Source organism: Lathyrus oleraceus, chromosome 4 (assembly GCF_024323335.1).
Source record: "Lathyrus oleraceus cultivar Zhongwan6 chromosome 4, CAAS_Psat_ZW6_1.0, whole genome shotgun sequence".
Taxonomy (NCBI): domain Eukaryota; kingdom Viridiplantae; phylum Streptophyta; class Magnoliopsida; order Fabales; family Fabaceae; genus Lathyrus; species Lathyrus oleraceus.
In genome coordinates, this window is record NC_066582.1 from 86,159,586 (window position 1) to 86,231,674 (window position 72,089).

At 37.9% G+C, this 72,089-nt stretch overlaps 1 protein-coding gene across 1 annotated transcript; it reads right to left on the reverse strand.

Moving 5' to 3' along the window:
* Nucleotides 1-41,032: 41,032 nt before the first annotated feature.
* LOC127073566 (uncharacterized) lies at nt 41,033-42,947 on the reverse strand. The gene is made up of 5 exons (XM_051014740.1): nt 42,790-42,947; nt 42,566-42,686; nt 42,379-42,482; nt 41,429-41,560; nt 41,033-41,323 (listed from the first exon to the last, which is right to left on the reverse strand). The coding sequence occupies exons 1-5, from the start codon at nt 42,790-42,792 to the stop codon at nt 41,297-41,299; spliced, it is 387 nt and encodes a 128-aa protein (XP_050870697.1). The 5' UTR covers nt 42,793-42,947; the 3' UTR covers nt 41,033-41,296.
* Between the last annotated feature and the right edge of the window lie 29,142 nt (nt 42,948-72,089).

Sequence of the window (72,089 nt, forward strand, 5' to 3'; positions counted from 1 at the left end):
GAAAACAAGCAAAATATTGATAAATTTGTGTGAAGTTAATTTTAGCAAACACTTGGTGTGCACACTACATCAAGTCTTAATTTCACTAGAATTGATTGTGCAGAATTTTCCTTAGTTACAACCAAAGTGATTGCAATAATTGATCAAACAGCTTTAGTGCACAACAATTAAGCGAGGTGAAATTTCCAATTAGTTTCACACAAGATTCAATTTATGCAGAAATTAAAGAGTTAGAGAAAGAGAGAATAACACCAAATTTGTTTAGGCAGTTCCCCTTTCGTCCTCGCTTCGGGTACGTCTTCCCCCAATTCTAAAACTAAAATTGAGATATTTATTATTAATTGCAAAGTTTATAGAAGAGAAGAAATAATCACCACCAAGCAAACCTAAGTGTTGTTATAGATCATATTCACTTCTCTTCCCTTGATTCGAGTTGAACCAAGTGCTTCAAACGTTACGAACAAACCTCTGATTGTAGCTACCTTATTGCAAGAACTCCAAGTTCTCCAAAACTCTAATCCATCTGATTTTGATCGGATATGTGTGTGAAACCTCCGATTATAGCTACCTTATTGCAAGAACTCTAAGTTCTCCAAAACTCTAGCTCGGATGTTTCAATCGTGACACGCTTGAACCCAAATATTTCTTCATAATCCTCCAGTTATCGTTACTCATTTGAATGAACCCACCGTTCTCCAAACCTTTCACTCAGCTGAATCTATGAAGCAAAGATTTGTGCAAAAAATCCCAAATCTTGGAGGACAAAATCCTAAGATTTTATTCAAGAAAAAGATTTTATTCAAGAAAAACCCACTAAAAACTTCTACCCAAACCAAGATACACAATCCTATTTGGACGTTATTACCACAACAATGCACTATGATCAACAAAAATTGTTATATGTAGTTGTTGAAACATGCAATGAAGAATGAAGATGTAGAGTAACTTTAGTGTATATGTTTCACTTTTTCTTGTTGTTTTTATGAAAATGAGACTCAAGAATATATATATATATATATATATATATATATATATATATATATATATATATATATATATATATATATATATATATATATATATATATATATATATATATATATATATGATGTATGGACCAAGTGAAAAACACAACAGAATTTTTTAGCAAAAATAAACAGAAGAAAAATGAGTTAAATCAGCAACCACTCGACCTGTTCACACTGGGGACTCAACCTGTTCAAACCCACAGCAACACAATTCAAATAAAACAGGTTATGAGTCGACTCAAACAGGGAGATTAGCCGACTCATCTTGTTTTTCCAAAAATTAGTCGACCTATAACTTGACCTGTTCAGACCCGCAGCAACACAGTTCAAATAAAATAGGTTATGAGTCGACTCAAACATGATATGAGTCGACTCAACTTGTTTTTCCAGAAATGAGTCGACTCAAAGACTCGACCTGTTCTGACCTGTGAGTTACAAAGAAAATGACATGCATGAATGAGTCGACCGCTCCAAAGTATGAGATGACTCAAAGATTTTAAATGGTCAAAAATGGGTTTTTAAGATGTATTTTGGTCAATCCAAACCATTCTCTTATGGACCTAAGGTACCAATTACGATCAAGTGCAATATTGACATATATGAGATGCTCTTATATGCATATACATATTGAATTGATACTTTGAGCATGTTAAAGAATGAATGCACTCTATGATATGATGACATCGTCTAAAGTACACATTATGAGCTACTAAAAGATTTGACATCATTAAAACAAGGACTAAGAACCTTTGCCCTCACATACTCCCCCTTTTTATGATGGAAAACCATGGCACAATCTCTCATATATCACGTACTTTGATAGACATCATCCCCTTGGTTTTATGCATTCCTTTGAAAAAAATTGTTATCATAATCATAAGATGTGTTTCCATTACTTATCCCCCTTTGACAACATCAAAAAGAGACAAGGGAAGGGTCAACCGGAATCAAAATATATTCATAAGCACGTAACCAACCACTTTTCAACATACTAACATAACAACCATTCACATAAAATGAAATTAATGTAAGAAATATAATCATAAATAAGACATGGAACTAGAAAAAGAAATTTAGTACACTACATAGCCAAGTTTGTTTAACATAAGTTCCAAGACAAATAAACTAAACACAATAATATGCAAACATGAAATGCAACAATGGTCTTAATGATGAATGCATGTTAAATATGATTCCTAAGCAAGTTTACACATACTTCAAACATAGAAATGGATTAAGCTTAGACCAAACCATAAAATAAACATCAAGAAAGTGCATTACATAGAACAAGTACATACATATATAAATGATCAAGATAGTTCAAATAGATAGGAACGATATTACCTCCAATGACGATAAATGATGAATGCTCTCACATAGCTCACACTTATCAATGTGATTAGTCAAAGAATAGACAAGCATAGATATAGAGCAAGCATCATATATAAATTTAAAAGCAATCTGAGATATCGAGAATACCATGTTCCCTACGAATGTGAAAGAAAGCTTATGTGCAAGTGGTTTTGTGAAAATATCAGCAAGTTGATTTTTTCTATCAACGTGCTCGAAAACAACATCACCTTTCTCAACACGATCTTGAAGAAAGTGATGCCGAATTTCAATATGTTTAGTTTGTGAATGTAGTATATGATTTTTGGTTAGGTTAATGGCGCTTGTACTGTTACACAAAATGGGAATACGTTCAAGTTGAACATTGAAGTCGAGTAATTATTGTTTGAGCCACAAGATTTGAACACAACAACTACCGGCTGAAATGTATTCCGCCTCGACTGTTGACAAAGCAACGGAAACTTGCTTTTTGATGTGCCAACTCACAAAGGAATTTGAATAAAAATTACAAGTACCACTAGTGCTTTTCCTATCCGATTTGAAACCAGCAAAGTCAGAATCAGAGTACCCAACCAAATAATAATCACTTCCCTTAGAAAACCAAATCCCATACTTTGAAGTACCACAGAGGTATCTAAGTATGCGCTTGACAGCCTTTAAGTGTGATTCTTTGGGACATGATTGATACCTAGCACACATACATACACTAAACATAACATCTGGATGAGATGCGATAAGATAGAGGAGGGAACCTATCATACCTATATACCTTTTTAAATCTACGGCCTTACCATTTTCATTTCGGTCCATATTTACCGCAGTATGCATTAGAGTGTCGATTACTTTGGAGTTTGCCATATCGAAGCGCTTGAGTAACTCATTGCAGTACTCCATTTGACTCACAAAAGTTCCTTCTTCAAGTTGCTTGATTTTAAGTTCGAGGAAGTAATTGAACTCCCCCATCATGCTCATTTCAAATTCTCCCTGAATCAACTTAGAGAATTCCTTGACCAAATTTATGTTAGTAGATCCAAAAATAATGTCATCTATATAAACCTGAACTAAAATAGAGTGTTTTCCTTGACGCTTAATAAAAAGGGTTGTATCAACTTTCCCTCTTGAGAATCCTTATTCTATTAGGAACTTGCTAAGACGCTCATACCAAGCCCTAGGGGCTTGTTTTAGACCGTACAAGGCACGCTTAAGCTTAGAAACATAGTTAGGATGCTCATAGTTTTCAAAACCGGGAGGTTGAGATACATAGACCTCTTCATGAATGTATTCGTTTAGAAAAGCACTTTTAACATCCATTTGAAATAATTTGAAGTTTTGAGAACAAGCATAGGCAAGCAAAAGTCGTATAGCCTCGAGTCGGGAGACCGAAGCATATGTATCCTCATAGTTGATGCCTTCCTCTTGGTTATACCCTTGAGCAACAAGGTGATCCTTGTTGCGAGTTATAACTCTGTTTTCATCTAACTTGTTCCTAAACACCAATTTAGTACCAATTACTCGATGGCCTCGCGGAGGGGGGACAAGATACCACACCTCATTTCTCTTGAACTGATTAAGTTCCTCTTGCATTGCTAAAAACCAAATTTCATCGAGCAATGCGTCTTTGGAGTTTTTAGGCTCAATTTGAGAGACGGGACCGAAATGATAACAAAAGTTACTTATCTTTGACCGTGTGGTGACTCCCTTTGAGATATCTCCTAGAATATTATCGATGGGATGATCCTTAGAAGATTTCCATTCCAAAGGAAGATCATTGTTATTGATTTGATTATCCTCCTCTTTCTTTTCAGATACATGATCCAGCTCCTCCTCAACTTTTTCCGGATTGGGTTCAACACTCTTTTCTTCTTGATCTTTTATTATGTTTTTTGAAGGAACACTTGCACCATCAACAAAAATACCTGTACCGACAATTTTCAGACAAGATTCATCAAAGGAAGCATGCACGGATTCTTCAATGATACGTAACCTTTTGTTGTATGCCCTATATGTTTTACTAGATTGAGAGTATCCGAGAAAGATACCTTCATTGGATTTTGAGTCAAATTTACCAAGGTTTTCTTTACCATTATTTAACACAAAGCATTTACATCCAAAGACACGAAGATGTGAAATATTAGGTTTCCTTCCCCTTAATTTCTCATAAGGAGTTTTATTGAGAATAGAGCGAATGAGTATCCTATTCAAGACATAACAAGCCGTATTTACGGCATCGGCCCAAAAATATTTAGGAAGGCCATTTTCATTGATCATAGTCCTTCCAAGCTCTTCTAAAACTCGGTTTTTACGTTCCACTACTCCATTTTGTTGTGGAGTTCTTGGAGCGGAAAAATTATGATCAATTCCATTTGTTTTACAAAATTCCTCAAGGAGGTAGTTTTCAAATTCACCTCCATGATCACTTCGGATAGTAATTATGCTAGTGTTCAATTTGTTTTGAGAAATCTTGGCAAACTTTTCAAAAGCGGAAAAAGTGTCACTTTTACTTGCTAAGAAAATGGTCCAACAAAATCTAGAGTAGTCATCTACAATAACAAAACTATAGTAGTTTCCACCTAGACTTTTAATTCTATATGGAACAAAAAAGGTCTATATGGAGAAGTTCAAGGGGTCTCGTTGTAGAAACAATGTTTTTAGATTTAAAATAGATCCTTGTTTGCCCATTTGGCATGTATCACATAAGTGATCTTTTGAAATTTTGATTTTGGGTAGACCAACTACTTAATCTTTTGCAAATACTTTATTTAGCAAGTCAAAGTTGACATGCATTAATCGCCTATACCAAAGCTAAGAGTCTTCACTCATGGAGACAAGACATTTAGCGTTAGTCAAAGATACTTCATTCAAGTCAAGCATGTATACATTATATACCCGCAAGCCCTTAAACACATAATTCTTTTTGTCATTATGTTCAATCATGTAACAATCTTTTTAAAATGATACTTTATATCCTTTGTTGCATAATTGGCTAATGTTAATAAGATTGTGCTTAAGCCCTTCAACTAAAAGGACATCTGAGATAGTAGTAGAAGAGGGATTACCTCCCCTACCTTTTCCGAGTATAGCTCCCTCATTATTATCACCGTAGGTTACAAATCCTTTCTTCTTAGCCACAAAGTCAAAGAATAAGGAAATGTCACCCGTCATATGTCTTGAGCATCCACTATCGAGAAACCATCTTCTCTCCGTAGCCTCAAGATATTCCACCTGCAAATTAAATGAGGGAAGGAGGTACCCAATTTTCGTTGGGTCCTTGTGTGTGGGTGAAACTTTGGTTGCATTTGGGCAACCATTGGAAAATGTCTTTAGGAACCAAAAATCTCCTAAATCGGCATTTAGCAATAGTGTGTCCCCTCTTGCAACAATATAGACAATTTAAGTTTGGATGTGAGTTGCTTTTGCTAACTTGATTTTTTACAACATAAGTGTATTTTTGATAAGGATTATTCATGTTACTTCTAAAATGTGATTGATCAATATCAATGGTAACTTTAGGTTGTAAAGCCTTATCTAATTTAGCTTGAAGAGTTCTAACCTCTCTTTGCCAAATGTGACAAGTTTCACATCACGACCATCTAAACCAAAATCCCATATCATCTTCTGTTTTTCCTTTAATAGCCTCTATCATAAATTTATTAAGAGTTTCTAATTCCTTTTCAGAATCAGAAACCTTCTTTTCTAAATACCAGGAAATCTTCTTATTTGAGGCTAAGCGTTCAAAAGCTTCCTTTGCCTCATTGTGTAGAGTACTAAAGGATTTTTGCAAATCAAATATGAAATTTTTATCAACATATCATATTTAGAATGACTTACATTCTTTTTCTTCTTTGGATGATCCATAAGACAAAGATTTACCTTTTCTTCTTCATCACTTGAGTTACCATTGCTTGAGGGCTCACTATCGCTCTCCCATGCAATGTATGCTCTTCTAGCTTTGCTAGATTTATTGTGACGTTTGTTTTTTCCTTTGTCTTTCTTCAATAATGGACAATCCGGCCTATAGTGATCGACCTTTCCGCAATTGTAACATGAGCCTCTTGACTTAGTTGTCTTACTCTCTTCTTGATTTGAGAATTTTGATTGTCTTTTATAGTTGACTAGATTTTTATCCGAATGTTGAGCTTCATTCTTTCTAAGGTATCGGTTATACCTCCTTACAAACAACCCCATTTCTTCATTCGAATATTTATCATCATCACTTGATTCACTCTTACACATATGATTGGTGGATGACTTAGAACTTGAAGCCTTTAAAGCGATAAACTTCTTTTCGGTGTCCTTTGATTTCTCCTTCTTTTCCTTCTTTTGAATCTTTTCATGTTTCCCAAGGTTCATAAGCTCTTGCTCATGCTCTTAAAGTTTACCAAACAATGTTGTCATGTCCAATTTTCTTATATCATTGGCTTCCTTAATCGCGGTGACCTTTGGTTGTCATTCCCTATTAAGACATCTTAAGATTTTGTTAGTAGCAACATCATTAGGGGTAGTTTTATCAATAGCATTTAACCGATTGATTAGATGAGAAAATCTCTTTTACATATCAGCAATGGTTTCACCATCCTTCATATGAAAAAGGTAAAATTGAGTTAAAGTGTTGATTCTAGATAGTTTGACATCATTGGTTCCCTCATGGGCAATTTGCAATGAGTCCCAAATGGCTTTAGCACTGGTATAATGGGAAACCATATAATACTTATAAACATCTAAGGCGACGATGATCATATTCCTGGCTTTCCAATCATAGCTGTACTTTTTCTCATCCTCTTCATTCCATTATGCTTCAGGTTTAGGTATAACCACGTCATCCGCATTGGTCACAGTTATTTCCATAGGACCATCGTTGATGACTTTCCATACCTTCCTATCAACATAGTTGATATGAATATGCATACAATCTTTCCAATAATTGTAGTTTTCACCAGTGAAAATAGGAGATCTATTGTACGCCCCTTTAGGATCGTTATCTTTATTCTAAAAAGTTATATGTGAAGCACTAGATAAACCGGTGCTCGTGATACCACTTGTTAGACGATAGTACTGATCTAGAAAGGGGGTTGAATAGATCAGGTATTTAAAATTTTAGCGCTTTATAAAATTGTTTTTAAAGGTTGTGAAAGCTCCCTAGACCACGATCGTCTAAACGATCTATTACTGGAAAGGTTGGATATGCGTGAAACCTAATGGAATGACTAAGATAAAGCTAATTAACAATAATCTTAATCAATCGATCAAATACACAAATTCTTGATATAGCTACCACCAATGATGAATTAAAACAATGAGAAAACAAGCAAAATATTGATAAACTTGTGTAAAGTTAATTTTAGCAAACACTTGGTGTGCACACTACACCAAGTCTTAATTTTACTAGAATTGATTGTGCAGAATTTTCCTTAGTTACAATCAAACTGACTGCAACAATTGATCAAACAGCTTTAGTGCACAACAATTAAGTGAGATGAAGTTTCCAATTAGTTTCACATAAGATTTTCTTTATGCAGAAATTAAAGAGTTAGAGAAAGAGAGAACAACACCAAATTTGTTTAGGCATGTCTCTTTTCGTCCTTACTTCAGGTACATCTGCCGATTGTAGCTACCTTATTGCAAGAAATCCAAGTTCTCCAAAACTCTAGCTCGGATGATTTCAATCGCGACACGCTTGAACCCAAACCTTTCTTCACAATCCTCCGGTTACCGTTACTCGTTCAAATGAACCCATCGTTCTTCAAACCTTTCACTCAGCTGAATCTATGAAGCAAAGATTTATGCAAAAAAACCCAAATCTTGGAGGACAAAACCCTAAGATTTTATTCAAGAAAAACTCACTAAAAACCTCTACACAAACCAAGATACACAATTATATTTGGACGTTATCACCAAAACAATGCATTATGATCAACAAAAATTGTTATGTGTAGTTGTTGAAACATGCAATGAAGAATGAAGATGAAGAGGAACTTTAGTGTATATCTTTCACTTTTCTTATTGTTTTTATGAAAATGAGACTCAAGAATATATATATATATATATATATATATATATATATATATATATATATATATATATATATATATATATATATATATGATGTATGGACCAAGTGAAAAATACAGCAGAATTTTTTAGCAAAAATACACAGCAGAAAAATGAGTGAAATCAGCGACCACTTGACTTGTTCACATCGGGGACTCGACCTGTTCAGATCCGCAGCAACATAATTCAAATAAAACAGGTTATGAGTCGACTCAAACAGGGAGATGAGTCGACTCATCTTGTTTTCCAGAAATGAGTAGACCTATGACTCGGACTGTTCGGACCCACAATAATACAATTCAAATAAAATAGGTTATGAGTCGACTCAAATAGGAGATGAGTCGACTCATCTTGTTTTTCCAGCAATGAGTCAACTCAAGGACTCGACCTGTTCAGACCCGTAAGTTACAAAGAAAATGACATGCATGAATGAATCGACCGCTCTAAAGCATGAGTCGACTCAAAGATTTTAAATGGTCAAAAATGAGTTTTTAAGATGTATTTTGGTTAATCCAAATCATTCTATTATGGACCTAAGGTACCAACAATGATCAAGTGCAATATTGACATATATGAGATGCTCTTATATGCATAGACATATTGAATTGATACTTTGAGCATGTTAAAGAATGAACGCGCTCTACGATATGATGACACCGTCCAAAGTACATAGTATAAGCTACTAAATGGTTTAACATTATTAAAACAAGGACTAAGAACCTTTGCTCTCACAATATGTAACTCCTTAAAAGGCTTAATTGAATTGTGTCTCTTTGAGAAGACATTGAACTTTGTTTAAGACTGAATCCTTATGAGAGAAACCTAAGGTATTTTAAGTTGTACTGGAATATATTCCAGTGGTTATAATTATTTGGTTATACTGGAAGATCCTTCGAGTGTGAAGGATTGGACGTAGCTATTGACTAGGATTATATACTAGAAAAAATTTATGTATCTTTCTCTAACCTTTTATCTTTAGTTTGATTTTTTTCACCCAAATTTTTAAAAAAGAACTTTTTTTAAAGAAACACAAGTCAATTTCCATTCTTTCTTGTGTTTTTCTCACCTCAAGCTCTATCACATAACATAATAAATAACATGCTTCTATGGTCTGCCTCCCAAGTATAGAATATAATTGATTGCGCGTAATTAAGTCTGATTTATCATTCTCTGCTCGGCCGGTCTTTTTCATAATTTCGTGTTATGACTTATAAAGTTTAGTCTCATTATAATTTGTGCACTTTTTTATGCCATTGATTTTGTGATTCGAATCAAATTGTTTTATCTCCACTCGTCAAACATTTTGTTTGACCTTATAACTAGCAAGATACTCGTGCGTCCGCACGGGTAGATTTATTTAATATGATATGAATTTTTTTTTTTGATATTGTGGTATAAAATATATTTAGATACACATGTAAATTTAAAATGAAAAAAAGAATTTGGAGAAAAAAATAAAATTTTCACGTTTGAAAATAAAAAATCCATCTCTCAATTATAGACAATTGTTGTTAAAATAAAATAGATATTATTCTGAAAGTGGTGTGCACCATTATTGAGTGATATTCAATTTGATACAATATAAAATATTTTTAGATACACATGTCAATTTATAATGTGTTACTTAATTATAAAATGAACAATGATCATATAAACTCAATTGTATTAAATAATCATATAACAAAGAGATCCGTGAGATGGAGAAAGAAAGAAAAATCACATGAAAATAAAATATTTACATCAAAAATAAAGTTAGATATTGTCCTGATAGTGATCCGTAAAATGGAAAATTAGTTGTGTGCACTATTTTTGAGTGTTATATAATTTGATACAGTATAAAATATATTTAGATACACATGTCAATTTCAAATGAGTTATTTAATTATAAAACGAAAAATAATCATATAATTATATATATATATATATATATATATATATATATATATATATATATATATATATATATATATATATAAAAAAATAATTATAAAATAATTATGTTTTTATTATTAAATAAATGTTATATTTTCAAAATTCAATATTTTTCTGTGTTCTTCATTAAATTAAAAAAGGTTCAAATTTTGTTATTTATACTTAAAAAATTAAATTAGGAAAAAGTAAATAGAGACAGAGAAAATTAAAATGAAAATGTGTGAGAATAATAAATGTGGGGGAAATTTAAAATTTGAATTAAGAGAAGAAAAGAAAGAGTGAGAAAGTTAAAAGAAAAAAGTGGAAAATGGGTGAGGTGGCAAAAGGAGATACTTTCAATTTTTTAGTATTTGTTAATTATAAATATGTCTTTTTGTTAGTACAACTTTTGGAAGAAAAAAAAAGATATGTTTGAGAGTTTGATGGTAGTTTATTTTAATGAATAAATAGTTGATCTAATTAAAAATATTTGTGAGAGAGAGAGCCTCTATCTCTAATACTATTTTATACCTTATGTGCTTCGCCAATCATTTTAGCACTTCTTTTATCCTTTTTTCTTGAATCTAACAATAGAATGCATAATTTTGATACTCTTCTCTAATGTATGACATGTTAGATCTCATATCCTTCAATAAATAGATTATGTCAATAATTCCTCCATCTAAAATTCTTTACCAAAATAATCCATATTTTAAAAAAAATCTCAAAATAACCCACATTTCAGATAATTTTTCAAAATAATCCACTTTGAAGAACTGGTATCAGATGAATTGGTGTCTGCTCTCTAAGTTAAAGAGGTGGCACCAATTAGATTGGCTTATGCACTTAGTGTTGCCAATCCAATTGGCGCATATGAGTTATTTTAAAATGTAATAACCAATTGGATTGCCACCAATGTGTATCGTGTAAAAAAAATTATTAATAATTGACATGTTATACAAAAGTCGAAATTGAAAATAGAAATATTAATATTAGGTTGCATTTGCATACGAATACCAAAAATACTATTGTCATTGACCTGGATGACCCAACCGACCTTCGGTTCCACATTCCCTAGTTATCCTAACGTATGACCATAGACCACGTTGTTGATTCACCCCAGGTGTTTGAGGAACAACACTACCACCTGCAACAAATTCCCTAAGAAGTTAGACAATTCCACATAGTCCTGTGTATGCAATGAAGAGCTACCATCATAGTTGAGTTTGTGACCCATGCCAGAGTTGTTGGGTGTGTTTGAGTAATTTGGGTGCGACCGGATCGATTGAAGGGTGACATTGGTGTGAATGATTCGTTGGGGGAAATATTGAAATAGGGGTAGTAGAGTTTGGTAGGCATCTAGTTGTTGCATGTTTTGGTTTTGTGATGTTTTGGTGTCTTGGCTATAGTAGGAAGGACAATTGGTGTTAAATGATCGCTGAGTGTTTTGGCTATGGCGGATATGGTAGGGTGATGTCTTTGGGGCATATCGATGTTTGGTGTCTTGATAATGATATTCTTGTTGGCGGTGGTACGGGGTATGCTCTTGGTATTATGGTTGGGTGTTTGGAAATGTTAAAGTCGTAGGTATGTCTATTTGTGGGTCGGTAATCTTGTTGGGCAGGGGGTTGTGAGTAACGGTCTTGTAATTTTTTGGGGGGTTAGATGTTGAAGCTTCTTGGGTGTAACTGACTTGGAGTGGGTCGTACAGGTACATATTCCCGGGGAGAAACTCAAATACAACCGATTTGTACCAAGTCATATAATTACAAGTTGGTTTTTCTTCGATTGATATCACAGCGTCAGTTAAGACATGGTCATTCGGTGCTTCCATTTTTAACTTGCATCCACCCATGTAGTGCATCGTGTCTCTCAATACTTTTACTTTTTTCGCCTTCAGGTATGTCTCCGTCTAACTGACGAATCAACTCCTTCTGTAGTTTCTCAAAACTACATATGTTCCAGAAAAGCATCTCCATCGGAGACTTCTCTCTCGAATAAATCATTTTACTTTAGCGACGACGAAGACGAGTCATGTTTTCAATATTACAAGATAATGAGAAAGAGGTGTGAAAAAATGAATCACATGACACATTTATTTATACTAAAAATTACATAATACATAGTAGTGTCTGTGAGCAAATTCTTTACTTTGAATAAATTTTGAATGATAGCAAATTGTGTGATCATCATCCAAATATTGGCTGTGCATTATCCTACATGATTCATTTGTATTTTTATTCAATTCTAATGTTGCATGACCGTACATAAAGACCCACATTGATACATCTCTTAAAAGAACTCATAAAATCTATTTTGTGTCAGTACGTATCAACACATAATCCTATGCATCGATACATACAGCATGTTGTAAACCACAAAATTGTTTTGTTCAGTATGTATCGATCCATACGAGTCATGTATCGATACATGGACAGGAAAAATGCTCTATGGATCGATCCATACGAGCCTTGCATCGATCCATGTTAGTTGAAATGCCCTATGTACCAATACATACGACTTATGCATCGATTCATGTTGGTTGAAAAATCCTATGTATCAATACATACGAATTATGCATCGATTCATGTTAGTTGAAATATCCTATGTATCAATACATACGAATTATGCATCGATTCATGCTTACTTAAATTCCCCAAAAACTCATTAACCTTACAGTATGTATCGATACATAAACTCATGTATCAATACATAAGTTTGTTTTATGTTCTAATAGCTTCTGTTTTGCATATATAAGAAATGTTGTGACAGCAGTGGAAAATGAACGAATTCTGAGAGGGAAAAATAGTTGAACACAAGATCAAAGAAGTGTAGCAGCAATTGTTTTAGAGCAGATAAAAACCTGAAAGAGACTTCATCTTCTTCATCTTCTCAATCACTTTTCTTCAAGAACATCAACACATAATCGTTCTTGTTCTTTGGATTAAAGGATCAACGAGATAACGTTCAGTGGTACGATCAAGGATCTAGCTGAGGTGTTCAGTGGAACGATCGAGGATCTAGCTGAGTTGAAGATTGAAGGGGGTTTCGAGGAAAAACCAATTGGTTTGTCCTTCAAGAACTGGAGTGTTCTTGCGGGTTTGTTAGTCACGTTTGCAGAACAGATTCAGCCGCAGCGTTGCGTTTGGAAATCGGGGGATTTCGCAAACAGGTCGTGGAACCGGTGAATTGTTTGCAATTTCTTGCAGGAAATTCTTGATCAAGCTCAGATCAAGTGGAGGTTTCATACAAGAAGAAGTTCTTGAATGTTAGAATTCTGTATGTGTATTAAAACCTTGTATCAACGGATTCGGCATTATTGATAATTACAGTTCTCAATTTCATTTGAAATTGAGAGGGAGACGTACCCACACGCGAGGACGACGTGGGGAACTTCCTTACCAAATCTCTGCGTATCGTATTCTTTCCTTACTTCTCTTTAAGTTTTCATAAGTTTTGCAATATCAGTTTGTGTGTTGTGGCTGTACCTTTTGCGATACAATAGTGGCAAGAAAACTTTCAAACTAAAGTCCACCATTGTTCATCATTAAGCACATACACACCAACTGTTTGACAAAATTGTTAGCTAGGTTTTATTCATTGGAAATAGACTTTAATGATAAGTGCATTCAATTAGCTAAGATTCTAGTGTTAATTTTTTCTGTCATTCTTATCCAAATCCAGCATTAAACTCGCGTGTCCGGCTTTCTAGCAGCGATTCAGAATAGACGGAAGTCGATTCGGGACTGAAATTTTCCGCTAAGTTTCAATAACTCTGATAAAATTTTAAATCCGGTTATTTTCAAAGAGGTGATCTATTCACCCCCCCTCTCGATCACTAGCCACACCGTCTAACAAGTGGTATCAGAGCGCCGGTTCGCTGGTGCTCTGTGGCTGCCTGTAACAGTATGGATTCTGAACCAAAGGGGGCGTATAATAGAGCGCCTATTTTCAACGGTGAAAATTACGGCTACTGGAAAGACTGCATGCGAGTTCATATAAATTCTGTGGATAGGCTAGTATGGGCTGCCATTGAAAATGGTCCTTTTCAAATTACAATGACAAATGCGGTTGGCGCCATAGTTCCTAAACCAGAAGATGATTGGAATGAGAAAGATGAGAAAAAGTGGTCGTGTGATTGGAGAGCTCGAAACATGCTAATTTCAGCACTTGGTGTTGATGAGTATTATCGGGTATCCCATTGCACGACAGCTAAAGAAATGTGGGATGCTTTAGAAGTTGCCCATGAGGGTACTACTGAAGTAAAACAGTCCCGCATTAACACACTCAATCAAGAGTTTGAGCTCTTTCGCATGAAACAAGGAGAATCTATCTCCGACATGCAAAAGAGATTCACTCATCTCACTAATAGGTTGAATGCTCTTGGAAAACCTGTTTCCAATGAAATTGCTACTAATAAAATTCTGAGGTGTCTTAGCAGGGAATGGCTACCTAAAGTAACAGCTATTAAGGAAGCCAACGATCTAACGACACTTACGATTACAACTCTGTTTGGAAAGCTGGAAGAACATCAGCAAGCATTAGAGAGTCTTGAAAAGTTTTAGAACAAAAGTAAGAAGGAAAAGGAGAAGAAGAGAGACAAAGAGGGAGAGAAGAAGCCAATAGCTCTTGTGGCCTCTAGCTCTAAGTCCTCACGAAAAGAGCAAAGTGACAATGATTCTAGTAGTGACAAAGATTCGGATGATGAGGAAATGAGACTTTTTGTAAGGAGATATAATAGATTCATTCGAAAGAACGGAGTCAAGCATTCCGACAAAAATCTCATGAAGTTTCGAAGACAATCTACAGATTCAAAACAGGAAGAGAATAAGAAGAGTAGAGGAAGAGGATCTTGTTTTAATTGTGGTAAATCTGGACATTATAAAACAGATTGTCCTATGAAGTATAAGGATCAAGGAAAAGCTCCACCAAAAGGGTACAGCAAACAAAGAAGAGCTTACATTGCATGGGAAAGTGATAGTGATTCATCAAGCACACAAAGTTCAAGTGATAGTGATGAAACCGCAAATCTGTGCCTTACGGCTCACACCAAAAATTTGTCCTACCACAAGAAGAAAATCAATGATAAAAAGGTAAAACAAGCCTACTATAATAACTTCTCTTCTATGACTTTTGCTGAATTGAAAATAGCTTTTGAAAAACTGCATAACGAAGCTGTAGATGCTTTTAAAAGATTATCTTCCGATAAACAAATTTTTTCATTTCTGGAAGGTAAAGTATACAAAGCTGAAAATGATTTAGAATCGTTAAAAGCTAGTATTGCAGAAAATTCAAAAGATATTGACATTGATGGATGTAGTAAAGTTAGGTATTGTGACGCTTGTCATATTTGGCAAAAAGAGGTAAACACTCTCAAGGTCAAATTAGAAAAAGCGTTACAACCTAAGGTTACTTATGCCGTTGACTCTAGGTTGTTTAAGAAGTCGTTAAATCCACCATATGCAAAATACTCTTTCATTCCAAAGGATTTAATGAACAAGAATAAACAACCATATCATCATGGTTTATGTCATTATTGTTGTCGTGCTGGCCATACCATTGAGAAATGCAAGTTTAGGAGATTTCTTGTCCCTAAAGGTATTTATCAATGGAAGCCAAAAGGCAACCATGTTAACACTTACCCCCTTGGATCCAATGAAAATTGGGTACCAACTTCTCTCTTTTGATATTGTAGGATGAGTGCCTTGCTTCCGTAGATAGAAGATGGTTTCTTGACAGCGGCTGCTCAAGGCACATGACCGGTGACATATCGCTTTTCATAGACTTCAAAGCAAAGAAGAAGGGATATGTTACTTATGGAGACAATAACAAAGGAGCTATACTCGGCAAAGGTAGTGTAGGTAATCCCTCCACCACTACTATTTCTAATGTCCATCTAGTAGAGGGACTTAAACATAATTTGTTAAGCATAAGTCAATTATGTGACATGGGCTATAAAGTTTCCTTCACAAAAACTTGCTGCATAATTGAACATGCTGAACAGAACGTTGTGTTTAAGGGTGTAAGAGTAAACAACATCTATATGCTTGACCTTTTTGATGTATCTTTAACAAGTACTAAATGTCTAGTTATCTTGAATGATGATTCTTGGCTTTGGCATAGACGTTTAGCACATGTTAATTTCGATTTGCTTAATAAGGTTGTATCTAAGGATCTAGTAGTCGGTCTTCCAAAAATAAAATTTTCAAAAGACCACCTATGTGACGCGTGCCAAATGGGAAAACAAACAAGGGTCTCTTTCAAATCTAAAAATGTAATTTCAACTTCACGACCCCTTGAGCTTCTCCATATGGATCTATTTGGACCTTCTAGGACAAAGAGCTTAGGTGGAAATTATTATGGTTTTGTAATTGTTGACGACTACTCTAGATTTACTTGGACTATATTCCTTCATAGCAAAGATGAAACTTTTTCTGCTTTTAAGAATTTTGCAAATCTGTCCCAAAACAAAATGAATTCCAAAATAGTTACAATCCGTAGCGATCATGGTGGTGAATTTCAAAACTATCACTTTGATAAGTACTGTGACAAGTATGGTATTGAGCATAACTTTTCAGCTCCTCGTACTCCACAACAAAATGGCGTTGTGGAGCGTAAAAATCGTGTTTTAGAGGAGTTGGCAAGAACAATGCTAAATGAGGGTGGATTACCAAAATACTTTTGGGCTGATGCAGTTAGCACAGCTTGTTATGTTTTAAACAGGATCTTAATCCGTCCCATTTTAAACAAAACCCCTTATGAGCTTTTAAAAGGAAGAAAGCCAAACTTGTCACATCTTCACGTGTTCGGTTGTAAATGTTTTGTTTTGAATAATGGTAAGGAAAATATTGGGAAGTTTGATGCAAAAGCGGATGAAGGTATCTTTCTTGGATACTCACTATCAAGTAAAGCATATAGAGTGTATAATAAGCGTTTACTTACTGTTGAAGAATCTGTTCATGTTTCTTTTGATGAGTCTTATCTGAAAAATGTCGGAAAAGGTATTTCTTTTGATGACGCAGGTGTATCTACAGAAGACATACTCAAGGAAGCTGTTGAGGAAACTGATCAGTCCAAAACAGCTGCCCATGAGAAGGAGGAAGATACTAGTCATGAAGAAAATGAGGAAGAAAATGAGGAAGAAAAGACAGCTGAAGTGAATGATCTTCCAACAGCTTGGAAATCCTCAAAAGACCATCCTATTGACAACATCTTGGGAGACATTTCAAAGGGAGTAATGACTCGTTCTAAGATAAGTAATTTTTGTTCTCACTTCGCTTTTGTTTCACAAGTGGAACCTAAAAATGCCAAAGAGGCCTTGATTGATGAATTTTGGCTAATGGCCATGCAAGAAGAGCTTAATCAATTTAAAAGAAATGACGTTTGGGAACTTGTCCCTCGTCCGCGAGATCATCATATCATAGGTACTAAATGGGTTTTTAAAAATAAGCTTGATGAAAACGGAGTGATAACTAGGAACAAGGCACGTTTAGTAGCACAAGGGTATAATCAAGAGGAGGGCATAGACTATGAGGAAACTTATGCTCCCGTTGCTCGCCTTGAAGCTATACGTCTTTTGCTTGCCTATGCGTGTTCTAATAATTTTAAGCTTTACCAAATGGACGTAAAGAGTGCTTTCCTAAATGGTGTCATAAATGAAGAGGTATATGTCTCACAACCTCCTGGTTTTGAGAATGCTGAAAATCCAGATTATGTTTACAAATTAAAACGAGCTTTGTATGGTCTTAAACAAGCCCCTCGGGTTTGGTATGAAAGGCTTAGCAAATTTCTAATTGATCATGGATATTCAAGAGGTAAAGTGGATAATACTCTCTTTATTAAACATAAGGGAAAGCACATCCTTTTAGTTCAAGTTTATGTAGACGATATAATTTTTGGTTCTACTAACATACACTTGGTCGAAGAATTTTCTAAGGTTATGCAGGGTGAATTTGAGATGAGTCTCATGGGGGAGCTGAACTACTTCCTAGGACTGCAGATAAAGCAACTTGATGAGGGTACAACAGTATGTCAAACAAAATACTGCAGAGAACTACTCAAGCGCTTTGGAATGAATGACTCAAAATCAATTGACACCCCTATGCCTACCAACGAAAATCTGGATAAGGATGAGCATGGTAAGTGTGTAGATGTCAAAAAGTTCAGAGGTATGATTGGATCTCTTCTGTACCTTTCTGCTTCTAGACCTGACATCATGTTTAGTGTTTGTATGTGTGCACGATATCAATCAAATCCTAAGGAATCACACCTAAAAGCTGTTAAGCGCATATTTAGATATCTTCATGGAACACCTAAATATGGGTTGTGGTATTCCAAAGGAAGTGATTGTAGTTTAGTAGGTTACTCTGATTCTGATTTTGCTGGCTGCAAATCAGATAGGAAAAGCACAAGTGGTACATGTCACCTGTTTTCAAACTCCTTGGTAAGTTGGCATAGCAAAAAGCAGGTATCTGTGGCTTTGTCAACTGCAGAGGCTGAATACGTTGCAGCCGGTAGTTGTTGCGCTCAGATTTTGTGGCTAAAGCAACAACTACAAGACTTTAACATTCAACTCAAACGTATTCCAATAAAATGTGACAACACTAGTGCCATAAACCTTACTAAAAACCCTGTTTTACACTCACGCACTAAACACATAGAGATTAGACATCACTTTCTTCGCGACCATGTTGAAAAAGAAGACGTTGTATTTGAGCATGTTGACTCCAAAAATCAGCTTGCTGATATATTCACTAAACCTTTGGCAACGGAACCGTTCTTCAACATTCGTCGTGAATTAGGGATCTTAGATCTTTCTCAATTGATGTCTTAAGCATGTTTCTTCTTATTTATATTATGCCTCACCATGTTTGATGAGATTTGTTTTAGAATACACTTATTCCTCACAAGCTTACATCAACAGAGGTAATATCATTCCTCTCTATATCTCATTTGGATCTATATGACTGTGTATGTTAGAACAAAAAATTTTTTGTCTTTACTTATATTGTTTAAACATTAAAACTCTGATCTGTGAATCATACTTGGGCATAATTGTCATGACATACTTCATAATGCATATCCATACTGCACCAAAATTCATTAAAATCTGGTTTGACATCAGTATGTGTCGATACAAACATGTATACATCGATCCATATCTTCTGCATTTTAAATTTGTCAAAAATGGTTCAGGATGTATCGATCCATCTGTCGTTTGCATCGACACATAGACCCTTTAAAAACAAAATTGCATGCTCTGGATCGATTCATGGCCATATGCATCGACACATACTGACTGCCATTTGAATTAAATGCATCTTTTTCTCTCTCATGCATCGACACATCAGCCACTCTTATCACATCCTATCCCCATCATCATTTCATTTCACTGAATTTCATCTCATATTGCTCAAGTTTTATTTGAATTGTTGCACAATATATGGTTTAGCTTATGTAATTCTTAAACTCGTTCTAATCCTTCAATGCTTTTCACTTTCTGTTTACCTATATTGTTATTGCCCTTATTTGTCATTCTTTGTGAGTGACTCTTTACTTTGAAGCTTCCTTCTTTGTGATTGCTAGCTTTTTTATCAATTTTTTTGCCATGTCCTGCTACAACATGTTGCCTTGATAAACCTGTTTCTTCCTCTTTTTGATGTTGACAAAGGGGGAGAAATGCAGATATGCACAAACTTAGGGGGAGTATCACACATCTTGCCAAAAATTTGCCATCATCAAAAAGGGGGAGTTTGTGAGCAAATTCTTTACTTTGAATAAATTTTGAATGATAGCAAATTGTGTGATCATCATCCAAATATTGGTTGTGCATTATCCTACATGATTCATTTGTATTTTTATTCAATTCTAATGTTGCATGACCGTACATAAAGACCCACATTGATACATCTCTTAAAAGAACTCATAAAATCTATTTTGTGTCAGTACGTATCAACACATAATCCTATGCATCGATACATACAGCATGTTGTAAACCACAAAATTGTTTTGTTCAGTATGTATCGATCCATACGAGTCATGTATCGATACATGGACAGGCAAAATGCTCTATGGATCGATCCATACGAGCCTTGCATCGATCCATGTTAGTTGAAATGCCCTATGTACCAATACATACGACTTATGCATCGATTCATGTTGGTTGAAAAATCCTATGTATCAATACATACGAATTATGCATCGATTCATGTTAGTTGAAATATCCTATGTATCAATACATACGAATTATGCATCGATTCATGCTTACTTAAATTCCCCAAAAACTCATTAACCTTACAATATGTATCGATACATAAACTCATGTATCAATACATAAGTTTGTTTTATGTTCTAACAGCTTCTGTTTTGCATATATAAGAAATGTTGTGACAGCAGTGGAAAATGAACGAATTCTGAGAGGGAAAAACAGTTGAACACAAGATCAAAGAAGTGTAGCAGCAATTGTTTTAGAGCAGATAGAAACCTGAAAGAGACTTCATCTTCTTCATCTTCTCAATCACTTTTTTTCAAGAACATCAACACATAATCATTCTTGTTCTTTGGATTAAAGGATCAACGAGATAACGTTCAGTGGTACGATCAAGGATCTAGCTGAGGTGTTCAGTGGAACGATCGAGGATCTAGCTGAGTTGAAGATTGAAGGGGGTTTCGAGGAAAAACCAATTGGTTTGTCCTTCAAGAACTGGAGTGTTCTTGCGGGTTTGTTAGTCACGTTTGCAGAACAGATTCAGCCGCAGCGTTGCGTTTGGAAATCGGGGGATTTCGCAAACAGGTCGTGGAACCGGTGAATTGTTTGCAATTTCTTGCAGGAAATTCTTGATCAAGCTCAGATCAAGTGGAGGTTTCATACAAGAAGAAGTTCTTGAATGTTAGAATTCTGTCTGTGTATTAAAACCTTGTATCAACGGATTCGGCATTATTGATAATTACAGTTCTCAATTTCATTTGAAATTGAGAGGGAGACGTACCCACACACGAGGACGACGTGGGGAACTTCCTTACCAAATCTCTGCGTATCGTATTCTTTCCTTACTTCTCTTTACGTTTTCATAAGTTTTGCAATATCAGTTTGTGTGTTGTGGCTGTACCTTTTGCGATACAATAGTGGCAAGAAAACTTTCAAACTAAAGTCCACCATTGTTCATCATTAAGCACATACACACCAACTGTTTGACAAAATTGTTAGCTAGGTTTTATTCATTGGAAATAGACTTTAATGATAAGTGCATTCAATTAGCTAAGATTCTAGTGTTAATTTTTTCTGTCATTCTTATCCAAATCCAGCATTAAACTCGCGTATCCGGCTTTCTAGCAGCGGTTCAGAATAGACGGAAGTCGATTCGGGACTGAAATTTTCCGCTAAGTTTCAATAACTCTGATAAAAATTTAAATTCGTTTATTTTCAAAGAGGTGATCTATTCACCCCCCCTCTCGATCACTAGCCACACCGTCTAACAGTGTCAATCCAATTGACGATTGCATTTAAAAATAACACATAGGCGTTAATTGGATTGACACCACTAGGTGCATAAATCAATCCAATTGGGACCACCTCTTTAAATTAGAGAACAGACGTCAATTGATCTGGCACATGTATTTTGACGTGTGTTTTTTTTTTAAAATGGAATAATTTGAGAATTAATCTAAAATATGAGTTATTTTAGAAAAAAATTTTGAAAAACTGAACTATTTTAATAAAAAATTCCTCCATCTATACTTTCTATCTTTTTCAAAAACAAAAATTGTATATTTTTCATCTTTTATAAACATCACTTGATCCAAATTTCTCTCTTTCTTTCCTTTATTAAAATGTTGATATCTATTTTCCTCTTGGTGTCTAAGGTCTGGTATGACAAATCAAAAGATTTATCTTTTACTTCTCTCACCTCTTTCTTGATTTCTCTTTTGGCTTATTTATAATTTTTTTAACTTTCAAAGTTTTTACACCTAAATTGATCTTCCAAACACCCTTTTTTTATTTTAACTTTACTTTACGTATTTTTATTCCACCAAAAAAAAATCTTTACCAATTGGTCCAAAGCCTCTTTGATTTTCCATGTCTTTTTTATTATGTACCTTCTTATCTCAAATATCATTTTCATTAATTCGTGGAACCCATAAACATCCCTCTAAAATCTCGTTTTAGAAGTTTTTTTTTTTATTTAGATCCCTTTTGTTCATATTCATTTAGATCCCTTTCTAAAAAAAAATATTAATATTTTTTAAATTAAATCTTCTAAATCTTTTCAAAAATTTACTTTAAAAACTGTTAAAACACTAATAACATCAAATATGTTTAATTTATTAGATATTTAAAGAATATAACCTCATCTCTTAGTCGTTTTTACATCTATAAATATCTTGTTTTCATTCCTTATCAACAGTGATGCATATCACAATTCTTGATATTACTTAGGCAACGTACCAAACCATAAAACCTAAGTCGTCAAATTCTTTCTCTTTTCCACCCCCTTAGTGTTTTGAAGGCACATGAAATTTATTATCTTTCTTATCATACTATAGATTATCATACTAAAATAAATAAATAACTTCTTTACATATACTCATTCACCAAAATATGAGAACTATTGTTTATTTATCACCTCATCCAAGCAGCGGTGAAGTAGCCCTTGCTCATTTAACATTTATTTTATACATATAGAAAATTTTACTTCATACCCTTACGTTTAGTCTTATATTCCTACAATTTTTTTAAAATACTAATTTTATTCTTAATTGATTTTAGTTAATTTACCATTTCATTTTTACCATTCAGTTGATATTTTTAAAAATTACACATTTCACACTCGCACCGGAACTCCTGGAAAAAGACTTCCGGTATGTATTTTTTCCAAATCGGAAGACTTCACAAAAGACATCCGGAACACACCAAATAGTAAATCGGAAGACTTCAAGAAAGAGTTCCAGTTCTTTAATAAAAAAGAAACGTTCCAGAACACTTATTGAAAGAGTTTCGGTAAACAAAGTGACACATACCGGAACTCTTTGAAGAAGTCTTCCGGTTTGTGTTTTATGTATTTCGGAACTCTTCTTTGAAGACTTCCGGTTTGCACAAAAAAAAATTGAATTTTTTTTATTGTGCAGGAATGGAAAATCTTTCCCAAATATGTGTAGATACTTCTGATGCGTTTATAACGACTGAAAGATTTGGTACACGAGAAGAGGTGATCAGATGGATTAAAGAGGTTGGAATCGATAATAAAGTAACTGTTATTATCAGTCGTTCATATACTAAAACAGAAAAGAGAGGGAGAAGTAACAAATTAATATTTGGTTGTGATAAAGGTGGGAAACACAAGAGTACTAATAGTGGAACCCAAAGTGCGTCCAAGAAATGTGGATGCCCATTTAAAATCAGGTCGACTCCGGTGAAAAATGGGTATGGTTGGAAGATTGATGTAAAATGTGGGTTACATAATCATGGTTTACCTGATAGATTAGAAGGTCATTTCTTTATTGGTAGGTTGACCACAGATGAGAAGCAACACGTCGCTGATTTGACAAAGAGACATGTACCACCTAGACATAGCTTTCCTTGCAAGACCGAGATCCTGAGAATGTCACTTGGATTACACAAATATATAAGCATAAGAGTGTGATACAAAAAAATATAAGAGGTCCTAGAAGTGAGATACAACATTTGTTTAAGCTTATTGAGGATGCAGACTATATGTATTGGAGTAGAAAAAAGGATGACTCAGAAGTTGTGAGAGAGATATTTTGGGCCCATCCTGATTCAGATAAGTTGTTGAATATTTTTCCGATTGTGTTAGTTATGGATAGCACCTACAAGACAAACAAATATAGACAATCTTTGTTTGAAATTATTGGCATGACATCAACCGAGTTGACTTTTGTTGTTGCGTTTGCGTATATGGAGTATGAGCAGACAGAGAACTTTTGCTAGGTATTGGAGAAACTAAAAGAATTGTTTGTGAAGAAAGATTTGTGTCCACAAGTGATTTTGACAGATAGAGATCTTGCTTTGACGAAAGCAATTGAAATTGTGTTTCTCAGGTCGATTAATTTGCTATGTAGATTTCACATTAACAAAAACGTTGATGCCAAATGTAAACAACATGTGGTGAATAACCTGCAAAAGACGATAGACACATTATGGATGGAAGTTGTTTGGGCTAGTGATGAGGTTGAGTATGGTCAACGGTTGCATCAACTTGAGCAAGCATGTGTTGATTATAGTGGATTTATTAATTATGTGATAGACACATGGTTGACTCCACATAGACATAGATTTGTTGGAGCATGGATTAATCGAGTGCTACATTTTGGTAACACAACGACTAATCGGTACGTGTTATAATTTTTTATGTGTTATTTTTATATGTGATATTTTTCTATGTATTTTTTTATGTGTTATTTTCAATATTTTTAGGGTTGAATCTGCTCATTGGAAGTTAAAGCAGATGTTAGGAAACAGTATAGGTGACATGGTTAAATGTTGGGAAGCTATGAATAATAACTTGAGTTTACAACTGGGAAACATTAGAGCTTCTTTTCAAAAGAGTTTTTACGAAGTTGAGCACGCGCACATAAGTCTCTTTTATGGTTATTTGGTGGTTCTGTATCTCGAGCTGCTTTTAGACGTATTGCTGAAGAGTTATTGAGAGTTGATTATGTTGGAACTAATAGGAAAATATGTGGTTGTACTCTTAGAACATCTTATGGGTTACCTTGTGCTTGTGAGTTAGGAAGATACGCACTAGGTGGTATACCGATACCCATAGATGTTGTTCATGTTCATTGGAGGAAACTAACTATGGAAGTTGACTTAGAGGTAGGTGCCGATGATGGATCAGAGGTGGGTATGACTTGTGCAATAGATGAATTGTGGAAACGATTTAGGTCATTAGATGTTATTAGGAAAAGGGCATTAAAGAGTAAGGTATGTGAACTAGCATACCCAACAATGACTCCATTGTGTCCACCACCCGAGAAATTAAAAACCAAAGAAGGAGTGAAGAAGAAAGGAAAAAAAAACCAGTAGAATATGATGTTTATATGGACCCTTCGTATCATGAGTATGTTGATAAGGCATCTCAATCTTCACAAAGGCAATCTCAACCATCACAGACTTCGAAGAAGTTAAAATTATCAAAGAAGCAACCACAATTCACTCTTCAATTTCCTAATCATATTAGGTCATACATTGAAGATGTAGTTAATGTTGAATCAGATGAAAGAGGGGTCTTCGTTGCCACCGGTCACATTAGATTGGAAGAAGTTTCATTCTCATACAGCAACGTCTTGGATGTTAGGATTTGCAGGACGTCTACAACATTGGCAATTACTTACGCCTATATTAGCATGAATATGTACTCAAAACATGAATATGTAATCAAAACATGAATTTTATATTATGTCTATTATATTCAGTTCTAAAACTTAATACATAAATCAATGTGAACGAGAAATATGCAAAACTTCAAATAAATCAGCAAAATGTGGATCTTCCTCTTCGGCATTAACCTGTCTCAGATAACGATGAAGCAATGTAGATACACGAGTCCAATCAGGATCAGATGGTCCTGCGTCATAAACAGGAACTGGTACCTCTCTTGGATCGTCACAATGGGGAGGGACCAAACGTGGATGCGAAACACAATAATACCACTCCAAATAACCATCTTCTACATCAGATGGAATGGTGGCCAGGGTAGTTGGATGGATCACAGCGATAACACTCTGATGGTAACCAATCCAATCAACATCAATATCAGTCGCCATCATACAATCAAGAGGTGGAGATGGAACATACTACTTGTACCCTGATCGGGAAAATAGCAAGTGTACTATGTTACCGATGTAGTTTTAATGGAATTTATCCCACAAGTATCAAATCACAAGGATTGCGTTAGAAATACGAAATAGTGACGATTATCAGTTGAACAAAAGTATTTAGTTGAATTTGTTTAGAATAACTTGTGCACAAGAACGAATTTAGAATTTAAAATTGACTTTCTATGAATTAAACAAATGTTAGGGATTGGTGTATAATGTGTAGGGTAAGTGATTTCTTTAGATAAATTCAACAGGTTCATATGCATCCATCATTGATTCTCAAGTTTACTTTTCCCTAATTCCTTAGTGAAAAAGACTTTAATCTCTACCCTAATCTTTACTTCCGTTCAAATTAGTGTGAAGATTAAGCAATTAGTTATCAAGAACTATTCTAGTTATTGTGAAGAAACCTTATACCTAAGTGAGATCTTCACAATATTATCATTCACCAAACCTTTAACGTTACTTTCCAGCTTTTTTACGTTAAATAAACTCATCCCTATGTTCCCAATGGCATAAGCAAACAAATGATTAAATGATAAAATTGATGCAAAAATATTCAAACGTTGAATTCAAAACAAAGAGATCAATATTCTTAAACCCTAACACATCATTGACACCTCCCTAACATTGGAGGATTTAGCCTCTCATATTGTAGAAAATAGACATGTTCAAGAAATTAGACATTACAATGAGTTTTCAAACGATGATCTTCAATGGTTGGTCACCTTGAATCTCCCCGTCGTGAATTCTCTTGTTTCTTCAATCTTCTTCAGTGTAATCTTCTTTCCTAATTTTGCAAAAAGTCCTTTTTTCCTTCTCTTTCCTCAGTTTAAATAGTCTAGGTAAAATCCCCAAACCAAAATACCAACAATGCCCCTCCGGATCCAAAAAGCATAAGAAAACACAAAATATGGAATTCTGTTCGCGCACTCTGCACGGGCCGTGCCAATCCTGCACAGGCCGTGCAGCTCCTAGATTTTCTTCAAAAATAATTCTGCTTCAGACCTTCTTGCACGGGCTGTGCCAACCTGCACGGCCGGCCGTGCAAACTCCCTGTTTTTTGTATGGGAGGGGAGCATCCATCCTGCACGGGCCGTGTGCTGCTGCACAGGCCGTGCGGGTCTTCATGCTTTTGTATTTTCCAGTCCTTTTTTATGTCTTCTCTCCTTTGGCACGTCCGTTGCCTCTTTGCTCAAGCTGCACATACACAAGACTACCGAAAACAAGCATCACGCATAGAGAACTCAAATTAAAAAGATAATAACACCAAAACAACTCACTTTACTACCTAACATTGCAACTAACATACTAATCAACGAAAAACAAAACAATGCGAAAAAAAAAACATAAACATACCATAACATTGTTACCGAATTGATCGACTTATCAACAAAAACAAGACTAAAATCTAATAGAAATGGTGACCGATCACAACCCCAAACTTATCTCATTGCTTGTCCTCAAGTGATGCAAGCGACATATGCAAAGGTCACCCTGAATTCATTCTTTCCACAACCACCAATGTTATTCGCCACTGTTCCTACCTTCTTGATTTGGTTTCTGATGACACTAACCAGACTCTTGCTGCATTTCCACATCAAAGTATCTCAGTACCTGCAAGCTTTTCTCACTTCTCACACATTCTCTCTTGGTTAAAAGTGTTTCGCTCATACAATCATGATATGCAATATCGACTCTTGAATTTGAATCAATTCTACTTTCATAACATTGACAGAATACACACACTTTATGAGGACTTTCGGGTTGTAACTGGGCTTAGGACAGGTGGGATACACAAGGAAATGGACAGCTAGTGGTTTATTTGGTTCGGTACTCATGTCATGCTTCTCGTGTTTGTGCTCACTTAGTGATCTCGGGGTGATTTCTCAAACTTTTTATTCACTCAATTCTTGAGTTTCTCTTTAGAACAATGCAAGTGTTGTCTTTTTTTTTCAGTCTTAGATCACTCGGGTATCTTAGACTATATTTTTTTTTCTTTTCTCTTTTTTTTTTCATTTTTCATTTTTTTATTTCTTTCTTCGCCTTTCTTTTACACGTATCACCCCAAACTTGAATTATTGCACACTTTCAAGAAACACAACATTCGTACTAAACAAGGGTAAGGAGTGTTTGGCCAATGGTTTATACATGTGGTTGAAAACAAACAAATGGATACAGGCTCAACAGGGTTAGCAAAGGATAAAATTAATGAAAATGGATGGCTAAAAGGCTCAGGGGTTTTAAACAAACAAGTGCCTCAGTGTGTGTCCTCCAGTCAAGTCGTGTCTATAGAACGGACGCAAATTCAGAGGGATAGAGTCATACCTGACGAACTCTCATGATGCTTATCTGATGAATTTGGCTTTTTTTGATCTCACCATGTGGGGTAAGCTTACAGGTTCCAAAACACTCCGAGTGTCATGCAGCTCCTTCCCGTATCAGGTACACCATCCACCAGCCCAGTCAAGTATCGACAGTAGCGTCCAACTTTCAATTGGTGGTACCACTTCCAGGGTGCCTTGGGAGACAAATTGAGGTTGTATTCTCATCCACTAACTATCGATCTGTCAGTTTCCAGTCTCTGTCAATCAAGCCTGTAACAATTACGGTAGACGCAAAAACATAACAAAAAAAAACGAAAAACATAACAAAACAAAACACAATAATAAAATAAAACAACAAAACAACAAACAATGAAAGGACCCCTCCCACACCTAAACTGAACATTGTCCCAAATGTTTCAGCTTAAGTGCAGAAAGGACTTACTACTGAGGCGGTGGGAATTGCAGCATTAACTGCTGCATCATGCGCTGAATATCACCAATAGCAACCCCCTGTCGGAGCTGCTCCGCCACCATGTTATCAATCTGTGTCCCCTGACGAAATAGCTATGTTCCTTGTCGAGCTTGTTCTGCCTCAAACTGATCCATCCGCATTTGTCCGGCAGCAGAGGATCCTTCACCGTGCTGACGAGGTCCTCTCGGTTGAGGAGCCATACGCTCTTGAGCAGGTGCCTCTGCATCTCCCTCCTGACCTGCAACAATATCCTCATCATCCCCCTCATCGGGGTTGATAGCAACATACAACCAGTTCTCATCATTAGAAATAGCAGTGCGGTTAGGATTAGGTAATTGTAAGAGAGTTCTATTTCGACTGAGCAATGCATAACCATGGGGCCTTATTTGCAACATCAGTTGTTGGCATAATGCCTTCAAATCCACTTTGCTCAAAGACTTAAGGGGTTCTTCTCCATCCATAGCGATTCGGCAACCGCAATGATCAGCAATTTGAGTAATTAAACCCCCAACAGAGATAGCACCCTTAGTAGCCTTACCCATGGCCGTCAAATGATCTGCGACAAATGCTGCAACATTAACAGGAACATCATAGATCATAGCATGCAATAAATATAATTCCCTTTTTGTAACTACCCCCGTACTATCACCTCTACCAAACATAGTGTAAGCTAAGCCCTTATGCGCATAACGGAAACAAGGATTTTGTATCCAGGATGCTTTCGCACTACGTGGGTCATAAACAGGTAAACCGGTGATAGCAGCCCAAAATACATGCCTTTCAAAATCAGAGGGTACCATGACATGTCCGACTAATGGAAGTTTTAAACATTGCCCAAGTTCAATCAAAGATAAAGAATAATCTTCATTGTATAGGCGAAATGTCATGGTACCAAAATACTCTGTGGAGGACCCGTTCCATTGTCTCTCCAAATTGAAATCCACGGTGCTTAGAAATTCTACGGTTAAGCGCTCGTATGTCGGCACTTCATTAAACATAAAATTCAGAATTCCTCCCGTGTTATACAATTGGACAACATCATCAAAAATTCCCATAGCAAGCATAGTTTGATCACAGACATACCTGGTGGGCAACAATGTACGTTTACAAAGTACCCTATACCTCTTAACGTGTTCTTCTGCCTCAAACACAATCCCATGGGCATTGGGTTCTCGTCGTGCTCGCTGTCGAGGCCGAGATGGCTCTGCCACCGCTTTTCCTTTATTTGCTCTCTTTGGGGGCATTTTCGTCACCTACAAAAAATGTTAGAAACAAAAACGAAAATTTGAAAAAAAAATAAACCGGTGGCTGCGTAGAGAATGATGAGGGGAACAACTTTTGTGAAGGGAGTTTGTGAATGGAGGGTTTTGTGATGGGCAAATTGAGGTTAGAAGTTGGATAACAATGGAGGTTTTTGTGTTTTGAGAGAGAAAGGGGGTTAGGGTTGCTGCAAAGTGGGAGTTATGAGTGAAAGAGAAAGTGGGAAGTGATATAATCCGTGTGGGGTCCACATCCCACCGGATTTTGAAATAAAAAATTTTCAAAAATTCTGGGGTCTGCACGGGCCGTGCCAACCTGCACGGCCGGCCGTGCAAAGCCACGGCTTTTTGTATGGGGCAGAATTCTAGAATTCTGCACGGGCCGTGTCCCACTGCACGGGCCGTGCCAGTCTGAAATTTTTGAAATTTTTTTCGTTTTCTTAATTCTCAATGCTTCTCCACTCCAACCTGAAATTGAAAACAGCAGACACCAAAAAAGAAACAAGATAACAAAACACAAAGTACTATAATATAGAAACAAAAGAAAAATGCGAAATTAAAATGTGTGGGTTGCCTCCCACAAAGCGCTTCGTTTAACGTCGCATGGCTCGACGGGAATCAAACTTCTCAAGTGAGACGAATGAGATCCACAATCCCGGTAACATCACCTTCATAGTAAGGTTTCAACCTCTGACCATTGACTTTGAAGATGTCTCCATTTGATTGATTTTTAACTTCGATGGCTCCATGTGGGAAGACTTTGTGTACAATGAATGGTCCAGACCATCGAGACTTCAGCTTTCCAGGAAACAGCTTCAACCTGGAATTAAACAGCAAAACCAATTGCCCTTCCCAAAATTCCTTTTTTTGAATCTTTTGATCATGCCATTTCTTTGTTGTTTCTTTATAAATTTTGGCATTCTCATAAGCTTGATTCTTGAATTCTTCTAGCTCGTGGAGTTGAAGAATTCTGGATTCACCAGCTTTGAAAAGATCATAATTGAGGAATTTGGAGGCCCAGAATGCCCTATGCTCTAATTCAAGCGGGAGATGACAAGACTTACCATAAACTAACTGATAAGGGGACATACCCATTGGAGTTTTAAAAGCTGTTCTGTATGCCCATAGTGCGTCATTCAGCTTAATTGACCAATCCTTTCTGGAGGAACTGACAATTTTCTCAAGGATCTGTTTGATTTGCCTATTCGACACTTCCACTTGTCCACTTGTCTGGGGGTGGTATGGGGTGGCGATTTTGTGCTTCACATTATACTTTTTCAACAAATTCTCCATCAGCTTATTCAAGAAATGGGTGCCTTCGTCGCTAATCAATGCTCTAGGCACTCCAAACCTTGAGAAGATGTTGTTCTTTAAAAATGCTACCACTACCTTAGCATCGTTCGTGGGCAATGCCACTGCTTCAACCCATTTGGACACGTAGTCCACAGCCACCAGGATGTAATTCTTCCCGAATGATGGTGGGAAAGGACCCATAAAGTCTATCCCCCACACATCAAATAGTTCAACTTCCAGCATTCCCTTTTGAGGCATCTGATTCCTCCTAGAGATGTTTCCTGTTCTCTGACACCTATCACACTCTTTCACTACTCTCTGCGCATCCTTGAATAAAGTTGGCCAATACAATCCAGACTGAAGGACTTTTGTTGCAGTCCTATCTCCACTGAAATGTCCACCATACTCCGAACTGTGGCAAGCTTTTAGGATATCACTTTGTTCTTCTTCCGGGACACACCTCCGAACTAATCCGTCTACACCTCTCTTGTATAGGAATGATTCGTCCCATAGGTAAAACCTGCAGTCATGCAAAAACTTTTTCTTTTTGTTATAATCAAAATCATCAGGAATAACATTACCTACCAAATAGTTTGCATAATCGGCAAACCACGGAATTCTCATCACAGCGAGGATTCGTTCATCCACAAACTCATCCTTGATGGGGTGTGTTTCCTCTGTTTCTGTTATCGGTGACATTCGGGATAGATGATCAGCTACGGTGTTTTCACATCCCTTTTTATCCCGAATTTCAAGATCAAATTCTTGTAACAGCAATATCCATCGCAACAACCTTGGCTTTGACTCCTGTTTAGAAAAAAGATATTTCAAAGCAGCATGGTCAGTATAAACAATTACCTTCGTCCCTAATAAATATGACCTGAACTTGTCGAAGGCATATACAACTGCCAAGAGTTCTTTCTCTGTAGTTGCATAGTTCATCTGAGCGGGGTTCAGGACATGGCTTGCATAGTAAATTACATGCAGGAGTTTTTCTCTTCTCTGTCCCAGCACCGCTCCAACAGCTATATCACTTGCATCACACATGATCTCAAATGGTAGAGACCAATCAGGAGAAATAACAACAGGGGCCGTCACCAACTTGTTTTTCAGGGTTGTGAAGGCTTCCCCACACTTTTCATCAAAGATAAAAGGAGTGTCCTTCACCAACAAACTAGTTAACGGCTTTGCAATCTTGGAGAAATCTCTTATGAACCTGCAGTAAAATCCAGCATGTCCTAAGAAACTCCTTATTCCCTTCTCATTCACTGGTGGAGGTAAATTGGCAATAACCTCCACTTTGGCTTTATCCACTTCTATTCCTCGGTGTGAAATTTTGTGACCTAACACTATCCCTTCTCTAACCATGAAGTGACACTTCTCCCAATTTAAGATTAAATTGGTTTGTTGACATCTTTCTAGGACCAAAGACAGATTTATCAGACACTCCTCAAATGACGGCCCGAACACAGAGAAATCATCCATAAACACTTCCATGTTCTTCTCAAGCATGTCAGCAAAAATAGATGTCATACACCGTTGAAAGGTAGCTGGTGCATTACACAATCCAAAGGGCATTCTCCTATAAGCAAAAATACCATAAGGGCATGTGAATGCAGTCTTCTCTTGATCTTCAAGTGCTACAGCAATTTGGTTGTATCCAGAGTATCCATCTAAGAAGCAATAATAATCATGTCCGGCCAACCTTTCCAACATCTGATCAATGAAAGGTAAAGGAAAGTGATCCTTTCTAGTAGCTGTGTTCAATCTTCTGTAATCTATGCACACTCTCCACCCAGTAACTGTTCTTGTTGGGATTAACTCATCCTTCTCATTTTTTATCACAGTAGTTCCACCTTTCTTTGGTACCACATGAACGGGACTCACCCAAGCGCTATCAGAAATTGGGTAGATCAATCCTGCATCTAGGAGTTTGACAACTTCTTCACGAACAACTTCCTTCATGGCTGGGTTAAGTCTCCGCTGAGGTTGTACAACCGGTTTCTGATCATCCTCCATTAAGATTTTGTGCATGCAAATAGTAGGACTAATACCCTTCAAGTCCTCAATCGACCATCCAATTGCACCCTTGTACCTTTTTAGAACCTGTATCAATTTTTCTTCTTGGACTTCTTTTAGAGATGAGTTGATAATAGCTGGACACTTCTCCTCTGAATCAAGAAAAATGTATTTCAAATTGTCAGGTAGCTGCTTTAACTCTTTCTTTTTCTTCACTTCTTTACTCTTTTCTGATGCTGGTGATTCTCTCAAGTCTTCCCACCGGTGTGGTTTAGATCTTGGCCATTGAGGTTGCACTTCCATCATATCCAACACTTCCAACTCTTTTTCATCCATCCCTTCTTCTTTTTCACAAATGGACAAACTCAACACTCTCTCAAGAGGTAATTCTGGCACATTACAACTCACTGCTTTGATGAACACTGTATCTAACACCTCAACATTCTTACTTGTACCTACGTCTTCTTTGAATTTCATAGATTCTCTAACATTGATTTTCAGCACTTCATCATAAACTTTGAGTGTCATAGTACCTTCTTCCATATCTATCATCACCCGTCCTGTTTCTAGGAAAGGTCTTCCCAGAATTATAGGAATCTCTTCATCTTCAGGCATGTCTAGTACAACAAAATCCACAGGAAAAACAAACTTATCAATTCTAACCAGAACGTCAGTTGCAATCCCATGCGGTTTTTTCATGGAATTATCCGCGAACTGTAATGTCATTCTCGTATCTTTGACTGAATTGATACCCAACTTCTTGTAGATTGAGAGAGGCATGAGACTCACTCCTGCACCAAGGTCGATGAGTGCCTTATTAAATGTTCTATCCCCTATTGCACAAGGAATAGTCACTGCACCTTTGTCTTTCTTTTTCAATGGAATTTTTAGACCTTGTAAAATAGCACTACACCTCTCGGTCAGGATAACTGGTTCAGTTTCAATGGACCGCTTCTTTGAGATAATGTCTTTCATGAACTTAGCATAGATCGACATTTGTTCTAAAGCTTTAGAAAATGGGATGTTGATTTCTAACTTTTTGAACAATTCTAAAAAAATTTCAAAGTTCTTCTCATTAGCATCTTTCTTCTTTGCTCTAGCAGGATAGGGGAGAATAACCTTGGGTATTGGATCCTTCGATTTTTCTTTCTCCACCACCGGTGTTGTTACCTCTTCATTCTTTTTCTTATTTTCACAAATCTCCAACTCCACTTCTAATAATTCTTCCTCAACTACCTCTTTCTCAGCTTCTTCAATAGCTTTTCCTCTCCTTGTTACAACGGCCTTAACACCTTGATTGTCTCTGGGGTTGATTACAGTAGAACTGGGTAGACCACCCGGTGCTTGCGCATTTGCCAATTGTTGTGCAATTTGACCCATTTGGACTTCCAGATTTTTGATAGAAGCTGTCGTATTCTTATGATTATTCCTTGTCTCGTCTTGAAACTGAATGTTGTGAGCTGCCATCTTCTCAATGGCTATTTCCCAATCTGCTTTCTTTGGAACATGTTGTTGTTGTTGCTGATATTGATTAGGATACTGGCTCTGGCCTTGCTGCTGCACGTTCCCTTTCTGATCTCTCCATGCAAAGTTTGGATGGTTCTTCCACCCCGGATTATAAGTGTTGGAGTAGGGATTGTTTTGCTTCAAAAATTTGATCTCTTCTATCTGTTGAGGTGTTGCAAAACAATGAACCGTGTTATGGGGTCCATTACATATTTCACAAGCATCATTTGGTGTTTGTTGCACCTGAGCCACCTTCTGAGCATTTATATTCAATGCTTTTAGCCTTTTTTCCACTTCTGCAGCTACAGTGTCTTCAATTTTTACCTGCTTATTTGTCTCAAGCTTCAAATCAATCAGTGCAGTTTTGCTCGAGACCCTATCATACAAATCCAGATGCTCATTTGAAGCAATAGCCTCAATTATCTTCTTCATGCCAGTGGCTGTTGAAAAGTTGGCTGAGCCACCAGCTGCTGAGTCGAGAATTTGTCTTGTCTGAATTCGCAAACCATTAACAAACATTTGCATTTGTTCTGTTTCGTCCATGTTATGAGTAGGACAAGCCACTAAGATCCGTTTGAATCTTTTGTAAGCATCTCCTAGTGACTCACCCTCCTTTTGCTTAAAATTCAGGATCTCGTATCTCTTCCTCAATGCGACAGATGCGGGAAAGTATTCTTGCAAGAACGCTCTCTCCATCTCTTCCCATGTGGTGATGCTACGAGCTGGTAGAGAGTAAAACCACTCTTCTGCTTCATCAGCAAGAGTAAAAGGAAACATGCGAAGTCTTATTGCTTCTTCGCTATGTCCAGGCATCTTGAGAGTAGTGCACATGGTGAGGAATCGTTGGAGATGCTTATTTGCATCTTCATTCACTCTTCCAGCAAAGGACTTCCTTTCTAGTTGATTAATCGTGCTGGGATGTAGCTGAAACTGCTCAACATTCACCGGTTGGTTCACAATTGTCATACGCCCACCCGGATTGTTATTACCCCCATAATCACCAAGAAGTCTTTCAGGTCGTGGTGGATCGTCAGCCATGACTTCCTGAATTGATTCTGTTTCTGAATTCGAATTTGACTTTTCTGTGTGCACGGAAACAGTTTCCTCTTCCTCTTGATCTGGTCTCTCCAGTTTTTCTCGCTTAGCTTTTCTCAATCGAGCACGGAGAGTTCTTTCTGGTTCTGCGTCAAAAGAAAAATCCGCTGAGGCCTTACCTCGCATAAACAAGTTAGACAAAATTAGTAATGATAAAATCTAATAAATAATACAATTTTAATTGCTTGGCAATAAAATTTCAATTGATAATTGATCAATTTCGTATTTTTGGCAATCCCCGGCAACGGCGCCAAAAACTTGATCGGGAAAATAGCAAGTGTACTATGTTACCGATGTAGTTTTAATGGAATTTATCCCACAAGTATCGAATCACAAGGATTGCGTTAGAAATACAAAATAGTGACGATTATCAGTTGAACAAAAGTATTTAGTTGAATTTGTTTAGAATAACTTGTGCACAAGAACGAATTTAGAATTTAAAATTGACTTTCTATGAATTAAACAAATGTTAGGGATTGGTGTATAATGTGTAGGGTAAGTGATTTCTTTAGATAAATTCAACAGGTTCATATGCATCCATCACTGATTCTCAAGTTTACTTTTCCCTAATTCCTTAGTGAAAAAGACTTTAATCTCTACCCTAATCTTTACTTCCATTCAAATTAGTGTGAAGATTAAGCAATTAGTTATCAAGAACTATTCTAGTTATTGTGAAGAAACCTTATACCTAAGTGAGATCTTCACAATATTATCATTCACCAAACCTTTAACGTTACTTTCCAGCTTTTTTACGTTAAATAAACTCATCCCTATGTTCCCAATGGCATAAGCAAACAAATGATTAAATGATAAAATTGATGCAAAAATATTCAAACGTTGAATTCAAAACAAAGAGATCAATATTCTTAAACCCTAACACATCATTGACACCTCCCTAACATTGGAGGATTTAGCCTCTCATATTGTAGAAAATAGACATGTTCAAGAAATTAGACATTACAATGAGTTTTCAAACGATGATCTTCAATGGTTGGTCACCTTGAATCTCCCCGTCGTGAATTCTCTTGTTTCTTCAATCTTCTTCAGTGTAATCTTCTTTCCTAATTTTGCAAAAAGTCCTTTTTTCCTTCTCTTTCCTCAGTTTAAATAGTCTAGGTAAAATCCCCAAACCAAAATACCAACAATGCCCCTCCGGATCCAAAAAGCATAAGAAAACACAAAATATGGAATTCTGTTCGCGCACTCTGCACGGGCCGTGCCAATCCTGCACAGGCCGTGCAGCTCCCAGATTTTCTTCAAAAATAATTCTGCTTCAGACCTTCTTGCACGTGCCGTGCCAACCTGCACGGCCGGCCGTGCAAACTCCCTGTTTTTTGTATGGGAGGGGAGCATCCATCCTGCACGGGCCGTGTGCTGCTGCACAGGCCGTGCGGGTCTTCATGCTTTTGTATTTTCCAGTCCTTTTTTATGTCTTCTCTCCTTTGGCACGTCCGTTGCCTCTTTGCTCAAGCTGCACATACACAAGACTACCGAAAACAAGCATCACGCATAGAGAACTCAAATTAAAAAGATAATAACACCAAAACAACTCACTTTACTACCTAACATTGCAACTAACATACTAATCAACGAAAAACAAAACAATGCGGAAAAAAAACATAAACATATCATAACATTGTTACCGAATTGATCGACTTATCAACAAAAACAAGACTAAAATCTAATAGAAATGGTGACCGATCACACCCGAACTGACGTAAACATCTGTCAGGCAAGTATGGAACAACTGTGTCACCCCGCTTCAAACACCCCCTGTAGAGACATAACTCATCAAACTGACGCCATGCTCTATGATCCTCAAATAGACGCCATATGACGTCGGCAGGTGTCAGCTCGTCCAACATAGGTCGTAAATCATCAACCTTCAGGACTCCTTGCCTATAGGACCATCTCATTGCTCGAGGAAGACCACAATTATCAGTTGGTTTCCAATTCTCCCCTCTTTTTCCAACAATTGGAAAGTACTCGTGAATCCAGCATTATTACAAAATAAAAAGATAATAAACAAAATAAATTAAGTTAACATACTTTATAAAATGAATCTGACACTTAATAAACAAAATTAAATTATATACATGTAGGAAAGTAGGATATCCACCGAGTTGTTTGCAACTGAACATGGATGCATCTCCAAGATATATGTATAGGGTAACTAGTGCAGCTGCTCCCTAACTATATCTGGAACATCTACCTAAGTCCGTAAACAGTATGAGGTATCGTGCGTTGACAAGTGTAAAGGTCTTGTCGACAAAAATGGTGGAACCCACCAACATCAACAAATATGCTCTGGTCGCATATGCCCAGCTAGAAGCAGCTCTATGTTGTACGAATAAATCGTATAACCACTCCAATTTATAATACGAACCCCTGCAGCTACGAACATGTGATTGTGCCTCACCCTGTGACACTCCTAAGTAGTCAACAGCAAGTTCAATAGCAACCTCTTTCGTGACATCCTGAGGACTCCAGAAGACACCCCTGATGGGCAAGTGAAGCAGACATGAGACGTCATCCAAAGTAATGCTCATTTCACCAAACGGCATGTGAAATAAAGATGTCTCTAGATGCCATCTTTCCACAAATGCAGAGACCAGATTTGTGTCTATCTTGTTCAGACTAGTTCTCTGAAGTGAAGATAAACCAGATCTAGATACTCAACTCTCCACCTGTTGTGGAAGAGCTAGTGGAACCCTAGATGTCAGTTTTAGTCCGTGTCCAGCAACCTTTAACTCTTTCTTTGGACCTCTTTCCTAAAAACAATTAAAACACATATTAGAAAACACAATATAAAATATTCAAATATTATTCATTTTCAAATATATCCCGTTTATTTACCTCACCAAACCATAAATGGCGAGCAACATATGCTCGTACTTCACCAAAAGAGACGTATTGTACGACCCTCCGGGATATCCAGTCGGCTCTGCTGCAGATGAAGATGTGCCCCGGCCTAAACTGCAGTCTGGAATCCTACCATCTGCACCTCGTCTTCGAACCACTACAAAAAAATATTATAACAAAAGAATTATTAAAAAAAATGCACCAGAACACTTCAAAGAAGAGTTCCGGTGTGGAAAAAAACAAGGTTGACTACCGGAACACTTCTTAAAAGAGTTCCGATTTAGTTCATCCAAACTGGAAGTCATTAAGAAAGAGTTTTGGTACATACACTTACAAACCGGAAGACTTTCTAAAAGACTTCTGGTTCAATGCCCCAAAAATGCAGCGAAACGGAAGACTTTGGAGAAGTGTTCCGGTATACATTTTGTGAACCGAAAGACTTACTCTTAGTGTTCCGGTTTACAATGTCAAAAAATGCCAAAATATTCTCTTCCGGAAGTCTCCAAGCGCAAATGGAAAAAACTTCCATTTCTGAAAAATATACCCTATTTATATGAGGGTGTTTTGGTCCAAAAAAATTATTTGTAGGGGTATGGATACAATTGTAGGGGTACGAGGTGAAAATTTTCTACATACATTGTGTTACTTCTTGGCAATGACATGATTAGGGATGGTAAAATTAGTCCATCCATCTAGAATGTCTGCTTTTTCCGGACGTTTTTAAGGGGCAAATCAATATTTTAGGCACATACTTTTTAATGTGTTCACTCCACTCCACATTATTATTTTGTGGACGCGGACATTAACATAAATTTTATCGATTAAACCTTAAAAAATGAAGTGTCTGCGAGTCCGTTCTACTCTCATTTTTTTACTGGACGAAAATTTATGTCTGCACCCTCAACTATATCATTCACTCTCTACCCAACCTGATTTATTTTTTTTGAGATTTTATAGATCTAAACGGTGCAGACATAAGGTTACTATTAAGTTTTACTTTGATGACACTATCTAGCACTATATCTTTTTCTTTTATTTGAAATTGAGAGTAGCTATGCATGGCAAAGACTAGCGTAGATAGGACTCTTCTCGTGTAAAAACAACAAAATATTCTATCTACAAGAAATACATGTGAGCAAGTTAAAAATGAGAAAACAATAATTCAACTGACACAAGACTCTTAGAGAAATGAGAAAACAATAATTCAACATTACTGTTATTCTAAACATATTTAAACACCGTTTGAAAAGCTTTAATTTGTCTAAAACTTGTAAGAACAAATTATTGAGGGGTTGTTTAGGAGAAATTTTGGATTGAAGGGTTAGGTCTCATTTTTATATTTGAGATTTTAAAAGAAAAAAAATTGAAAGATTAGCATAATATATAATCATATAACAATACAAATATATTTCATTCATTTTTAAAAACATTTTTTAGCTTGATTTTAAAAAGAAAAACAATATCCCTTCATCAAAATTCTCCTCCTAAAAGGTCAGTCTTAGGTTTAGTGGGGAGTGCTTTAGGAAAAGAAAGAAGATAAAAGTATTGAGAAATTTTACAGATTATCTGAGAAAATATTTTTGTAAATAATATAAAAAAAATCTTCTTAACATCATCTTTAGATTTTTCTACAACAATAAATATGATTAATCCATCTTGGTGAGAACTCTAATAATGATAAGTATGGTTGGTTACATGTACATCAGCCAATTAGTTAAGGTCCATATTTAAATTTAGAAGATTTTGTATTACAAAGAGCAATAAACTCTGCATGGCCCTATTCTTTTATATATTTATTCACTTAAGCACCGAGGGTCTAAGATGGATAACTAACTACTAACGAAAGAACAATAGAACAATTCTTCCTTCTCGAGTGTAAATTGAGAATGATATAAATCTTTTTCCCTTTTTCGTAACTCATTAAAAATGACTAGCCAATTAATTTTCATCAAAAAAGTTTAAATACTACTCATGCAGTAGTTCTCTAATAACCAAAATAAAATTATTACACTAAGATAAAACTGCACAAAACCCATTTTTGATATTAAACTGAAAATTCTACTCATCCAAGGATCACTAAGCAATTTTCATAAAACCAGTTCAAAACATAACTCATACTAGAACCAAAATACCTTACAAAAACAACCTTTTGCAGTAGAAAGAAAAATTAAAATAGGTTAACATAGTATATAGGATAGCACAACAAGTCGTCCAGTCAAAGCCTCTGAAGGCGCTTTCAGCACAACTCAAGAAGCCCATCATACCATCATTCGGAATCGGAAGTTTTCAGATTAGCAACTTCTCAATAGCATCCTGCATATCAACAAAACATTCAGTATGCACTTTTAAGTAAATGGATCATATAACAATGAATATTTTCGTTGACTAGATGAAAACCAAGAATGTGGAGCACACTACCTTGAGTTGCTGAATTTGGGATTTCAATTGACTTCCTTCATTAGTGGTAACAGAACAAGCAATCACTGGTCGGGTTACTCCACAAGCACGCCCAAGTGCTTGTTTTGATGTGACAAACACGTAGGGAACATTCTAAATATAACAAACAGGTAATTGTACAAGATTAATAAGCTATACACTGCTGATAGAAAAAAATCACAAAATAAAATGAATCAGTTCGAATGGTAGACAAACATCATTATATTTTCCAAATTGCAACAAACAAGATTGGTAAAGCAAAAAAATACATCTACCAATACCACAAATTTGCAGAACAACTAGTTGTGGTCATGATTTATCCACTCCTAATTGGTTTAAGAGTAAGCTACAACAATCATTTCCAAACCTTGTGAAATTCCATGCAAATGAGCAATCAGTTAATTTCACAGCCCTGACATTTTAGTGCAACTAGACTACATAGCTATAAGCTAGAAGAGTATATGCTGCTGAAAGAAAACTTTGAAAAGCCATAATTTTAATAGTCAGAGGTCATCAGAAAATAAATTACCACCGCGTAACACAACGCCAATTAAAACCACAGACATATTACAAATCACTGAAGGCATACATATGATTGAATGAACTTGGTGCAAAGCAGTCAAGGAAAAACATAACATGTAAGAACTTGCTGTATCAGTATATGAAACATCTAAAAACCTATTGCCGCATTATAAGAACCTGTAACTGTGAAAACAATAAAAAAATGTTTTTGGAAATAGATAAATAAATAGTTTACTGCATAAAACAACTACACAGCATAATATCTGAATGTACATATATCCTATATATCCTATTAATTTTTATTGATACATTAAACTTAGTCAACAAGGCAAAAATTATAATATGTGATGATACAATAAATAAATTAAGATTACAAATAAGATATAAAGATTAATAACAAAATATGATACCTTATCCTCGGCAAGAAGAGGAAGATGGAGAAGAATCTCAAGAGGCTCAGCATCAGCAGCCATAACAACAAACTCAGAAATACCTCTATTCAAGGTCTTCGTCGCTACAATCCAACCAAAAAAACAAATTCAACAAAAAACAAAACAAAAAAATTAAACAAAAAAAAAATTTACAAATTAGGGTTACCTTCATTTGCCCCCTTCTTGAGTTGCTTGTAGTTTGCAGCTTGTTGAACAAGATCCATAATCGTTATTGTAAGCTGAGCATCAGCCAAAGGGTACGCTTTAGGGTTTACTGCATCTCCTGTCTGAAAATTTTCGTATACAAAAAGGAGTATGAATCAGTAATCGATAAACATGGAATCGAATTAAGAGATAAACGAAGGAAATTTTGAGAAAGTAGATTGGTACCATTGTTGATTGAGGAATGAACGAAGACGATGGAAGACGGCTAGGGTTTATGGTTTGGGTAGAATGAGGACTGAACAGAGTCTACAGAGCCGTTATAGAAACGAGGACTTTATATATAATAACAATTTTTATTATTAATTAATATTAATGTATATGTATATAGGTTTGCGGCTTATGGTTACTACTAGTAGTAGGTCTTTATTGGATCTCCATGTGGATGAACCGGAAGCCCATTTTGGTTCTAACCCGACCCAATACAGAAAATTTTACCTTGTACCCCTACAATTAATCCCATACCCCCTACAAAAATTTAAAAATTCCCATTTTACCCTTAATTGGTTTTAACCAATTTACCATTTCATTTTTACCATTCAGTTGAAAATTACAAAAATTACACTTTCACACCCCTCGCACCGGAACACCCGCAAAAAGACTTCCGGTATGTATTTTTCCAAACCGGAAGACTTTTGGGAAGACTTCCGGAACACAAAAAAAGCAAACTGGAACACTTAAGGAAAGAGTTCCGGTTCACATAAAAAAAAATTCAAAAAAAATTTGCATACCGGAACTCTTTGGAGAAGTGTTCCGGTTTGCTTTTTTTGTGTACCGGAAGTCTTTCTTTAAGTCTTCCGGTACGTGTTTTTTTTTTTATTTTTATTTTTATTTTTATTTTTTTACAGAAATGGAAAATCTTCCCAAAATATGTGTAGATACTACTGATGCGTTTATGACGACGGAAAGATTTGGTACACGAGAAGAGGTTATCAGATGGATTAAAGAGGTTGGAATCGACAATAAAGTAACTGTTATTATCAGTCGTTCAGATACTGAAACGGGGAAGAGAGGGAGAAGTAACAAAATAATATTTGGCTGTGATAAAGGTGGGAAACACAAGATTAGTGATAGTGGTACCCAAAGTGCGTCCAAGAAATGTGGATGTCCATTTAAAATCAGGTCGACTCCGGCGAAAGATGGATCTGGTTGGAAGATTGATGTAAAATGTGGGTTACATAATCATGGTTTACCTGATAGATTAGAAGGTCATTCGTTTATTGGTAGGTTGACCACAGATGAGAAGCAACATGTCGCTGATTTGGCAAAGAGACATGTAGCACCTAGAAACATTTTGCTTTCCTTGCAAGACAAGTTTCCTGAGAATGTCACTCGTATTACGCAAGTATACAAGCATAAGAGTGTGATAGAAAAAGAGATAAGAGGTCCAAGGAGTGAGATACAACATCTGTTTAAGCTTATTGAGGATGCAGGATATGTGTATTGGAGTAGAAAAAAGGATGACTCGGAAGTGGTGAGAGAGATATTTTGGGCACATCCTGATTCAGTGAAGTTGTTGAATATATTTCCGATTGTGTTAGTTATGGATAGCACCTACAAGACAAACAAATATAGACAACCTTTGTTTGAAATTGTTGGCATGACATCGACTGAGTTGACTTTTGCTGTTGGATTTGCATATATGGAGTCTGAGCAAACAGAGAATTTTTGCTGGGTATTGGAGAAATTAAAAGAGTTGTTTGTGAAGAAAGACATGTGTCCACAAGTGATTTTGACAGATAGAGATCTTGCTTTGATGAAAGCAATTGAAGTTGGAAAATACTCGTGAATCCAACACTGTTACAAAATAAAAACATAATAAATAAAACAAATTAAGTTACAATATTTTATAAAATGAATCCAACACTTAATTAACAAAATTAAATTATATACCTGTAGGAGAGTAGGATATCCACCTAGCTGTTTGCAACTGTACATTGACGCATCTCCAAGATATCGGTAGAGGGTAACTAGTGCAGCTGCTCCCCAACTATATCCTGAACATCCATCCAAGTCCCTAAACAGGAGGAGGTATCGTGCCTCTACAAGTGTAAAGGTCTTATCAGCAAATATGGTGGAACCCACCAACATCAATAGATATGCTCTAGTCGCATATGCCCAGCTGGAAGCAGCCCTATGATGTACGAATATATCATATAACCACTCCAACTTGTAATACGACCCCCTGCAGCTCCGAACATGTGACTGTGCCTGACTCTGTGACACTCCTAGGTAGTCAACAGCAAGTTCAACAGCTAGCTCTTCAGTCACATCCTGAGGACTCCAAAAGATACCCCTAATGGGCAAGTGAAGTAGACATGCGACATCGTCTAAAGTAATGCTCATTTCACCAAACGGCATGTGAAATGAAGATGTCTCTAGATGCCATCTTTCCACAAATGCAGAGACAAGATTTGTGTCTATCTTGTTCAGACTCGTTCTCTGCAGTGAAGCTAAACCGGATCTAGATACCCAACTCTCCATCTGTGGTGGAAGAGCCAATGGAACCCTAGAATTCAACTTCAGTCCATGTCCGGCAACCTTCAACTCTTTCTTTGGTCCTCTTTCCTAAAAACAATTAAAACACATATTAGAAAACAAATTATAAAATATTCAACTATTATTCATTTTCAAATATAGTCAGTTTACTTACCTCACCGAACCATATATGTCGAGCAACATGATGCTCGTACTTCACCAAAAGCGATGTATCGTACGGCCCTCCTGGATATCCAGTCGGCTCAGCTGCAGCTGCAGATGAAGATGCACCCCGGTCTAACGTGCGGACTGGAATCCGGCCATCTGCACCTCTTCTTCGAACCACTGCAAAAATAATGTAAAAAAAAATAATTAAAATTAAAAAAAAAAAAAAAAAAAATTACGTACCGGAACACTTCAAAGAAGAGTTCCGGTACACATCATCCAAACCGGAAGACTTGAAGAAAGTGTTCCGGTATACAAGTATACAAACCGGAAGACTTTCTAGAAGACTTCCGGTTCAGTGTCCATAAAAACAACAAACCGGAACACTTTAGAGAAGTGTTCCGGTATACACTTTTCAAACCGGAAGACTTACTCTTAAGTGTTCCGGTATACAATGCAAAAACGCCAAAAAAATTTCTTCTCCGGAAGTCTTCAACGAAAATGGTAAAAAAAATTTGAAACGGAAAATATACCCTATTTATATGAGGGTATTTTGGTCAAAAAAATTTAAATGTAGGAGTATGGGTACAATTGTAGGGGTATAGGGTAAAATTTTCCCCAATACAATTCCTATAAAAAATTTGGCCCACAAATATGTAGTTTTTTCATAAGTCATTTTAGACAATTTGTCACGACACCCTCAAAATTTAACTTAACACTGCTCTAAAAATATTCCATTAAGCTGCATTTGTTTCAGGATAAATAGAGGGATGGAGAGGGAACAAAATCCCTACGAAACACATTTTGCATCCCCAAATGAGGGAATTATGGGAGGAGAGAAAATATGAATTTTAATATTTAAGTTCTTGTTAAGGTATTCTTAATTTTATTTTAATATTTTAAGATCATTATTATTTTTTTATTGTTTCTTTTTTTGTGTGATTTTTTTTATGTTTTTGTTTTTTTACAATTTTAATTTTTATGTATGTCTAATTTCATTTTTTTCTAATTTTGTTATGTATTCTATTACATTTTCTTATATATTAAATTTCAAATATTTTTTCCATTTTATGTCTATTACAATTATATATATACAATTATATATATATATATATATATATATATATATATATATATATATATATATATATATATATATATATATAAATTAAAAAAGCATATTTCACATCTCCTCCCCTTCCCTCAATTAAAACCTCTCCCCTCCTGTAATATTTCAAACTTTGATTCATAACATTAATTTAAAATTACAGGTTACTTTTAAAATATAACTTTTTTGTGTTTAAATAAAAGAATCATCCATGATAAATTTTAAAAATCATAATTAAAAAATATATATTAAAATAAATTGTTACAAATCTTCGTGTCTAAAATTTTGATAGGAAAATAAATCTTCTTACATATAAAATTTCAAATTGAAAACTCTTTATTGAATTCCACGACCGCACACCATATATTTATTCTTGTAGTTTCACATCTTGAACTCATTAGTATCTAATATGTTATTTGTAAGGGATCAATCTTCCATTGTCCATATCAAATCAAACAAAATGTGTAGTACGATATTATAAAATAAATCATCCAAGACATAACATCTTAAGCGAAATCAAATCCACAAAAAAGTCCTTATTCTATTGTTACTTTTATGTGTGAATATGCATGCTCTTAAATCTAAATGATATGAATATAATCATCATGCCACTAAGACATTACACATGATTGATCTCATAACAATGGGAAAATAATATGCCGCTAAGGCACCACACAAAAATGCATATGTAATGTCATGCCATGATAAAATGCAAACACGCCAATAAGGCAACACTAGAGGAATAACGAAAGAGGGAGGCGTGTTTTTTAACCTTTTCTTCATTGTCACCATTACGTTGAGAATGTTGATGTTATCTAGAAGACAAAATGAATCATAATGATTATATAAGGAAATGCAAGTAAAATTAAATACTCAAGAAATTGGTTAAGGTTCATTCCTCTTCAAATATTTTATGTCTCTCCTCCTTGGTGATCTCCTTTATCAACAATCGGGTTTCAAGGCGACACTTCTTCCTTCTTGGCGCCTTACCATTAGAAGGGACAACTTTAAATGCTCATCTTCTTGTGATCGGTCGTAAGGTTTGTATTGTAAGTGCATGAACCCACCAAAAATGACTATCTTTCAAATACTTTGGGAAGTCGTATGTACACTCCAAGGTCATAGGGTGGTTGTGAGGATAAGAATGGGTGTACCCCAGAGAGAGATGCCTACATTCCACATGACCTTCAAGTATCACCCACAAGCTTTCATGAGCATCACAACTAAGGTGGTAACTAGATAATACATATCCTTAAATTTTTTGAAGTTATCCATGTAAATTTCAAACATCTTGTTCCCCTTCTTAAAGGAAAGAAATCCTTGATCCTGGTCTGACTTAGTTGAGGTTTCTTGTATAATGAAAAGATGGGAGAAGATCCTAACATTGGGTATAGTGTTTTTATATTCACACCAATACTAAAAGACCTTGATGTAGGTCTAACTCACAGGGTTCAACTGCGAGGAAGCGATTCCCTGTTGATTCATGGCCCCAACTTCAAAATTATTAAAAGGGAATCTAAACCCCCATTTTGGAAAACAGATATTCATGGAAGGGTAACTCACACCCGTCGAAGTTCTTGCTAGGATCAGTATGCTGAATCGCACGCTAAGAGGAGGAACCTATATCTCGATAGGCATTTTCAATCATATGTGTAACACCCTAAACTGCTTTCAGGATTATCGACTGATCCCACAAACCAACACGGGTCTTTTTAGCATGCTTTGTCCTCACTCACATGTTTTCCGAGAAACTTCCTAGAAGGTCACCCATCCAAATACTACTCCAAGTCAAGCACGCTTAACTATGGAGTTCTTATCTGTAAGGCTACCATCTTCTTTTCGGTAGCCCAGTAGATAAGAACTCCACAGTTAAGTGTGCTTGACTTAGAGCAATCTTGGGATGGATGACCTTCTGAGAAGTTTCCTAGAAAGCGTGTGAGTAAGAACAAAACATGTTGAAAAGACTTGTGTTGGTTTGTGAGGTCAGTCGATAATCTTGAAAGCAGTCTAGGGCGTTACAATGGTATCAGAGTCAGACCTCTCTTAGTACGATGTGGTTTGGGGAAGAACCAAGCGGAAGTTGGTGGGCATGTAACACCCATGGCCGAAGAGGCTAGAGAGTGGTTACATGTAACACATGAGGTCAAGGGAGTGGTTGTCGGTGCACGAGGCATGGTAATGAGACACTCCTAGCAGCTTCTAGGGAAAAACCGAATTCACATCGGAATGAGAGGGATCCTAAGCCTATGCAGGTATGTGACTACATGGTTGAAGGAAGGCTTATAAGGATTAATTGGTACTACCTATACCAACAAGATGCATCTTCTTTTCGGTAGCCCATCAGATAAGAACTCCACAGTTAAGCGTGCTTGACTTTGAGCAATCTTGGAATGGGTGACCCTCTGGGAAGTTTCTTGGAAAGCGTGTGAGTGAGGACAAAACATGTTAAAAAGACTCGTGTTGGTTTGTGGGGTCAGTCGATAATATTGAAAGCAGTTTGGAGCGTCAAAAGCATGTTGAGACTATATCCACCACCTAACCTTGTCATCACTAGGTTCGCGGCCGTTAAGGCATGTGAAGGATTTGATATATTATTGGCCCTTCACTTCATCCATGTAAGTATCTACAATTTTGGGGTTTGTTGTGGGAAGTTCAAGAAAGGAAAAAACACGAGCAACCTCCCTAATGTTAGTCCTAAAATGAGTAATTTATCCCTTTTTGGTCATATCCACCTCATAATTTCTCACTTCCATGGATTCTTCCTACTCATCCCCACTTGGAACCCCCCCCCCCCCCCCCCCCCCCCACACACACACACACGTCTAATGTTTGTGGGTTTATCACTTCAATTCGAGAAGAGGTATCGCTTATATCATCATTACTAGACAAGTCTATGATGACAATGTTAGGATTTCTTATATGGTCTATATCTAGTAAACAAACACAGACAACTGAAATGATAAGGAAAAAGTGGTACCTTAAAAATGCGCAGGTTTTAAAGGATTAAGAAGCGGAATTACCAAAGACTCAAGAAATACCATGCGAATAGGGACGAAGATCAAAGAATGAAAAAGATCACTATAGTATGAAGATTGCAATGAAGATAGAAGAAAGTATGGCACCATGAAGCGCAGGAAGTAAAAGGAGCAACTAATTGGATTCCCTTAATTTATAGGTAATCAATAATGCCAATATCCACAATCAAGAATCAAGGGAATATTGAAGGCCGCGATCAACAACCCATATTTGACCTCACTTTATTAATGGCACTCGAGTACACTTAAGTACTTTAATGGGGACGCCTATTTACCTTAGATGTATAAGTCCATGTGGAAATCATCGCCAAAGTAACGTTTAAATGATTAGACACGCATTTCATGCGCATGTTCTCAAGGCCACAAACTTTAAATCAACTTATCACCAATCTCCCCTCTTGACCAAAGAACTCTTCCAACGGTCATGGCACTTTAGAACTAAACTCCTTTGAGGATCGTCTCGATAGTTCCACTATGTCATACCCCAAAATTTGCCCATTAATATTTTAAGACATTTTTCAGGGCATTCCGACTCATTTTTATGACACTGATCTTAAAGGAACAAAGGCCCAGCTCACGAATGGCCCAATCCAGAAAATGGCCCAAACTGGCCTGTTCGCTACACGCTCGCCTAGCGAACGTTCGCTACACGCTCGCCTAGCGAACGTTCGCTACACGTTCGCTACCAGCTCGCCTAGCGAAGCTGACAGACAACAGAAAATTTCGGGCTTCATTCTGAGCCCATTAGGTCATGAAAAAGAGCATTATAAATAGCAGCACTTCAGTAATGAAAAGGGAGAACGAAAAAGGACGAAAGGAGAACCCTAGCAAGCAAACCCTCGCGCTCACAGACGGAAAACCCTGGAGGCTAACCCTGAGAATTCCGAGAAACCCTGAAGGAAAAGCCGGTGGCAGCAAGGTCACTTCCGCTCAATTCGATCCGGTCGGCCAATTCAAGGTTACAATTCGATTACAAACAGGTTGGCATTGCTATTACTACCTTATGTTCTTAATTTGCATATGGCATTATGATTAAATTTATGAAAATATCTTAAGTTTGTCATGTGAATTGTAGTGTGCACTTGAATACCTTAAACGATTAACCATATAATTGTTGTAATGAAAGCCATAAGGCATAAAATTGGTTGAAATTGTACTGATATCAAAACCAGAATCCGCAGTCGCTCGCTAGCACGTCGCTAAGCGAGCATGAAGCGAGTATTCGCTAAGCCTTCGCTAGGCGAGGCAGGCGCGAACCTGACAGTAGCCGACTTTTCTATTCTGATTTTTCATTCATGTTTTATCATAGCCAGGCACTGTTTATCTGATCATATTACTGTTGTGATTTCTTTTGCGGTGTAATCCTCGATTGCACCCTGATTTGGTATTCTAACCCGTTTGCTGAATGTTGCAAAGGTTCACACACCCCAGGAAAAGATTGTTGTTTAGGTCTTCCACTTTATTTGTGGGATACCCTTGTGAAGAGCTGCCCTAAATTGCTTAATTAATTTTAATGTATTAATTTTAATGTATTATTTTTAATGTATTGATTTTAATGTGGAGATTCACCCTAATTACCTAATTAACTTTAAAACATGGCCTCTAAATATGTGATCTTGGACCTCTCTTTTGCCCTACGGTATTACGGTATAACGGTCATGTCCCGCGAATGTGGGGATACACTTAGCAATGGCCCTTCGATTAAATCATCATAAAATAAATCATGGTCCCTCGGATGTTGCCTTCGAAAATACGATTTTGTCCCTCGATGACCCTTCGGTGTAGCCTACGGTTAAATGATGATCGTCCCTTCGAATGCTAAGGTATCCTTACAACTGTTGCCTTCAATGACCTATCGATGACCCTACGATGACCCTTAAACATCCAAAGGGTAAAATTACTTACTTCTCAATAGTAAGGACAGTTTTACCCTCATAAGGATAGGAAACGTTCATAACGACCTTAGGAAGGTATAACTCTCAATTGCTGGATCATAACCTAAAACATTTCCCACCCCTCAAACTTTGCAAATCCTAGAAAATCACCACTTGGTATACATTCATACTAGAATCATTACCAAGTTACATTTTTCTAAACCGTTTTCAAAATCAAACGAGATAAATACTTTGTATACATTCATACGAGAATCATTACAAAGTTAAACTCTCTTTTCGAAACATTTTTAAACAATTCACCAACACTTTTCAGACAAAAATATAAGTGATCCAGCAATTAAGAGCCCATGGATAACCATGGATACAAAGGGTGCTAATACCTTCCCTTTGTATAATGTACCTCCCGAACCCAAAATCTATTGAGGTCTTTCCTGTTCTTTTCCACCTTTCCTTATTGGATAAAAGAAAAGTCGGTGGCGACTCTTGCTATCCGCGACATTGCGATAAAAAGCAAAATACCCCAAGTCAGTTCACCGTATGACAGAACTGGCGACTCTGGTGGGGACGATTACAAGAGAGGTTACCTTAAAAAACAAGATCACTTATTTAAAATTGTCTGATTTACTTTTAAGGGATTGCTTGGGTATTTTTGAGTGAAAGATCCTACACCCGGATCTAGTGTACCTTAGGTAAGTAGCAATAGATCATCGCGACTATCCGGCGTATACTGGAATGGTTAAAATGATGGCTACGGTTAATGTGACACTTTGGATGTCCTGATGTTCCTCATGTTTACTTGAGGAAAAATTTGGCTTCCGCGTGGTGTCATCAAAGCATTAACCAGACCTTTTTTAGAACCCTAATTGACTCGTCCTGGCCATTAGAAAGTAGTGAGATAACTGACTTCGGTTCCGACTGGGGTTGGTTGAGACTCGATACTACACTCTTTGAGATTGGACTTTAGGGAAGCTTTGGTCAACCACTTGGTGTTGCACTGAAGTGGACTTAAAGAAAGGTCAATGATTTGAGATCCTTCTAGAACCCGGTTACTATTCTAGGACAGGTTGAACCAACCAAACTTCAGTGGGGAGGGTACTTACCTATGGAACTCATGCAAGCCTTAAAACTTAGGAATGATTGTTGTGTGACTTGCTTGTGCTTGCTATTCACATAACATCATGACATCATAACATCATAACATCATAACATTGTACTAACCATTTCAAGGACTTAGGGATTTAGCTTTGTTCTGTTAAACAGGTCATGGCTTCCAGGAAGACCATCCGGATCAATCTTGTAGCAATCTCTCCTCAACTAAAGGATTTAGTGTCAGAGCTTCCCGATCAGGCTCAGTTCATCAAGAAACATGGTCATCTCCTCAATTTGGTTACCACTGGTTTCAAAGAAGATATGATGAGAGTTCTATTCCAGTTCTTCGATCCTAAACATCATTGCTTCACTTTCCCAGATTATCAGTTGGTACCCACATTAGAAGAATTCTCCAAGTTGCTTGGGATACCTATCCTTGATCAAATACCTTTCAGTGGTTTAGAAAAGAAGCCAAAGTCTGAAGAAGTTGCCGCAGCTTTACACCTGACAAAGTCCGACATTGAAACCAATTGGGTAACAAGGAGTGGAGTTAAGGGTTTACTTGCCAAATTCCTGACAAATAAGGCCCGAGAATTCTTAAAAGTTATGAATGTCCGTGCTTTCGAAGACATCCTGGCATTGCTAATCTATGGCTTGGTGTTATTCCCTAATCCAGACCAATTCATAGACATGAATGCTATTAAGATATTTCTCACTCATAACCCTGTACCTACCTTGCTGGGAGACATTTTGCATTCCCTCCACACTCGTACCATGAAGAAGCAAGGGACTCTCATGTGCTGCATACCTTTGTTGTCTAGGTGGTTTATTTCGCACCTTCCTCAATCGGTCTTGAAGAACGAGCAGAATTTGAAATGGTCTCAAAGGATAATGTCGCTCTCCCACCCAGACATCTGTTGGTGTCCTCAGTTCAAGGAAAATGTTACCATCATTGACCGTTGTGGCGAGTTCCCTAATGTACCACTCCTAGGAATAAGAGGAGGTATTACTTATAATCCTGCTTTAGCTCTGCGACAGTTTGGTTGTGCTCGAAGAGATGGTCCACATGAAATGATCATCGAAGGCATTGTGTTCGACTATGACAACGATTCCCAAGGCCTCCGTCAAAGATTTGTACGAGCTTGGGGCATGGTGAAGAGAGGTACGTTAGGACAGAAAAATTCTATTCCTATGGAACCTTATCTCAGATGGGTACGCGCCAGAGCTCGTGAACTTGTCATGCCATATCTTGCAATCGGACCTCAGATTGTCGAACCTGAAGCTGAAGGAGGTGCTCCTCAGATCATTCCTTATCCAGATATGCCTACCAATGTTGAGGAACTAAAGAGATCCTGGATCCAGTTGAGAGAAGAAAGGGATACTTTCGAGACTCAGTTCGTCGCAGAAAGGAAGAAAGTGTTAGAACTTACCAGTCAGCTTAATGAGGAACGAAGACTCAATGCGTATCTTCGCCCAAAAAGAAGTCGCCCCTGGGAGACTTGAGCTTTCATTGTATTTTTATTATTATTCCTTTTGTAATGAACATTGATCAAAGAAATTAGCAATAAACATTTCTCTCTTGTTGGTGATTTACGCAAAGTTAAATTCCAAAAGTCCTTGAAAACATTTCATGCATTGCATAACATAACATAACACTGCATAACAGGTATTCTACAAGTTCAATGTTCTCACGGTCTTCATTGCTAACAGAAAAATGGATCTCGAACAAACTGTCAAAGATCTCCAGACTCAGAATGCTCAATTCAAGGAGATGATGCTAAGCTTATCCAAGGGGCAGGAGGAACTGAAGGCTCTTTTGCTCGAAAAGAAGAAAGACAAGAAAGCTGTGAGTTTCATTAACCCGGGAAGAAGGCGTAAAGGACAGGCCGCAGGAGTCAAGTTTGGAATCCCGAATGGTCCAGAAGAAGGGGCGGAGAATGATTCAGAGGAAGAGAATGCTGATTTCTCCAACCCTGAGGATGACGATGAAGATTATGAAAATGAACAGTACTCTCCAAGAGATGATAAATACAAGTTGCTGGAAGAACGTATGCTAGCTATGGAGGGTCAGAAGGCGCCCGGTCTGGATTTCGAAAGTTTGGGTCTGGTCTCTGATGTGACCATTCCTCGCAAATTCAAAATCCCCACTTTCACTAAGTACGATGGTGCGTCTTGTCCTCAGATGCATCTGAGAGCTTATGTGAGAAAGATTCAGCCGCATACCACTGACAGGAAGCTATGGATCCATTTCTTCCAAGAGAGTCTGTCTGGCACACAGTTGGAATGGTATTATCAGCTCGAGAGCTCTGACATCCGCACCTGGACTGATTTAGCAACAACTTTCTATAAACAGTACCAGTATAACTCTGAACTAGCACCTACCCGGCTACAGTTGCAGAATATGACTATGGGATCTAAAGAAAGCTTTAAAGAATATGCTCAAAAGTGGAGAGATTTGGCTGGCAGAGTCAAACCCCCTATGACTGACAGAGAATTGGTGGATATGTTCATGGGCACACTGACCGGCCCATTCTACAGCCATCTACTGGGAAGTTCTTCATCAGGTTTCACTGAACTTATATTGACAAGTGAACATGTTGAAAGCGGCATCCGAAGTGGAAAGATACAGGCGACTGCCTCTGCAAGCACCAAAAGGTCCTATCAGGGGAGGAATGAATCAAATGCTGTGTACGGTCAAAAGGGTCGTAACAAGAAAAACCGTGACCATGACATCGGAGCAGTTACGATTGCAGCACCACCATCTCAAAACTTCCAGCCCAAACAAGACAGGCCAAGAAGGCAGTTTACCAGGATCAATATGACCTTGGCACAGGCACTGCAGGGAATGCTAAAGGCAAATTTGATCACCCTCAGAGATCCTCCTACGAATCCCAACACTACTTCTTCTCGTTATAACCCTAATGCCAGGTGTGCATATCACTCCGATAGCCCCGGGCATGATACAAACGATTGCTGGTCATTGAAGAATAAGATTCAGGATATGATCGAAGCTGGAGAAATTGAGTTTGAGCCTCCGGAGACCCCTAATGTCATCACTGCTCCTATGCCTAATCATGACAAGACGGTTAATGCCGTGGATGACGACGATCACGTTTCCAATGTGGCGGACTTAACATCTCCTCTCCCGATCATAAAGAGGAATTTATTGCAAGCTGGTTTATTTCCAGGTTGTGCTGAAGATTGCAATCTCTGTATATTCCAACCAGATGATTGTTGGGAATTGAAGAATGGTATTCAACGGCTGATGGATGATCGTACAGTTCTCTTCGAAAAGATTCCTAAGGCGGAAAACCCTATTGAAGAAATATCTGTGATTGCTAGGTCCAAAGTTCCAGTGAAGATTACCGCTACTAGGGCACCTGTGAGGATTACTGTTGAGCCCAGGGTAGCTCCCCTAATCATTACTGCACCTGGCCCGATCCCGTATTCCTCAAGCAAAGCTATTCCGTGGAATTATGGCGGTGATGTTTACGTCCATGGCGTAAAGCAAATTGACAATTCTACTAATCCTAATGGCATCGTTGGGACTAGTAAAATTACTCGAAGCGGAAGGATCTTCTCTCCAGAAATCTCACCTCCTGTCCTTGAAACTCGAGGAAAGGAACCAGTCAATCCTTCTCAGTCAGAGACACCGATCGAAGTTACTCCCGAAGATGTTGCCAAACAAGAAATGGAAGAAGTGCTGAAAATCATTCGCAAGAGTGATTTTGATGTTGTAGAACAGTTGGGGCATACCCCGTCTAAGATCTCGATGTTATCCTTGCTGTTATCTTCTGAATCTCATGCCAATGCATTGATAAAATTCTTGAAGACTGCTCATGTGCCTCAGGAGACATCTGTCGATCAGTTCGAACATTATGTTGCTCACTTGGCTGTTGACAATGGCCTAGGCTTTTCCGACGCTGATCTGACACCAGCGGGAAAGAATCACAATAAAGCCCTGCATATCTCCATTGAGTGTAGGGGAATCACTTTGTCTCATGTGTTGATCGATAATGGCTCTTCCTTGAATGTGCTGCCGACAGCTGTGCTAGATAAGCTGGATTGTAAAAGCATTGAACTGAAACCTAGTGACATTGTGGTACGTGCTTACGATGGTGCGAAGAGTGTTGTCCATGGCGAAGTAGTCCTCCCTATCAAGATAGGACCTCAAGTCTTCAATACTACCTTCCATGTAATGAACATTCGTCCTGCCTATTCCTGCTTACTGGGACGCCCTTGGATTCATGGGTCAGGTGCTGTAGCTTCGTCTCTCCATCAAAAGTTGAGGTATCCCACGAAGGGCAAAATTGTCACCGTGTGTGGAGAAGAAGAGTACATTGTCAGTAGTGTGTGTAACACCCTTCTAAAATACCCCAAATATTTAATAACAACAACAATTATATATCAGAGTAATCATGCACCAAGGGTGTCACACAACATTTCACACCATAAAACTGTCATGCTCATTATTTAATTCAACATAAACACTTCTTGCAAAATTACGCAGCGGATAGAAATCATTCAACATCTGTAATACATTACACATAAAATTATTCAACAAGTTAAAACATCCCGTCCCGATGTTACATCTATCAGAGCATGACCCACTTAAGAGACTACGCTAGACTCCAAGCATTAGCTTCTACTCAACTCATTGCTCGTTACCTGAAAAATAGTTGTAAGGGTGAGTTCCTCAATCGATATAACAAACATTATAAATTATCATGTAATGCTAAGTAAATTTACACGTTAATCACCCTAATCATATCATGCATTCGGTAACGGTACATCAACTCAAATATCATACTCAATAACAACGTAAAATGCAATTCAATAACAACATAAAATGCAACTCAACAACAACACAAAATGCAGCTCAACAACAACATAAAATGCAACTCAATAACAACACAAAATACAACTCAATAACACCATAAAAATGCAACTCAATAACAACATAAAATGCAACTCAAATGAGACTCGACTCGTCATGCATGTGGTACCATTCGGAGTAAAACTCCCAACTTAAATCATTGCCATTTTGTGGGCATCAAGGCATAAGCCTTCAACTTTCAACTTAAAATTTTGCCAATCCAGGCCAACGTGGTGTGAGCAAAGCTCCGATTTTTGCCAATCCAGGCCAACGTGGTGTGAGCAAAGCTCCGACTTAATGCATATGAATGTGCATGGCATATACGACTTGAAATTTCAACAACATAATAATAACAACAACACAACAACGTTTTCAACAAAAATCAACTTATAATCAACTTTGGCTCACCAAGCCTACAACTCAGCATTTTCAACAACTTTAACACAACTTATCAACATATTTGTATCAACACTTCATAACATAACCCAACTAAATTACTCATCACAATTAACGATAATAGGACGATCACCAATTATGTTCACAACATTGAAATATCAATTTTTCCACACTGCAACAGTGTTAACCGGTTAACGCCCTGGGTTAACCGGTTAACGCAGGACAAAAATACATTTTCTGGCAAAACGCAACAGTGTTAACCGGTTAACGCCCTGGGTTAACCGGTTAACGCAGGCAAAACAGCACATTTTCACAAAATATAACAGTGTTAACCGGTTAACACCCTGGGTTAACCGGTTAACGCAGACAAAACAGCAGTTCCTGCGCTAACACAAGGCAGAATGCAGAGTTCTCCGCATTTTCCGCCGTAGGAGGACTTCCGGACCTCCGATTCAACTTCCGTAAAAAGCTACATTATCGGAAAATCACGACACATACAATTATCGATTCAATTCCAGTTTTCCTACAACTTATTCAGCACAATTTTCTCAGCATTCTAAATCCCAATTAGGGTCAATTCAACGGTTTATCACTACCCATTACATGTTAATCTATAATACCCATTAAACGACGATAAACCCCCCTTACCTGAGATAATCCGGCAATCTCTAAGCTTCGAGCTTTTCCGTTCTTCAACCTTTGCTCTCTAGCTCTTCCTCTTTGCCCTTTCTCCACTTTTCACCTTTCAGCCGCTTCTCTGTTTCACGTGAAAACTCTTTACCAACAATGAAACCTTTTTTTTCCTTATTCCAACTTATATATTTTCCAATAATTATTATTCCAAATAATAATAATAATAATCCAATAATTCAATTTATTTAATTAAATTAATAAATATATTATTAACTTAATTTAAATAATCCTCTTATTTTATTCGGGGTGTTACAACTCTCCCCTACTAAAAGAGTTTTCGTCCTCGAAAACATACCTCAAGCGAATAACTCCGGATAAGACTCCTTCATCTTACTCTCCAGTTCCCAAGTCACGTTGCCACCTGCTGGTCCTCCCCAAGCTACCTTCACCAAGGCAATCTCTTTACCCCGCAACTGCTTCAACTCTCGATCCTCAATCCTCATAGGTGACGTTTCAACAGTCAGGTTATCTCTCACCTGTACATCATCTACTTGGACTACATGCGACGGATCATGAATGTACCTCCTCAACTGAGACACATGAAAAACCTCATGCAAATTCGCAAGTGACGGCGGTAAAGCGATACGATAGGCTACCTCTCCTATCCTCTCCAAAATCTGATAAGGACCAATAAATCGAGGTGTCAACTTCTTTGACTTCAAAGCTCGACCAACCCCAGTTATCGGAGTAACACGAAGAAACACGTGATCTCCCTCTCGGAACTCAAGTGATTTCCTTCTCTTGTCATGATAACTCTTCTGACGACTCTGAGCAATTCTCATCTTCTCCTGAATCATCTTAATCTTTTCCGTAGTTTGTTGAACAATTTTCGGTCCAACCACAGCACTCTCACCGGACTCATACCAACATAAAGGTGTCCGACATCTCCTACCATACAAAGCTTCAAACGGCGCCATACCAATGCTCGAATGAAAACTATTGTTGTAGGTAAACTCAATCAAAGGTAAATAACAATCCCAAGCACCTCCTTTTTCCAAAACACAAGCCCTCAACAGATCCTCTAGTGACTGAATCGTCCTCTCAGTCTGACCATCAGTCTGCGGGTGATATGCAGAGCTCAATCTCAGTTTAGTTCCCAAAGCCTTATGCAAAACTTCCCAGAATTTCGATGTAAATCTAGGATCTCTGTCCGAAACAATACTCGACAGAATACCATGCAAACTTACAATTTTCTCAATATACAGCCCAGCTAATTTCTCTAACGGGTAGTCCATTCTGATCGGAATGAAATGAGCCGACTTTGTCAATCTGTCAACAATCACCCAAATAGCTTCAAAATTCTTAATTGTCCTCGGTAAACCAGAAACAAAATCCATACTGATACTATCCCACTTCCACTCTGGAATAGCCAACGGTTGCATTAGCCTAGACGGCTTCTGATGCTCAATCTTTGACTTCTGACAAGTCAAACAAGAATAAACAAAACTCGCAATTTCTCTTTTCATTCCCGGCCACCAAAATAACTTTTTCAAATCGTGATACATCTTCGTAGCTCCAGGATGAATACTCAACCCGCTACGATGTCCTTCTTCAAGAATACTCTTCTTAAGTTCGGCAACATCCGGAATACACACTCGCTTACCAAACCTCAAAATACCATTTTCATCAACTCTAAATTCACCACCTTGACCCTGATTCACCAGAGTCAACTTATCAACCAAAAGCACATCGGATTTCTGACCCTCTCTGATCTCATCCAGAATACCACTTGTTAACTTCAACATTCCCAATTTAACACTATTGTGAGTACTCTCACACACCAAACTCAAGTCTCTAAACTGCTCAATTAAATCCAATACCTTAACCATTAACATAGACATATGCAATGATTTCCGACTCAATGCATCAGCCACTACGTTTGCTTTACCCGGATGGTAATTCAAACCAAAGTCATAATCCTTCAGAAACTCTAACCATCTTCTCTGTCTCATATTCAGCTCTTTCTGATCAAACAAATACTTTAAACTTTTATGGTCACTGAAAACCTCAAATCTTGACCCGTACAAATAATGCCTCCATAACTTCAGAACAAACACCACAGCTGCCAACTCTAAATCGTGTGTCGGATAGTTCCTCTCATGAACTCTCAGTTGTCTCGAAGCATAAGCTATAACCTGCTTATTCTGCATCAACACACCACCCAAACCCAACAATGACGCGTCACAGAAAACCTTAAATGATTCTGACGAACTCGGTAATATCAGAATAGGAGCAGTAGTCAACCTTCTCTTTAACTCTTGGAAACCTTCTTCACATTTTGAGTCCCAAACAAATGCTTGCCCCTTTCTAGTCAACATTGTCAACGGTAACGCCAACTTAGAAAATCCCTCAATGAACTTCCTATAGTAACCAGCCAAACCAAGGAAACTTCGAATCTCAGCAACAGACTTCGGAGCTTCCCACTTAGATACCGCTTCTATCTTAGAAGGATCAACAGCAACACCACCTCTTGAAATCACATGACCAAGAAAACTCACTTCTCCTAACCAAAATTCACACTTGGACAATTTAGCAAATAACTTCTTTTCTCGCAGAACTCCTAAAACCACTCTCAAATGTTCAACATGCTCTTCTTCAGATTTCGAATACACCAAAATATCATCAATAAACACCACAACAAACTTGTCTAGGTACGGATGGAAAATCCTATTCATGTACTCCATAAATACTCCAGGTGCATTAGTCACACCAAAAGGCATTACAGAATACTCATAATGTCCATACCTTGTTCTGAAAGCAGTCTTCTGAATATCCTCGGTTTTCACACGTATCTGATGATACCCAGATCTCAAATCTATCTTGCTGAACACACTCGCACCAACCAACTGATCCATCAAATCATCAATTCTCGGCAAAGGATACCGATTCTTGATCGTCACTTTATTCAGTTGCCTGTAGTCCACACACAACCTCATAGTACCTTCTTTCTTCTTAACCAACAACACCGGTGCACCCCACGGTGACACACTCGGACGAATAAATTTCTTATCCAACAGATCTTCCAACTGACTCTTCAATTCAGTTAATTCAACAGCAGACATACGGTACGGAGCCATCGATATCGGCCTAGTACCAGGTACCAAATCAATCGAGAACTCCACTTCACGCTCTGGCGGCAATTCATTCACTTCTTCCGGAAACACATCAGGGAAATCACACACCACGGCTAGATCGCCAATCACCAGTTTATCTTTAGCCTCCAAAGTCGCTAACAGCATAAACAACTCTGCCCCATCAGCTACTTCCTCATTCACTTGCCTTGCTGATAGAAACAAACTCCTTCCTTCCTCAATCCCAGGAAAGACCACAGTCTTATCAAAACAATTGATAGAAACTCGGTTAAACACCAACCAATTCATACCCAGAATAACATCAATCTGCACTAGTGGAAGACACACTAGGTCCATCCCAAAGTCTCTACCAAAAATACTCAAAGGACAATTTAAACAAACTGAAGTAGTAGTCACTGAACCCTTCGCAGGAGTATCAATCACCATACTACCAAACATCTCAGATATCTCTAACTTAAGTTTCACAGCACAATCCAGAGATATAAAGGAATGAGTCGCACCTGTGTCAATAATAGCTACAAGAGGAAAGCCATTAATATAACACGTACCTCGGATAAGTCTGTCCTCACTGGAGGTTTGAGTTCCGGTCAAAGCGAACACCTTTCCAGTCTGAGATTTCTTTGGCTTCTGACACTGACTTCCAATATGCCCTTCTTCGCCACAATTAAAACAAATCACTTCCTTGTGCTTGCAATCAGCTATCGCATGGCCAGTCTTACCACAGCGAAAACACCTCTTTACTTCAGCAGTGCATACATTACTCTTATGACCAGCCTGACCACATTTGAAGCAAACTATACCAACAGGAGCACCTCCCCTACTAGTCCTCTGAGCCGGAGCAGCTCCTTGTTTCCCTTTTCCCACCGGAGCATCATACGGCTTGCCACGGTTTTGATGTTGCTTGCCCCTGCGGTCACTGACAATCTTGTAATGAGCATTATTGTCTTCTTCAAATATCCTGCAGCTATCAACCAATTCAGTAAAAATGCGTATCTTCTGATACCCAACAGCCTTCTTAATTTCAGAGCGCAGTCCGTTTTCAAACTTGATGCACTTTGAAAATTCAGCACCAGTACCAGTGTAATGAGGATAAAATTTGGACAGCTCTACAAATTTCGCAGCATAATCAGTGACAGACATGTTTCCTTGCTTCAGCTCAAGGAACTCAATTTCCTTCTTACCACGGACATCTTCCGGATAATACTTTCTCATGAATTCCCTACGGAATACATCCCAAGTAACAACTTCACCTGCCACGGTCAACCTCTCGTGAGTCTCTAGCCACCAGTCATCAGCTTCGACTGCTAGCATGTGAGTACCATACCGAACCTTCTGAGCTGGAGTGCAATCCATAACACGGAAGATTCTCTCAATCTCTTTCAACCATCCCAAGGCTACATCTGGATCATGCTTTCCTTTAAACACCGGCGGATTCTCTCTTTGAAAAGTCGCCAAGCTACGTGATCCAGCATCCCCACCAGCATTTGGCAAGTTCTGCACAGCTTGTGCCATCGCTTGCATTGCGGCAGCCATTGCAGCGTCATTCCTTCCAGCCATTTCAACTTATCACTACAACACAACTTAAAAGTTAGACTAGTAACAATTACACAATTGTTAGACAGTAACGACACGACAACTGGTCGGACAGACCGACCTGCTCTGATACCACTAATGTAACACCCTTCTAAAATACCCCAAATATTTAATAACAACAACAATTATATATCAGAGTAATCATGCACCAAGGGTGTCACACAACATTTCACACCATAAAACTGTCATGCTCATTATTTAATTCAACATAAACACTTCTTGCAAGATTACGCAGCGGATAGAAATCATTCAACATCTGTAATACATTACACATAAAATTATTCAACAAGTTAAAACATCCCGTCCCGATGTTACATCTATCAGAGCATGACCCACTTAAGAGACTACGCTAGACTCCAAGCATTAGCTTCTACTCAACTCATTGCTCGTTACCTGAAAAATAGTTGTAAGGGTGAGTTCCTCAATCGATATAACAAACATTATAAATTATCATGTAATGCTAAGTAAATTTACACGTTAATCACCCTAATCATATCATGCATTCGGTAACAGTACATCAACTCAAATATCATACTCAATAACAACGTAAAATGCAATTCAATAACAACATAAAATGCAACTCAACAACAACACAAAATGCAGCTCAACAACAACATAAAATGCAACTCAATAACAACACAAAATACAACTCAATAACAACATAAAAATGCAACTCAATAACAACATAAAATGCAACTCAAATGAGACTCGACTCGTCATGCATGTGGTACCATTCGGAGTAAAACTCCCAACTTAAATCATTGCCATTTTGTGGGCATCAAGGCATAAGCCTTCAACTTTCAACTTAAAATTTTGCCAATCCAGGCCAACGTGGTGTGAGCAAAGCTCCGATTTTTGCCAATCCAGGCCAACGTGGTGTGAGCAAAGCTCCGACTTAATGCATATGAATGTGCATGGCATATACGACTTGAAATTTCAACAACATAATAATAACAGCAACACAGCAACGTTTTCAACAAAAATCAACTTATAATCAACTTTGGCTCACCAAGCCTACAACTCAGCATTTTCAACAACTTTAACACAACTTATCAACATATTTGTATCAACACTTCATAACATAACCCAACTAAATTACTCATCACAATTAACGATAATAGGACGATCACCAATTATGTTCACAACATTGAAATATCAATTTTTCCACACTGCAACAGTGTTAACCGGTTAACGCCCTGGGTTAACCGGTTAACGCAGGACAAAAATACATTTTCTGGCAAAACGCAACAGTGTTAACCGGTTAACGCCCTGGGTTAACCGGTTAACGCAGGCAAAACAGCACATTTTCACAAAATATAACAGTGTTAACCGGTTAACACCCTGGGTTAACCGGTTAACGCAGACAAAACAGCAGTTCCTGCGCTAACACAAGGCAGAATGCAGAGTTCTCCGCATTTTCCGCCGTAGGAGGACTTCCGGACCTCCGATTCAACTTCCGTAAAAAGCTACATTATCGGAAAATCACGACACATACAATTATCGATTCAATTCCAGTTTTCCTACAACTTATTCAGCACAATTTTCTCAGCATTCTAAATCCCAATTAGGGTCAATTCAACGGTTTATCACTACCCATTACATGTTAATCTATAATACCCATTAAACGACGATAAACCCCCCTTACCTGAGATAATCCGGCAATCTCTAAGCTTCGAGCTTTTCCGTTCTTCAACCTTTGCTCTCTAGCTCTTCCTCTTTGCCCTTTCTCCACTTTTCACCTTTCAGCCGCTTCTCTGTTTCACGTGAAAACTCTTTACCAACAATGAAACCTTTTTTTTCCTTATTCCAACTTATATATTTTCCAATAATTATTATTCCAAATAATAATAATAATAATCCAATAATTCAATTTATTTAATTAAATTAATAAATATATTATTAACTTAATTTAAATAATCCTCTTATTTTATTCGGGGTGTTACAGTGTGCATACCTTCAGATACGTCGAGATGGATGGTGAATTCATTGAGACTCCTTGTCAGTCATTTGAAGTAGTTCCTCCGACCAATCCTGTCCTTAAGCCAACTTCCTGTGTACCCAAGGTTATTCGTGTTCCTCCTGCTATGATTTCTCTGAAGGACGCTCAAGCTGTGGTTGAAGATGGTGGCTGTACTGGCTGGGGTCAACTGATCGACGTACCGTACAAGTCTGACAAATTTGGCCTGGGGTTCAGCTCTGACAAGAGTCAAATTAATGCTGTAGAAGATGCTGACAGCGATTGCGACCTGGATAGCTGGATTTTCCCAACAATTGGTGACGGACTCAATAATTGGAAGGCTGAAGACACTATCCCGATTTCCTTTAGTCAGGAGTAATTGTTATTGTCTATTTTAGTGTTGCAAATTTTTGTTTTTTTTACAATTGAACTTCTCCAAGCGTTGTGTCTATGCCCGGGGCACAATAGCTAATTTGTTAAGGGTTTTGTCATCTTCATAAGCATATTCATATTCAATAAATCAATGGACTTTTTGCATTCAAATATTGCGCTCTTTATCTTTTCTGTCATCTTCCAAACGAGCTATGTTTTCTTACACACACTCACGTAACGAATTGCAGATCCATACCCACTCTGGATCCTGTTGATAATAGCTCTACTACTGTTCATTATGACTTTGAAAATCCGATCTACCAAGCCGAGGATGGAAGTGAGGAAGATTGTGAAGTACCTGGAGAACTTGCCAGACTGTTACTGCAGGAAGAAAGGACTATACAGCCACACGAGGAGTCAGTTGAGACTGTAAATCTGGGTACTGAAGTAAACAAGAAAGAAGTCAAAATAGGAGCAGGCTTGGAAAACAGTGTCAAGAGAAGGTTGATTCAGATGTTGCATGACTATGTAGAGATTTTTGCTTGGTCTTATGAAGACATGCCAGGACTGGATACCGATATAGTAGTGCATTGACTGCCAACGAGGGAAGAATGTCGTCCTGTTAAGCAAAAGGTTCGTCGCATGCGTCCTGAAATGTCTGAGAAAATCAAAGTCGAGGTGGTGAAACAATTTGATGCAGGTTTTCTGGCTGTTACTTCTTATCCTCAATGGGTTGCTAATGTGGTACCAGTGCCAAAGAAGGATGGTAAGGTGCGAATGTGTGTAGATTACCGAGACCTGAATAAAGCAAGTCCCAAGGATGACTTTCCACTCCCGCACATTGATGTTCTGGTAGATAACACCGCTCAACACAAGGTGTTCTCATTCATGGATGGATTCTCAGGTTACAACTAGATTAAGATGGCGCATGAGGACATGGAGAAAACTACGTTTGTGACGCAATGGGGCACGTTCTGTTATAAAGTAATGCCATTTGGTTTAAAGAATGCAGGGGCAACGTACCAGCGTGCTATGGTGGTTTTGTTCCATGATATGATCCATCATGAAATAGAAGTCTATGTGGATGACATGATAGCCAGATCTCATACTGAAGAAGAACATCTCGATCATTTATACAAACTGTTTGAGAGGTTGAAGAAGTACAAGTTGAGATTGAACCCGAACAAATGCACCTTTGGAGTAAGATCCGGTAAACTCTTGGGCTTTATTGTCAGTGGTAAAGGAATTGAGGTCGACCCGGCCAAGGTGAGAGCTATTCAAGAAATGCCAGTTCCCCGTACAGATAAGGAAGTCAGAGGTTTCTTGGGACGTTTGAATTATATTGCCCGATTTATCTCCCACTTGACTGCTACCTGCAAACCCCTCTTCAAGCTATTGAGGAAAAATCAAGAGATGATATGGAATGAGGAATGTCAAGAAGCTTTTGACAAAATCAAGAAGTATCTTCAAGAACCTCCAATTCTGATGCCACCAGTTGAAGGAAGACCTCTAATCATGTATTTAACCGTGTTAGAAAATTCAATGGGGTGCGTGTTGGGACAACATGACGAGTCTGGTCGAAAAGAGCATGCCATATACTACCTTAGCAAAAAGTTTACCGACTGTGAAACAAGATACTCACTGCTCGAGAAAACTTGTTGTGCTTTGGCCTGGGCTGCTCGCCGACTGAGACAGTATATGTTGAATCACACCACTTTATTGATTTCTAAGATGGATCCTATCAAATACATATTTGAGAAACCCGCTCTCTCCGGAAGAATAGCAAGATGGCAGATGATCCTAACGGAGTATGACATCCAGTATACTACCCAGAAAGCAATCAAAGGAAGCGTACTAGCCGATCATTTGGCTCATCAAGCAGTGGATGATTACCAATCTATGAATTTTGAGTTCCCAGATGAGGATGTCATGCTTGTTACTGATTATGAAGAACCTGGACCGGATGAAGGACCCGAACTAGGATCCCGATGGACTATGGTTTTCGATGGGTCTTCTAATGCATTGGGCAATGGTGTTGGTGTGGTAATCATTTCTCCCGAGGGTTACCATACGCCTTTCACTGCTAGACTATGTTTTCATTGTACCAATAATGTGGCTGAGTATGAAGCATGTATTTTGGGACTCAAGGCTGCTATAGACCGGCGGGTCAAGTTTTTGAGTGTGTACGGAGACTCAGCATTAGTAATCAGTCAGATCAAAGGAGAATGGGACACTAAGCATCCGAATCTCATCCCTTACCGAGAATGGGTGATGACATTAATCCCATACTTTGAAGGGATTACATTCGAACATATCCCACGAGAAGAGAATCAGTTGGCAGACGCATTAGCTACCATGTCATCTATGTTCAGAGTCAGATGGGACAATGAAGCTCCCAGGATCACCATTGAGCGACTAGATGAACCGACATACTGTTATGAACTTAACACTGAGGGAGTACGGGAAAAACCTTGGTTCCACGAAGTAAAAAGATATTTAGAAGCTCAGGAATACCCTGAAGGGGCATCCATCAATGACAAAAAATTCCTGAGGAAGTTCTCCGCTAAGTTCTTTCTGAGTAATGGAGTATTATACAAACGTAACCACGATTCGACTTTGCTTCGCTGTGTGGATAAAAAGGAAGCAGAAAAGATTATGGGAGATATGCACGACGGTATTTTTGGGACTCATTCTAGTGGACATACGATGGCCAAGAAGATTCTGAGATCAGGGTATTATTGGTCTACCATGGAAGCTGATTGCCACCATCACTCCAGAACCTGTCACAAGTGCCAGATATATGCGGATAAAGTACATGCACCTCCTGCTCCACTAAACGTGTTGACAGCCCCTTGGCCTTTTGCGATGTGGGGCATTGACATGATTGGAGAGATTAAACCTACTGCTTCTAATGGACATCGCTTCATCCTTGTTGCTATTGACTACTTTACAAAGTGGGTAGAGGCAGCCTCATTTGCTTCTGTCACCAAGAATGTGGTGGCACGATTCGTCAAGAATAATCTCATTTGCCGATACGGCGTTCCTGAAAGAATTATTACTGACAATGGTACTAATTTGAACAACAAGATGATTACTGAACTCTGCACGCAGTTCAAGGTACGACACCATAACTCTTCTCCGTACCGACCAAAGATGAATGGCGCTGTAGAAGCTGCTAATAAGAATATCAAGAAGATCATACAAAAGATGACGGTGACGTACAAAGACTGGCATGAGATGTTACCGTTTGCTCTTCACGGTTATCGCACTTCAGTACGCACTTCGACAGGAGCAACTCCTTTCTCTTTAGTCTACGGAATGGAAGCCGTTTTACCAGTGGAAGTTCAGATTCCCTCTCTAAGAATCATGAAAGAGGCGGGCTTAGATGAAGATGAATGGATTCAGACTCGACTCGATCAGATAAACTTGATTGATGAGAAGAGACTTGCGGCTGTTTGTCATGGACAGAAATATCAGAAACGCATGACCCAGGCATTTAACAAAAGAGTCAAGAGACAGGTATATCGAATTGGCGATTTGGTAATAAAGCGTATCATTCTACCACAGGGTGATCCCAGAGGCAAATGGATTCCCACGTACGAAGGGCCGTTTGTAGTTAAGAAGGTATTCTCTGGTGGAGCCATGATACTAGCTACAATGGACGGCGAAGACTTCCCGCATCCCGTGAACGCAGACATAGTCAAAAAATACTACGCATAAAAGAGACCTGCTAGGTCGACGTGCCTAGGCAAAAGTAAGGGCATCCCGGCGAACCAAAAGGGTTCGGGAAAAATTTAGGGATAAACATAAAAAAATGTGCACCCGGCAAGTCGAAAACCTGAAAAGGCGGCTTGGGCAAAAAGGGGTATCCTGGTGGATTGAAAACCTGAAAAGGCGGTCCAGGCAAAAATTAGGGATCAAAGCGTATGACTATGTCCCGTTCTCAGACAGCTTCATCCAAGTTCAAAGGACTGAACAAGCTAATCACTTCTATCCGACAGCAGGAGATGAGAGGCTTGAAGACATAATGGCAGTAGTGGAATTAAAGTCAATAGGACGTTTTCGGCATAGCTTTCCCTTTGTTTTCTTGACAATTTCCTCTTACTAGGATTTTTGTCTCCTTGTACACAAATTGCCTGTTTATAGGCCCTCTTTCGAAATCAATATAATTTTAGTTTCAGAAAAAAAAAATGCTCTTGTTTTACTTTCTCTGTTTTGTTTGCATAAACGTCCATTGATTTAATTCGAATTAATATATGCATTTGGATATGATCGATGTTTACCAAAATGCGTGCATAAAATAGAAATAGCGATTACTACTAGGCTTCAGGATCGAGGAGAAGTTCTAATCATGCTTTCCAATGAATCCGTTGCTAATCCTATTCCCCAGCAAAGCCAGTCATTCCCAGAAGAGAGTGGCATTACTAGACAAATGGGTCATCTCTTCCACCCCCAGCCAGGCTTCTGTTGAACATTTCTACCATCAGACAGAAATCAAGCATCCCCGGCTAAGAAAGGGTCATCGATACCAGTATCTCCCAACCAGAAGATTGAGATTTGTTTTCCCCAATAGAGTCCCCGGGAAGAACTTTTCCGATGCATAATTCATTCATTACATCATTTCACAGCATACGCATGCATACATTGTTCGCATTTATTTTCATAAGCATAAAACATCTCATGCATCATGACATAGCACGAAACTAACTTTATTTTTCAGGTTAATTATCCTTCTGATACAGTCAAAACAAAGGTCCATTCAGACGGACATCTTTATCAATTACATTCAAGATTCGACTATATCCCAGATATTCATTGCAAATACAGCATCTACAAATACGATCAGATACAGTCTAGCATACGGTTCATTCTGATTCAGCCCAACATATAACTCATTCCACTCAGATACGATCTAACGGACGATCCATTCTGATCTTCAACTACTCCAACACGGTCTAATGTACGACCCAGTTGGACCTTCATTTCTCAGCATACGACCAATTTGGACCTTCAAGGCCTCGGGTGCTACCTAGCGTACGGTACCTTCTGAAGTGTAGTCTGGCGTATGACTACCCCTTTATTATCAGATGCAGCCTAACGGACGGCTCGTTCTGCTACTCAGAGACGGTCTAGATTTGACCCGCTTGGAGGTTCATCCCCTCAAATACTACCTAGCGTACGGTACATTCTGAAGTGTAGTCTGGCGTATGACTACCCCCTTCATCATCAGGTACAGCCTAACGGACGACTCAGTCTACAACTCATATACGATCTAGCATACGATCCATTCTGATCCTTCACCCCCAGTAACGATACAGCCTAACGGACGGCTCGTTCCGCAACTCAGATACGATCTAGCGTACGATCCATTCTGATCCTTTATCCCCAGCAGTGTATGACTCATTTGGATTCTTATCTCATTTTGATTCGGCACAACATATTACTCCTCCAACAATACGGTCTAGCGTACGACCCATTCGGATCTTCATTCCTCAGATACTACCTAGCGTACGGTACATCCCGAGGTATAGTCTAGCGTACGACTACTTTTCGTCAGATACAGCCTAACAGACGGCCCATTCTACAACTCAGATACGATCTAGCGTATGATCCATTCTGATCTGTTATCCCCAGCGGCGTATGACCCATTCTAACTCCCCAGTGAGGTCGACGGCCTAATAAATGACTCACTATACGGTCTAGCGTATGACCCAGTGACACCCATGACTTCAGATATCTTCTAACGCACGACGCACTCTGAAGCTCTCATCATCAAACTTCCTAGATGGCATCTTTAAGCCCATCTCCATCAAGACTAACTAATTGACAAGCAAATTTTTGGGGCGTTCTAAGTGTTCAATAATCTTCCACCTCCAGACCACGAATGGCGTACATACCATTCTGACTCTCCCGGTTCAAGAATATTAAACAGGGGCAGCTGTCATACCCCAAAATTTGCCCATTAATATTTTAAGACATTTTTCAGGGCATTCCGACTCATTTTTATGACACTGATCTTAAAGGAACAAAGGCCCAGCTCACGAATGGCCCAATCCAGAAAATGGCCCAAACTGGCCTGTTCGCTACACGTTCGCTACACGCTCGCCTAGCGAACGTTCGCTACACGCTCGCCTAGCAAACGTTCGCTACACGTTCGCTACCAGCTCGCCTAGCGAAGCTGACAGACAACAAAAAATTTCGGGCTTCATTCTGAGCCCATTAGGTCATGAAAAAGAGCATTATAAATACCAGCACTTCAGTAATGAAAAGGGAGAACGAAAAAGGACGAAAGGAGAACCCTAGCAAGCAAACCCTCGCGCTCACAGACGGAAAACCCTGGAGGCTAACCCTGAGAATTCCGAGAAACCCTGAAGGAAAAGCCGGTGGCAGCAAGGTCACTTCCGCTCAATTCGATCCGGTCGGCCAATTCAAGGTTACAATTCGATTACAAACAGGTTGGCATTGCTATTACTACCTTATGTTCTTAATTTGCATATGGCATTATGATTAAATTTATGAAAATATCTTAAGTTTGTCATGTGAATTGTAGTGTGCACTTGAATACCTTAAACGATTAACCATATAATTGCTGTAATGAAAGCCATAAGGCATAAAATTGGTTGAAATTGTACTGATATCAAAACCAGAATCCGCAGTCGCTCGCTAGCACGTCGCTAAGCGAGCATGAAGCGAGTATTCGCTAAGCCTTCGCTAGGCGA

What these genes read in the sequence shown, in the direction of transcription:
- LOC127073566 (XM_051014740.1), bottom strand. An exon ending in CTCTTCTTGCCGAGGATAAG is followed by an intron (nt 41,561 to 42,378) that starts GTATCATATTTT and finishes TGTTATATTTAG; the next exon opens with AATGTTCCCTACGTGTTTGT. An exon ending in CCCAAATTCAGCAACTCAAG is followed by an intron (nt 41,324 to 41,428) that starts GTAGTGTGCTCC and finishes GTTGATATGCAG; the next exon opens with GATGCTATTGAGAAGTTGCT.